The 72089-nt window shown below is 34.5% G+C and overlaps 4 protein-coding genes across 4 annotated transcripts; 1 reads left to right on the plus strand and 3 right to left on the minus strand.

Moving 5' to 3' along the window:
* The first annotated feature begins 22904 nt into the window (after positions 1 to 22904).
* LOC125494895 (wall-associated receptor kinase 2-like) lies at positions 22905 to 53758 on the plus strand. Its single transcript, XM_048638767.2, has 3 exons — positions 22905 to 23865; positions 31671 to 31832; positions 52704 to 53758. The coding sequence occupies exons 1-3, from the start codon at positions 22905 to 22907 to the stop codon at positions 53756 to 53758; spliced, it is 2178 nt and encodes a 725-aa protein (XP_048494724.2).
* Positions 53759 to 54129: 371 nt separating this feature from the next.
* LOC125494896 (uncharacterized) lies at positions 54130 to 54819 on the minus strand. The gene has a single exon (XM_048638768.1). It carries the CDS (start codon positions 54817 to 54819, stop codon positions 54130 to 54132), a length of 690 nt encoding a protein of 229 aa, XP_048494725.1.
* Positions 54820 to 57106: 2287 nt separating this feature from the next.
* On the minus strand, positions 57107 to 60134 carry LOC125495223 (cysteine-rich receptor-like protein kinase 10). The gene is made up of 2 exons (XM_048639882.2): positions 59669 to 60134; positions 57107 to 57660 (listed from the first exon to the last, which is right to left on the minus strand). The coding sequence occupies exons 1-2, from the start codon at positions 60065 to 60067 to the stop codon at positions 57151 to 57153; spliced, it is 909 nt and encodes a 302-aa protein (XP_048495839.1). The 5' UTR covers positions 60068 to 60134; the 3' UTR covers positions 57107 to 57150.
* A 9330-nt stretch (positions 60135 to 69464) lies between these two features.
* On the minus strand, positions 69465 to 71812 carry LOC130590527 (cysteine-rich receptor-like protein kinase 25). Its single transcript, XM_057393008.1, has 2 exons — positions 71308 to 71812; positions 69465 to 69989 (listed from the first exon to the last, which is right to left on the minus strand). The coding sequence occupies exons 1-2, from the start codon at positions 71677 to 71679 to the stop codon at positions 69465 to 69467; spliced, it is 897 nt and encodes a 298-aa protein (XP_057248991.1). The 5' UTR covers positions 71680 to 71812.
* Positions 71813 to 72089: the final 277 nt, after the last annotated feature.

Below are 72089 nucleotides of genomic sequence, written 5' to 3' on the forward strand. Positions count from 1 at the left end.
TCATCCTTAATATTGTCCTAGCTCCTTAGTGAAGCGGATAATGACCTACTCCAACAGTTTACATTCTTCATGAGCTCAGTTATAACTATATAATAATACTAAGATACCTTTCTCGGTACAAGTACACAACAAAACGCGTTGACATTCTAATTTACATTCTTGATGAGTTCATTTATTCCTCACGCTTAGCTAGCATAAGTAATTTAATTCCGTTATGGCCCACAATGAGGTCTTTTAACTTTAATAATTTGTTAATTTTTTTATGTTAGGGTTATCAAAAGTCAAAACTATATATGTGGACGTACCTTCAGTTATAACCGATTTAAATGTCATACAGCAGGTTGTCGATGATGATCCTTTATTGGCTTTATATAAATGGAATTGATCAGTCATATATGAATATAATTGATATCAGGAGCATCAGCAAATGAATACTTGCAATTCATAAATGAATTTGGCCAACTCAAATCATATGTCATGAAGCTAAGCCACCAATAATGGTTATGTACTATATACAAACAAAGTATATATTTGTTATGTATTGTTACTTCTTTTTTTTTTTTAGGTAAGCAAATTAAATAACATTAGGAGACTCTTCACTCAAGGGGTACTCCTAATGCCATTATTGAATTTATTAAGTAGGAGTTTGATACCTTGTGTGATACTACTATTTTTTCGTCATGGAGGTGCCCAAGTGCCTTTAATTGTGTTGACGACCAGAAGATATTGTCTTCAATCACGATATTTGTAATATTTTGCTGAATGGCTATGAGCAAACTTTGGTGAAGAGCATAATCTTCTGCAATTTATATTGAGGTCAAACCAAGGTTGAAAGCGCGGGCGTGGATGAGATCTCTCATATGGTAGCAGATAATAATACCAGCTGCTGCCGAAAGGTCTTTGAGGGAATCATCGAAGTTTAGTTTGAACGACTTGATGGGAGGTGGCTCCCAAGCAATTGTGGATAGATTGTGGGGAAGGGAAGAAGGTTGTGCTCCCTTGAAGGGAGATCTCGAACTATGAAAATGGTTAATTTGTCATACGAGTGTCATTCTTGATGAGCAAATCACTTTTCTGAGTTGAAAACAATGAAGTTTATTTCTTTTCAAATTAAAGACTCCAAATAAAAAGAATAAACTTTGGAGTAGAACTTTTACTTTAAATCGGCTCCAGAAGCTCTAACAGGGGTAGAGCTCACAATTTAGCTTATAACCAGCTTATAGTATCTATAAGGTTCCATAATAATCTTGCATTCGGGTAGGTCCAATAAAGATCATCTGAAGTTTCAGGGTGATCATCGCCCAGGCACAAAGATTTGTAAGAATTCTTGGCCTTTTGTAGAGAGTGTCTCCTACTCCCAAGCTAATGTGACAGATCTGTCGCAGGAATATTTGAAGCTTTGGTGGGATATCAATTTCCCATAACCAACGGTAAGGTCATGGTGGAACTGGAGTCAGATCGTAAGCTAATGAGGAGGCTGAATATACTGAGAATTGCCCATTAGGAGTAAACCCAAATGATAAGTCTTACATGTCATCAGATGGGAGTGGAATCACTTTGATTATTTACACAATATGAGAGGGAAGAATGTTTAGAAGGCTAGGAATATTAGGAGAATGGTCGGGTCGAATAAAAGTAGAGATTGTAAGATCTGGGTTAAGCCCAACTTGGTATATCTTTAACATGTCTATCAAATTACCATTTCTGACCCAATTATTATAGCCATAATAGAATAGAATTACCATTCCAAAGCTTCTATCAGATCCCTTTTCGAATGATATCCCTTTGGGCAACGATTTTCCTTCACATTAAGGAGTCTTGATTTTGGATTGTAGTCGAAAAATGATTTTTGAGAGATATTTTTTCTTAATGAGCTTGTCCTAGTGGGTCGGGATACCAAGTTCCACCCTAAGTTGGCTAGAAAGTTCTGTTTTGGGAAAGGGTCATGGGAAGGCCAGACCTCCTTCTAAAATTGGTTGGCAAATTTTGTTCCAAACAATGAGATAGATGTTGATTTTCTCTTTATTTTATCTCCAAAATAATTATCTCCTATGAAGGGTATCAATTTGATTTACTAATGTCGGTTAGGAAGAGCGAAAACGAGCAAGTATAAGCTGGAAGGGATTATAAATTAGTTTGAATGAGAGTGTGTTACCCTGCTTTGGAGAGTAATCCAATTTCTCATTGTTGGATGCATTACTCGGTTTATAAGGATATGTACATAATCTTATTTCATATGATAATAAGAGCTATAAAGCTCCTAAGTATCGTCCTAGACATGCCTTAGATGTCATATTAAATGGGCATGCTATGGATGCTTTTCTAGAATTTAGAGTTTTTTCGATAGGATAATGGTTAATTTGTAAAAATTGATTAGTTGTCCTGATAATTGACAGAATGCATCCAAGATCTTTTTTAGTTTAGTATATGTTAAAGTAGTGCCCTTGCAAAACACAAGGTTGTTATCAGCAAACATTAGGCATGAGCAAGAGAACAACGTACGTGTTAATTATTTAAAATCTGAATCTGATTTTGGTTTGGCACTTTCTATTAATAGTTTTTTTAGCAACAAATCTATGCATATGATTAAAATATAAGGCGATAGGTGGTCGCTCTATATTAGCTCTCTTATTGGCTTGCACCAAGCGGTCGTGGTTCCATCGATCTTTAGGGAATATGACACATTGGTAACATATTCTTGAATTCGGCCATTGTGTAGGGAACCCTAGGATGTGTGAACAATTCAATATGAAATTCCATTCAATGCGATCATAGGCTTTTTTCATATGAAGTTTAACCGTACATAACCAATTTTTTTTCTTTATGGTAAAATGTAAGAAATAGATTACCAGAACCAGTGAAAAGCCATCAGGCTAAATACATCCTAAAACATACTAGTACATAACACTAGTATGCAAACAAAAACCAATCTAGCTACAACTAGTAACCAACAACAACAAAGCAAACAAAAATAACAACCAAAGTCAACAGAACTACTCTGCTAATGCTAACACCCAGGTTGAAATAGCACCAGACTAAGATTGCTTCATCTTCGTTTTAATTCTAACAATCACATTAGCTTTAATACATTTTACCACTCTATCAGGAAGTAACACAACATTCTTCCACAGAGTATGGTTCCTTGCTCTCCAAATATGGTAAATTGTAGTTACTAAAGCAGTGTAGCATACCTACTGTTGTTTCTTGCTACTATATCTTTTTCCCCATTTCTTCCAAGTAGTGTATAAGCATTCATCACTCCCTACCCTGATCTCCAGCCAAAGCATAATCTTAATACACACACTTCTATTATAATGGCATCTAAAAACTAAATGCAAGTAGCTATCAGAGCCATTATCACACAACAAGCACTGAGCATTGTTACAAATGCCAGCAGCTGCCCAAAGCTACTAGCCAGGAAATAAAAACATGTTTAGGAACATTTAAAGCATTCCAAACCCAGTGGTGCCAATCCACCCTATCAAAATCCCCTTTAGTCCACTGGTACCCCTCCTTGGCAGTGTACTTTTTAGTACCATTCTTCCACAAGTTATTTTTTGTGCATGTACATGTTATGTTTTATGCACATGTTATGTTTTGATGATGAAAATTAATATAATATGTTGTAGTATGAAAGTATGTAACAGTTGCAACAGATGCATGAAGCAAGAAATTGATAAACAAAGACTTTGAAGAAAAGACGAATCAAGAATGAAGTCCAAGTTTATAGTTTCTTAGAATAGTTACTTTGGATTAAAATGTAATATGCTCTAACTTAGTGATATGCTATGTGCTATATATAGAAATATAAAGTTAGTATAATTATTATTTTCTTTGAGTTAAGAAAGTAAATAATTATATTAAAATTATATATCTATATAAAAAGAAAATAGGTTTTCGAAGTCAGAAATAAAAAGAATTAAGGAAAACGTGTTTTTAGAAAAAGATTTTATAAAACCGTGTTTATAAAAGAATTTGATAAAAACGAGTTTTAGAAAAAGATTTTATAAAACCGTGTTTGATAAAAACGAGTTTTGGAAAAAGATTTTTAGATAAAATTTTGTTTTGATAAAACGTAAGTTTAGAAAAAGATTTTATTTCCTTAAAACGTGTTTTACAAAATAAAAGATTTTTTACAAAACAATTTTATCTAAAACGTGTTTTCTAAAAACGTGTTTTCAAATAGAGTTTATAAAAATGGAAACAAGTTTTATAAAATCATATTTTGTTTTGGAAAATACTTTTTGAATTAAAAAGAAAATCTGTTATGCAAAACATATCCTTTTAAGTGTAAAGATAAAAGATAAAAAGGATAAAGTTTGATTATCTAAAAGAGAATTAAATCCCTTGAATCAAGGAATTGAAGGATATCCTTAGATGGATATTCGTCCAGTCCATGTTCTATAAAAGGGGTTCATAATTCACTTTTAGATCTCACGTTTTCAGAGAGAAAAATCGAGTCTATTAAAAGCTGAAAACTATTTCCTCTGGCACTGAGCATAGCACTGAGCAAGTCAGATTTAAGTTACTATTATACGATTGTAATTGTCCTCTACTTGCTTGACTAAGAAGCACATTATTGAGGATCGTTCTTTTTCTGTAACTTTAACATTGTAGAGAGTGTCAACACTTAGAGTTAAGTGTTGGGAGTCATTACTAGGGTTAGTAGTGAGGGGAATCTTATTGTATCAAGAGTTTGATATTTTAGGATTCAAAGAAATAAAGAGTTTTGTTTCTTGTGGACATAGATCTCAGAGGTGAGATTGAACCACGTTATATCCTGTGTTTGCGTATAAAATCTCACATCTTTTAGTTTATTATTCGCAAAAACTCAAATAAGCGATTTACGAGTGTTTGGCACAGTGCCAGGCACTGAGCCATAAAAGGATTTTTGCGAAAATTGATTAGATTTCACCACTCAATTCAAGCCCCCCCTTCTTGAGTGTCACCTTGGGTTCCAACAAGTGGTATCAGAGCAGGTTATTCTCGTAAGACTCACATCTAGAGAATAGAAATCATGAACACGCAAGATGACTATCGTGATAGGTATTCCAAGTGTCCAGTTTTCAACGGGAAGGATTATGGATGGTGGAAGACTAGGATGAGGATCTACATTCAGGGTTCTGATTTTGAATGCTGGAGAATCATAAAGACTGGACCTCTCCCTATTCAAAACAAAGATGATGAAGGAAACCTGATCGACAAGGAGGAAGATGAGTACAATTCTATTGACTATGGAAAAGCCGAAAAAATTTACAAAGCTATGAGTATTCTCCAATCTGGAATTGGACCTGATGAATATTCAAGAATCTCGGCATGTACTACTGCTAAGGAAATTTGGGACACACTGGAGTTGTCCCATGAAGGTACAAATGAGGTAAAACAGTCTAGGATAGATTTACTAGTCCATGAATATGAATTGTTCACAATGAATAAGGACGAATCTAGTAAAAATCTATTCTTCTGAAGATTTTGTTAGAAAAGTGTTACGAAGTTTGACTAATAAATGACTTCCCAAAATCACTGCTATTCAAGAGGCTAAAGATCTAACAAAACTATCACTAGAATAACTAATTGGGTCTTTAATGACCCATGAACTTATTTTAGATCCTAAATCAAATGAACCAAAGAATAAAGGGTTGGCCTTAAAAACTGAAGTAGAAACGGATGATAGTGAAAGTGATGAAGAAGTAGCGTCTCTAACTAGAAAGTTTCAAAATTTCTTAAAAAAGAACAGGAGCAACAACTTCAGGAGAAGTGGAAACTTCAAAGGTAAAGGCACTACTTCTAACCCTAAGAAAAGTGCTACTAACTCTGGTTGTTTCAAGTGTGGTGATCGAGTTCGATCACAGGATTAAAGAATGCCCTCTGTGGATTGAAGAAAAGCCTAAGGAAAAACGAGAGCAGTCGAAGAAAGAGTACAAGAAAGCTATGATTGCGGCAGTCTGGGGAGACTCGGATTCTGACGAGGATCAGTGCCAGGCACAGTGCCACGAGGACAAATTATGCCTGAATGCTGTACAGACAACTCTGAAGACGGCACTATGCCCTGACGACTCACATCTATGCTTGATGGCTAAAAGTTCGAGCCCTCTCGAAGAGGTATAAGACAATGAGGTAAGCCTAACTTCTATAAAACCTTCAATTCATCTTCTTTCAAAAAGTCAACTTGTCACTTTGCTTGGAAACGTAATTGATGATTGTCAAAACATGAATGATAATTTTGATATCATGAAAAAGGAAATAAAAAACTTGACCAGGCTAAAAATTGGATTAGAAACGGAATATAAGGATTTGTTGAAAGAAAACAAAACTCTGATGAAAAGGATTGACGAGAAAGACATAGAGATAAACACACTAAAACACGAAAAGACTCTAGTTGATGACCTCGTAAATGGCTCAGTGCCAGTCACTGAGTTCGAAGCTGAAAAATCTAGTCTTGAGAAACAAATTGAAACATTAAATCACGAGTTGGTTGAACTTAAGAACTCAAGACAAAATTCTAGGATTGTTCCGCTAATGCTGCCTAGTGATGCAAAGATAAGAGAAGAGCTTGATAAAGTTAAAAGAGACTTAGAGATTTCCAGAAAAAGAAGTAGTGATTTAAATACCTCAGTTGAATTTTTGGAATCACAACTTTCTATTGCTCGAAAGATGCACGAAAAATGGACTAATGGAATGAATGCTCTAAGTTACTTAACTAGCACCACAAACAACATGAACAAAACTGGATTAGGATATACTAACCAGCAACCCAGTGCCAGGCGCAGTGCCAGAACCTTCGAAAGAGACTTTCGAAAGAGAAAATACATGGGCCTTCCTGAATATCTAATTTGCAATTTTTGTGGAATAATGGTCATCTAAATGACGACTACAACAAAAAGAAAAATCGAATTGCAAAGAATATCAAACGTGTTACTCAAATCTGAGTTAGGAAAGACATACTTGATGCTCAGCGTAAGAAAAAGGGACCCAAACAAATCTGGGTTCCTAAAACTAACAAGTGATTCTTTTGCAGGCAAAAGTGAGAGGAAGCAGCCTATAGTATGTTGACAAAGGCTGCTCAAGACATATGACTAGTGATAAATCTCAATTCCTCTTACTAGTAGCCTACCATGGAGGGTGTGTTATATTTGGCACTAATAAAATAGGATAAATTGGTATTTGAAATGTCGGTAAATCTTTAACACACTCCATAGAGAATGTGATGGTGGTAAGTGGTTTGAAAAGTAATTATGTGATCAAGGTAATTATGTTGAATGTCATGCATGAACCTTTTACAAGATAACTCGTGGTTTTGGGATTAATTTCTGGAAATTAGTTGAATATTATGCCTATTGTCCTCCTTTGAATATGTTAATTAGAGTGTTATTGATGCATGTCTTGGTGAAGCTTTGTGAGTAAAGGTCCACTTGATATAAAAGGACTCGTAATGGTCTAATGATGTTGTCCTAATGTCATGATCCTAAGTTGCCGAACTAATAAGCTATATGATCCTAAGTTGCCGAATTTTTGAGCTATGAAATGCAAATTCTTTCTCCTATAGCAAGCTTGATCTTTAGCCCAATATTCTGATTTTCTATTCATGAATTTGACATTTGTGCCTCATCATTTTTTCTTTCATATATCCCACCTTATCTTCATTTCCCTTTTATTATCCTTCTTTTCTTCACACATTCATCCAAAGTTCAACAAGTGCTTTTAATCTTATTCATGTATATGGAGCATAGACATATTGATAAGATGGTGAAAGAAGAAGACGCATTAGTTAAGGGGGAACATGAAAAGGTTGGAAGAAACACTAATGCTTGAAAGAATGAAAGTACTGTTTCATACTGTGCGGGCACAGTGCCATGAGATGTATCTAGAAGAAAATGAGGTTCGAATTAACTTATTTCACCTTTGATACTTATTGATTGACTCTAGTAATATTGTATGGTCTGACTCTCTTTAAAAAAAAAAAGGAGAGAGAAGAAAAGAAAAGAAAAGAAGAGTAAGACACTTGTGTTAGATAAATCTTAGAGTTCAATTTCTAGATGGAAAAAATATTATCAAAGGTTTGAAAATCATTATTTTGGATTCCAGTATATCCGAAGATTAGTTATATTTGAAAGGAAATAAATTGTTCAGTGGCACAGTGGCACACACAGTGCCACAGTGAAGAAAGTCTTATGATGTTTATTTGCGAAAGTTGAAAATGTGAAAAAGGGTTTAAGCACTTGTTGATCCAATTGCCATTTCAAATCTTTAAGCTTGCATTACCTATCTCCATCTTACATTCTTAGCTACGTACTAACCATGATCCTTCAAGATTATTTCTTGCTTCTTAAATTCGGATTGTGAGTTGGATTATATGTTTGCTTAATGACTTTGGATTGTGAGTTGGATTATGACATAGCACCAGCATCCTTAGTATTTATTGCTTGAGCTAATTGAAGTATTTTACTGACTATATCTCACTTTGGCTCGCTAAACATGTTGATGCTATTCTTTTGATAATGTCAAAAGGGGAAGATGGGTATAATACTTAGACTATTGAATGAAATTATCTTGGTTACCAAGTTACTTGTGAAAACGTATGTGAATGATATTATGTTACTTTCCCTAATGTGATTAATGATGCATACTTTGAGGGGGAACAAGTTATTATTTAACAATATTAAATTTATGGTTTGTCATCATCAAAAAGGGGGAATTTGTTGTGCATGTACATGTTATGTTTTATGCACATGTTATGTTTCAATGATGAAAATTAATATAATATGTTGTAGTATGAAAGTATGTAACAATTGCAACAGATGCATGAATCAAGAAATTGATAAACAAAGACTTTGAAGAAAAGACGAATCAAGAATGAAGTCCAAGTTTATAGTTTCTTAGAATAGTTACTTTGGATTAAAATGTAATATGCTCTAACTTAGTGATATGCTATGTGCTAAATATAGAAATATAAATTAGTATAATTATTATTTTCTTTGAGTTAAGAAAGTAAATAATTATATTAAAATTATATATCTATATAAAAAGGAAATAGGTTTTCGAAGTCAGAAATAAAAAGAATTAAGGAAAACGTGTTTTTAGAAAAAGATTTTATAAAACCGTGTTTTACAAAATAAAAGATTTTTTACAAAACAATTTTATCTAAAACGTGTTTTCTAAAAACGTGTTTTCAAATAGAGTTTATAAAAATGGAAACAAGTTTTATAAAATCATATTTTGTTTTGGAAAATACATTTTGAATTAAAAAGAAAATCTGTTATGGAAAACATATCCTTTTAAGAGTAAAGATAAAAGATAAAAAGGATAAAGTTTGATTATCTAAAAGAGAATTAAATCCCTTGAATCAAGGAATTGAAAGATATCCTTAGATGGATATTCGTCCAGTCCATGTTCTATAAAAGGGGTTCATAATTCACTCTTAGATCTCACGTTTTCAGAGAGAAAAATCGAGTCTATTAAAAGCTGAAAACTATTTCCTCTGGCACTGAGCATAGCACTGAGCGAGTCAGATTTAAGTTACTATCATACGATTGTAATTGTCCTCTACTTGCTTGACTAAGAAGAACATTATTGAGGATCGTTCTTTTTCTGTAACTTTAACATTATAGAGAGTGTCAACACTTAGAGTTAAGTGTTGGGAGTCATTACTAGGGTTAGTAGTGAGGGGAATCTTATTGTATCAAGAGTTTGATATTTTAGGATTCAAAGAAATAAAGAGTTTTGTTTCTTGTGGATGTAGATCTCAGAGGTGAGATTGAACCACGTTATATCCTGTGTTTGCGTATAAAATCTCACATCTTTTAGTTTATTATTCGCAAAAACTCAAATAAGCGATTTACGAGTGTTTGGCACAGTGCCAGGCACTGAGCCATAAAAGGATTTTTGCGAAAATCGATTAGATTTCACCACTCAATTCAACCCCCCCTTCTTGAGTGTCACCTTGGGTTCCAACATTATTGTTAACAACGTTGTAGCCTGATTTGAAACCATCCTTGGCCTTACAGATCCCTTTTCATATCAATCTACCATCAGTAGGAGCAGTATAATCCCACCAGTGTTGCTCCTTGATATAGATGTTATGGATCCATTTGATTCATAGCACATCTTCCTTCTAAGCCACTTGCCATACAAGCTTCCCCACTACTGTCATGTTCCAAGATATGCAATCTCTAATGCCTAAGCCACCATTATTTTTAGGCATACATACCCAAGTCTAGGCAACAGGTGGACTTTTGGATAAATAAACCTTCCCTTCCCACAAGTACGACCTGCAAACTTGAGTAATCTTGCACAACACACTCTTGGGAAGTAGAAAGATTTGCGCCCAATAAGTGTGAAGGTTCAAAAGAACTGAGTTCACAAGGTTAACTCTACAAGCATATGAGAAATGTCTAGAGCTCCATCAAGTTTTAATCTCTTAGAAGTGATATGTTTTCCAAGATACCTGAATGGGAACTCTCCTCTTTGAAAACCTTTTAACTTGCATAATTATATTTTGCACATCTTCAGATACATTACCAAAATATATTGTTGTCGTGGCTTGACTAGCTTCCAACCCGATGTAGCTGCAAATGCTTTCAATATTCTCTTGAGTAACAAAGTTGACTAGACATCACCCTTACTAAATAGCATCAAATCATCTACCAAGATGATGTAATTCAGAGATAAACCAGTACATCTATGATGGAATTGCAACTCTCTTCTTTTCCCTATTCTTATCATCAACCTAGATAATTGCATTGCAATAACAAAGAGCAAGGGGGATATGGGGTCCTCTTGCCTCAGCCCTTTCTTACCTTCAATGAAACCACATACTCCACCATTGAAACTCAAGGAGTAGGTTGGAGTTGAAATACAAGTCATAATCCAATTAATAAACTAGTCAGGGTAATGCAAGCATTGAAGTAGTTCTCTGATAAAATCACTATTAATGGAATCATAAGCTTTACACAAGTCCACCTTTATAGTACACCTAGAAGGTTGGTTTTTTCATCTATAGTGTTTCATAATGTCTTGACATAAGAAAATATTGTGTAAAATTACCCTCCCCTCTATAAAAGCACTCTGAACATGGGTTATTAAGAAGGTAGAATATTTTTAAGTCTCTCACACAACATTTTAGAGATGATTTTATAGATGACATTATTGCACGCAATAGGTCTAAGTTGATGAAATATCCATAGGTTGATCACATTTAGGCACTAAGCATAGTGTGATGGCATTAATCTGCTTCAAAATTCTCCCTGACTAAAAGAAATCTCGCACTGCAGTAGTCATCTTAGGGCCAACACACTGCCATGATTTCTTTAAAAATAACCTTGAGTAACCATCTGGACCAGGCGTTTTGTTGTGATTAATATCAAAAAGAGCATTCCTAACATTTTCCCCATAAAAAGCTCTACATAACTCATCTTGATGTTCATGATTTAAGGTCATGCCTTCATTAACAATAGCTTGGCTGAGTTGCTTCTTGCTAGTATCGCAAGTCCCAAGTAACCCTTCATAAAATCGCAAAATCGCTCCTTCTAAATCATGTTGAGTCTCCATCCACACACCTTGCATATTTTTGCAGTCTATACACATGGTTGTATGACCTTTTTTTCTTTAAACAAGCGTGAATGTAGGCTATATTAGCATTACCACCACCCAGCCAATCTTGTTTCACTTTTTGCTTTAAAAAACTAAGTCTAGCCTTGTTTGATCTTTCATATTCATCTCCGAAAGCTTTCTCCTGAATATGCAATTCAATTTCATGAGGATACTCACGTACTTGGGCCTAAATCAGTTTAAGATTTTGAGCACCCAAACCAGATTCATTCTCAGTATCAGCAAACCTGGATTTATTCAACACTTTCAGATCCATTTTTAAAGCGTTCAATTTCATAACAAGCCTATACATAGGCACACCATACACCACTTTCTGCCATCCTTGAGCTACAATAGTATCAAACCCATCATCAAGGCACCACATGTTAAAAAATCTAGATGATCTAGGCTTAGGCACCACATTACTATCCATTTTAATAATACATGGGCAATGGTGAGAAATACTTTCAGGGAGGAAAGTATTTGTTGCTCTTGGAAATACATCCTCCTAAACCTCATTCTATCAATTTTTGGAAAAACTTTACCCACTCCTTGTTTGTTAGACCAGTTGAAAAAAGGTCTTGAGCAAACAACATCATGCAACCCATAGTCCTTAAGACATTGCCTAAAAGCTCCAACCTCCTCCAAAGGGATAGCAAAACCTATCCTTTCATTAAGGTTATAGTGTTATTAAAGTTACCCCTAATTATCCAGGCACCCTGCACACCAGACTTCAAAGACACCCGATCTTGCTAAAGTTGCAATCTATCATTAGTAGCATTAACACCTTACACAACTATAAGGAAACTTCTTATCTGAACCTTTGTGATGTACCTCACAGTGTGTAAGTTGATCTGTCACTCCAAGGATGTTCACATCAAACTTCAAAGGTTTCCACACAAGCCATATTCTCCCCCTCCCCCTCTATGATACTAGTAATTTTTGGCTACACTCCAGTTATCACAGATTCTAGGGAAGACCTTAGGGAAATTGCAAAAGCTTTCACTCTTGTCCCAAAAACACCAAATAAGCCCACAAAGTGTTGATGTATTAACCATCTAACATCTTCATGTTTATTAGGATTATTAAGTCCTCTCACATTCCAAAGAGCTAAATTATCCATCAGGTGGAATCACATTCCCTCCTCCAGCATCAGTGCTAATACACCCAGCACCCTACCAACCTATCTCATTATTCACAGGAAACTTAGGGCTCTCTTATCTTGATTGCAGCTCTTGGTCCTTACAATTGCTACCCTCTGCAGCTACCTTGCTCAAATCAATAGCAGTATCCTCTGTTCCATTGACAACTTCTTCATTCTGTTCTTTCTCCTCTCCTCCATTACGCCCATCAATTGTAGGCAGCCTAACAATAATAGGTGCAACACTGGATACAATAGCTGGTTGAGTACCTGATTGAGTAGGCTTAGGAGCATTTTTAATAATCGAAACATTCCTAGGTTGTAATTTCCTTTGAGCAACCTCATACCTTTTTTGTCGACATTAATCCATATTATGACCTATCCCATGACAATTATAGCAAGTCATAGGTTTGCACTCAGAGAACACCTTTTGATACTGCAATTTACCATACTCATCTGTAAACAAGATCAAATCAGTAAACTCTTGCTCTAAGTTTACTTCCACCAGAAGTCTAGCATAATAGATGGGAGCATTGGAACTCTATGAGGAGTTCGAACCGATTCTATCCATGAAGTTGTTAAGCTCCTCACTGCTACAAATGTTGTTGTATCTTGCTTTGAGATCTCTTGATCGATCAAGTGAGATTCAAGGTCATCCTCTTCCTTAGGCGTCCAACTAAGAGAAGCTACCTCCAATAGCTCATTAATATCCTTCGATTTCCTCACATCCCCTGATTGTGGTTTTCAAATTTCTTTCTCCTTTGGAACATCTACTTTGTGCCTCCCTGACCTTTCTTAGCCCCTTATGCCATAGCATTCAGCCGAGCTGAGGAACCAAAATGTAGGAGAAATCAATTTCGAATGACGCAAAAACCTAGAGTTAAGGCAGAGTTTTTCTCACTATGCATCATTCCTTTTTTAGCCCACAACTAGTCTTATTATTGGATTTTTGAGAAGTGTTGAGAATTTTTTGTACTATGAGGATGTTGTCATGAATTAATCGATCCGGAGTGAAAGCATTCTGCAGAGGGATAATGGTTTTTTGCAGAATAGGACATAGTCTTTGAACTAGCAATTTTGAGGTGGGTTTATAAAGTGAATTGATTAGACTGATTGGCATAAAGTGATTTAGCGTTTCCGGAATTGTCGTCTTCAGCATTAGCGTGATGGTAGTATTGCTGAGGGTGTGGGGGTAGTTTTCCATGGTGAAAGAAGCTCTTGATCGCTAGACATACATCAGTTTTAATGTAAGGCTAGTAGGCATGGAAGAAGTACGCTCCAAATTAGTCTGACTCCGGGGCTTTGTTGGGGTTCATGTCAAACAATGGAGTTTTGATTTCTTCCTTCAATAAAGGCATTAGAAGATAAATAGAATCATAATGTGAGATAATAGGTTGAATAATATTCAGGTTTATCTCCCTATTATTTGCACACAATACTGGAATATGTTTTTAAAGGCATTTAGTATATTAAATCATTGATTTCAAAAGGAGAGTCGATTTATAAGTTAAAGTCGTATTTCAGATGATATATGGTGGAATTGGCTAGTTTATTTTTCGTTTTATTGTGAAAGAATCTGGTCTTCCAATCTCCTTGTGAAAGCTATTTTTTGCAGCTTGTTTTTTGACCAAAAAGTAGTAGTATTTTCGTGTTTCTTAAATAGGCAATTAATCTGGTTGAAACTTAAATTGTTAACATTGTTAGATATTAATCAAGTAAAATCTTTGTATAAAAATTAATTACATTTAAGTGCAAGAAAACTTGTCATCTGATCCCATAAAAAAAGGTTTTGGGTGAGACACGTCCCACAATCTATTAATCTTGCGAAGGGAGATGGAAACCAAATTAATTCGTGAGCTGTACTAGGCTTGGCTCAGCTTGTTTATCTTTTAGCTTAACTCGACTCGGATGCGCTCATGAGCTCTCGACGAGCTTGATAAGTGAAGCTTAGCTCAAGCTTGTGAGCTTCTCTCAAAGCTCGAGTTTGGCTTGGGTCGAGTTCAATTTGACACCAATTTAAGATAAACTAAAACATTAAACAAAAAAAAAAATCATATTATTCGGCATTTAATAAATTGGTTCTAGATTTGTAGAATTGTAAACTAATATTCAAAGAGTAACATGAAGAAACATATTTTTTAATAAGGCTCCAAAGAGAAAAAACGGAAGGCTGAAGATAAGGAAAGGGAATCAATTAGGCTCCGGAAATCTTGCTACCAACGGTTACAGAATTTCTGTAAAGAAGGCAATCCAAGATTCTGGCGATTTACGACAAAACAAAAGAAGGAAATCTAAAACGGACCGCAGACCCATACCCCACGCCCGCGCTGCGCTCGCCATGTGCCCGAGCCCGGCCCGGCCGGTGCGCGCGCGCGTGTGGTATATCCATCTATCTAGCACTCTATCTAACAAGTAGTGCTAAGGAACTCCTATTAATAAATAAGGTGAATCAAAGCTATTTTTTCAATGTGGGACAAGAGCCTTTTACTTTGTTTTTCCACTCCTCACTTTGAGGTATTAATTGTTGAACTTCCAACAATCCCTCACAGGTTCAACAAGAGAGAAAGGAAAAAGAATGAAAAAGAAAAAGAACTGGCTTTGGGCAAAACAGACAATTGCATTAGTGTTAATGTCTTGCGACTTGAATTAACACTTAGTACTTTTAAGCTAGGATATCTTTCCTATCAAGTGGCTTAAGTCTTGAATTTAATAGGGAGGAAAAGATACATCACTTTGAAGCACACAATTGACCATGTATAATATTCTGATTCTCCGCGAATAATAGTGACGCCTTATACTGGCCATACGTCTAGACCTGGATGCTCATAGATGCTCTAGAGAATTAGCCCATGCAAATCTCATAGAAAGCGGTCACACTTCTACATCTAAGTAGGTGAATCCCATCAAGTGCGTGCTACATCACACCTCCAAAAATATGGATATGGGTTCATTAAGAGCCTTTAGCTCACCCTGAATCTTAATTTCAATTTGTAGCAAGCACATTACATCATAAACAACTAGGGATGGAAAAAAGAAATTTTATGCTTCAGAATTATTCATAATGTCCTCCCTTGAACTCATAGTGAGTAGGAGTTCATTAGTTAGAATTCATCCAATGGGCCTTAAGCCCATGCATTCCGATGTTTCCAAAACTAGTTTTCTACATAAGCCTTTAGTGAGCGGATCCGCAATGTTCCTTTCTGATTTAACATAATCTAGTGATATCACTCCATTTGACAAACAGATCTTTGACAGCCTTATGCCTCAAACGAATGTGTCTCTTTTTCCCATTGTAGGCGTGGTTGTTTGCAATAGCTATGACACCTTGAGAATCACAGTGGAGAGCGACAGAAGGAGTTGGCTTCCCCATATTAGAATATCTGCAAGTAGATTTCTCAACCATTCAGACTCATGACCTGCCAATTCAAGAGAAATATATTTAGATTCCATAGTGGACATAGCAGTACAAGATTGCTTGCAAGATTTCCAAGATACAGCTCCACCACCTAGTGTAAAGACATAGCCACTAGTAGAGTTAATTTCATCATTATTAGATACCCAGTTTGCGTCACAAAAACCTTCCAAAACAGCTTGAGAGTTAGAGAAGTGTAAACCCCAATCCATGGTACCTTTAAGATACCTAAGCAACCGTCAAAGAGCATCCCAATCATCTTTGTTGGGCTTATGAGTATACCTTCTAAGTCTACTTACTATATAAGCAATATCAGATCTTATGTAATTCATAAGAAACATAACACTTCCAATAACTTTCGCATACTCTGATTGAGAAACTGGATCACCTTTATTTTTCATTAAATGAAAGCTTGGATCATAGGGGGTTCTGACTGGATCGACATCAAAGGAGCTAAACTTTTTAAGAAGTTTTTCTTCATAGTGAGACTGATTTAAACAAATACCACTTGGAGTTCTTTTAATTTTTACTCCCAAAATAACATCAGCCACACCCATGTCTTTCATTTCAAATTTTGAACTTAAGAAATTCTTGTCTCTTTGACACGATCCAAGTCAGTTCAAATATTAGCATATCATCCACATAGAGACAAATGATAACACATCCAAAGGCATCATGCTTAGAGTAAACACAAGAATCACCTTCATTTACATGAAAACCATCACTTACCATAGTTTTGTCAAATTTGTCATGCCATTGTTTTGAAGCTTGTTTAAGTCCATACAATGACTTGACCAACTTACAAACCTTATTTTCTTAACCATGAACCACAAACCCCTCAGGTTGAGTCATGTAAATCTCTTCCTCCAAGTCTCCATTCAAAAAAGTCGTTTTCACATCCATTTGATGCACAACAAGATTATGAATGCAAGCAAGAGCTATCAAAGTTCTAATTGTTGCGATTTTGGTGACAGGGTAATAAGTATCAAAATAATATATTACATGTTTTTGAGTAAATCCCCTGACAATAATTCTAGCCTTATACTTGTCAATGGATCCATCAGGTTTCAATTTTTTCTTGAAGATCCATTTACAAGTAATGGGATTGCAACCTCTAGATAAGTTAGTCAATTCCCAAGTATTATTACTTAGGATTGAATCAAGTTCGTTATTAATAGCTTCTTTCCAAAAAATTGCATCAATGGACCTCATTGCCTCATCATATGTTTTAGGATCATCTTCCCAAAAAAAGGCAGAGACAAAATCACAGTCAATCAAATAAGATTCAGTTAAGAAAGCAGTAATAAAATCAGATCCAAAATTGTTTTCTTCCTGAGCCCTTTTGCTTCTTCTTGGCTCTGAATCTGATACATGATTATCTGGAAGAGAAGCAACACATAAGTTAGGTGCAGAGCTAGAAGATGACAAATCATTACTAATGCAAGAGGATTTCATAGGAAAGATGTTTTAAAGAACTCTGCATATCTTGATTCAATAATTTTACCACCTGCATAAGAATTGTTAGCACCGTACCTTTAACAAGGAAACGAAAAGCATGACTTTGTTAAGCATATCCAGTAAAAATTGAATCAACTGTTTTTGGACCTATTTTGTCTCTCTTGAAGCTAGGAATCTCCACTTTTGCTAGACACCCCCACACTTTTAAGTAATTCAGGTTGGGTTCTCTACCCTTCCATAGTTCATAAGGAGTTTTGTCTAGTTTCTTGTGGGGTACTCGGTTTAAAATATGACAAGCAGAAAGTATACTCCCCCCCCCCCCTTCATATATTATCAGGAAGTCTGGAACTAATAAGCATGGCATTCATCATGTTCTTAAGAGTCTTATTCTTTCTTTCAGCAATTCCATTTTGTTTAGGGTATAGTGGGCAGTCATATCATGAACTATACCATTTTTCTCACGAAAAGTCTTAAGAGAGTTAGGATCATATTCTCCTCCCTATGACTCCTAAGTCTCTTGATCTTTCGATCTAACTTATTTTCTAACTCGGCTTTGTATTTGAGGAAAATTTCCTCTGCTTCATCCTTTGACCTGAGAAGATAAATCATAGTGAAACGAGAACAATCATCAACAAATGTTATGTAATACCTTTTACCACCCCTGCTCTCATGTTTTTAAAAATCCCCCAAATCACTATGGACAAGCTCTAGTACTTTAGTCTGTCTATCTATTGATTTAAATGGCTTCTTTGCAAATTTGGCTTCAACACATACTTTGCATTTTGAAAATTCGGTTTTAGAGAAGTTTGGAATTAAATTCAAATGTTTAAGCCTTTTAATAGAAGCAACATAAACATGACCCAACCTTGCATTCCATAAATCAATAGATTCAGCAATATAAACAGAAGAAGTACTAGCCATTTTATTCATAGTTTCAGCAGAAGCATCAAGAATGAAAAGCCCCCCATTACAAAACCCCTTCCCTACAAAGTCCTCATTATGAGAAAGAACAAGTCTATCAGATTCAAAAGAAATTCTAAGACCAGCTTTCATAAGCAAACTACCAGACATCAAATTCCTACGCATTTTAGGAACATGTAAAACATTAGTAAGAGTAAGAAGCTTTCCTGAACTGAGTTTGAGAATTATCTTCCCTTTCTCTTAAACACTTGCAGAAGCCGAGTTACCCATGAACACATTCTCACCATTTGTTTTGTCATAGGTTGAAAACATGTTCTTACTGGTGCAGATGTGCCTTGTTGCTCCAGTATCAACAATCCACTCAGTGACATTACCTGCAAGATTAACTTCTGACACAACAGCTACAAAGTTATCAATAACTTCAGCAACATTAACTTGGTTCTGTCCATATTTCTTCTTGCTTCGGCAATCTTTGGCTTTATGACCTGACTTCCCACAATTTTGACAGTTTCCCCTAAATTTGTATTTATGTACTCCTCCTTGAGGTTTGAAATCCTTTATAAAGGTCTTACTAGAATGGTTAGAGGTCTTAGGTTCCACCAGATTTACCTTAGACAAACCACCAAAGATATTGGTCCCCTTATCCTTAATACAATTTTCCTCCTCAATTTTCAGGTGACCTATGAGCTCCTCTAAGGTTAGATCTGTCTTTTTATGCATCAACTGGTTATGAAAATCTTTCCATGATGGAGGCAATTTTTCAATCAACACTATAGCAAGGGTATAATCACATATACACAGACCTTCACCAGCCATAACAATACATATATTCTCATAGTCATGAATTTGGTCAATTATAGGTTTATCATCATCAAGTTGGAAACATAACCACTTACTAACACAATAACGTTTAGTCCCAGCATCATCACACCCATATTTCACCTTAAGTGCATCCCAAATGTTCTTAGCATGATCAAACAACATGTATATATCAAGTAGAGCATCAGACATATGGTGCAACAACATACCTTTACAAGTTCTATCATCCTTACCAAATTTCGCTTCAAAATCAGTTTTTTCAGTTTCACCAGAAGGTAAGGTTACACCCTCAAGAACATACACAATATCAATTTGTTCCAGATAAAATTACATTCTAATAGCCCAACGTTTATAATTTTTTCCATCTAATGGTTCTAGTTTGGACATGTCAGGAATAGAGAATTCAGAAGCCATAATTGTCTTTTAGATTGTTGCAATTAAAACTAAAAATTATACTTATCTGTTGAAGCGTGAACGAAGAGCAGATTGCCGTGACGCGGATAACTACTGTCCTAAAAGACGATTTCACGCTACCCCGGTGCAGTAGAAACAAAGCGATAGTCCTCCAGGATTAGCACGACTCCAAGATATGTGTGCACTCACATACCTCGGATGGAGATCAGAAGTAGCCCAAAACCAGAAGAATATTTTATGGAGAAGTATTTTTGAGTGAGTTATTTTATGTGTTTTGACTGAAGAGAAACCAGCCTTTTGATAAGGCTCCAAAGAGAAAAAATGGAAGGCTGAAGATAAGGAAAGGGAATCAATTAGGCTCCGAAAATCTTGTTGCCAACGGTTACAGAATTCCGTAACGAACGCAAACTGAGATTCTAGCGATTTACGACAAAACAAAAAAAAGGAAATCTAAAACGGACCGCAGACCCACAGCCCACGCCGGCGCTGCGCTCGCCACGAGCCCGGCCCGGCCGACGCGCGCGCGTGTGTGGTATATCCATCCATCTAGCACTCTATCCAACAAGTAGTGCTAAGGAACTCCTATTAATAAATAAGGTGAAGCAAAGCTATTTTTTCCATGTGGGACAAGAGCCTTTTACTTTGTTTTTCCACTCCTCACTTTGAAGTATTAATTGTTAAACTTCCCACAGCTTGCAGTGGTGTGGAAAGCACCAAGGGAGGGGGTTTGGAAGCTGAAACTCAGACGTTGCAATACCCTCATGGGAGTGTTGGTTTTGGTGGGGCTGTTTGAGACAAGATAGCGGAAGTGGTGGTTGTTGTTTGTACGCAGGAGAAAGGTGGTTTCAATGTTGATGTGGCGGAGGTTATGGCTGTGAGGTTTACGTTGAAGATTGCAATGGAAGCTGGCTTTGCACACTTCATTGCGGAGACGGATAATATGAAGCTATATATTCTTTTGATGAAGCGTAGCATAGAACCTTCTGTTTGTGGTAGCATTGTAGCAGATATTTTAAAGTTAGCTAGTAGTTGCATAGTGTCAGGATCGTCTTCAAAATTTTGGGACCCGGTTCTAACATGAAATTTGAGCCCCTAAATTTATAGAAAATAAAGATAGAAGGTTAGAGTTCTAAAGATGGAACATTGAAAATCTAAAGATAAATCATTGACAAATTTATTAAGGGTGGGAAATAAAGGTAGTTTCTTCAAATATGAAGTAAAATTTTCAATATAATATATTTTGGGGCTTTTATAATTTTGGAGGCCCTATGCTGTTGGGCTCCTTGCACACCCTCATCTACCCTTCTGCATAGTGTTCTCAGTTTCGTTTGTTAGAAGCCAATGGAATGGTCTTGCTTATAGCTTAGCAAAGTTGGGTAGTAATGTTGTAACCCAAGGGAACACTCAAGAAGTTGGGGTTGAATTGAGTGGTGAAATCTAATCTATTTTCGCAAAAATCCTTTTGGGGCTCAGTGCCTAGCACTGTGCCAAACACTCGTAAATCGCTGATTTGAGTTTTTGCAAATAATAAACTAAAAGATATTAGATTTGACACGCAAACACAAGATATAACGTGGTTCAATCTCACCTCTGAGATCTACGTACACAAGAAACAAAACTCTTTATTTCTTTGAATCCTAAAATATCAAACTCTTGATACAATAAGATTCCCCTCACTACTAACCCTAGTAATGACTCTCAACACTTAACTCTAAGTGTTGACACTCTCTATAATGTTAAAGGTACAAAGAAAGAACGATCCTCAATGATGTGCTTCTTAGTCAAGCAAGTAGAGGACAATTACAATTGTGAAATAGTAACTTAAATCTGACTCGCTCAGTGCTATGCTCAGTGCCGGAGGAAATAGTTTTCAGCTTTTAATAGACTCGATTTTTCTCTCTGAAAACGTGAGATCTAAAAGTGAATTATGAATCCCTTTTATAGAACATGGATTGGACGAATATCCTTCAAAGGATATCTTTCAATTCCTTAATTCAAGGGATTTACTTCTCTTTTAGATAATTAAACTTTATCCTTTTTTATCTTTTATCTATACTCTTAAAAGGATATGTTTTCCATAATAGATTTTATTTTTAACTCAAAAAGTATTCTCCAAAACAAAATCTGATTTTATAAAACTTGTTCTCAGAAAATTTCAGTTTTATAAAACTCTTTAAAAACACGTTTTGGAAAATCTTGTTTTAGAAAAAATCTTTTCAACCACGTTTTAAGGAAACGTGATTTTTGTAAAATCTTTTTCCTTAAAACACGTTTTTATCTAAACACAATTTTAAAAGATCTTTTTCCAAAATTCGTTTTTATCAAAATCTTTTATAAACACGGTTTTATAAAATCTTTTTCTAAAACTCGTTTTTATCAAATTATTTTATAAACACGGTTTTATAAAATCTTTTTCTAAAACTCGTTTTTATCAAATTCTTTTACAAACACGGTTTAATAAAATCTTTTTCTAAAAACACATTTTCCTTAATTCTTTTTATTTCTGATTTCGAAAACCTATTTCCTTTTTATATAAATATATAATTTTAATATAATTATTTACTTTCTTAACTCAAAGAAAATAATAATTATACTAACTTTATATTTCTATATTTAGCACATAGCATATCACTATGTTAGAGCATATTACATTTTAATCCAAAGTAACTATTCTAAGAAACTATAAACTTGGACTTCATTCTTGATTCTTCTTTTCTTCAAAGTCTTCGTTTATCAATTTCTTTCTTCATGTATCTGTTGCAACTATTACATACTTTCATGCTACAACATATTATATTAATTTTCATCATCAAAACATAACATGTGCATAAAACATAACATGTACATGCACAACAAGTTTGCTGATTTTCGTGTCTGGTTGGAGGAGTATCCTCCTGATGTTGTTGGTGCTGTTATGACCGATTTGGAAGGCTTGACTAGTTAATAATATAGTTGTTTTTTCCAGTCAAAAAAAAATTATAGGACATACCTAAACAATTTATATATGGAGATTTTAGGTGTATCAAATTTCAACTTGGGTATATTAAGCATAACAAGAGGACTGAATAGATCTCCAAAAACTTGCGCATAATCACATCCGTTATCCTTTCCCTACACTATCTAATCATACGTCTCTCAATTATCAGCGTAATGATGAACATATGGATAGTAGTACTATTCCTAGCAACCAGCACCAATCTTCCAGCATGGTCTTTAAAACCATTAACCATGCTCACCGCCCATAACACCACCATGCCTGGCTGCCCGCGCAAGTGTGGCAACTTAACCGTCCCCTACCCATTTGGTGTTGGCTTGGGGGCTGGTTGTTCCCGGAAAAGATTCTATGACATTTTCTGTGTTGATTCTTTCGATCCTCCGAAGGCGTTCTTACCCACTGCTCAATACAGTACTCCTACATCTAATCCGACCATAGTTGAGGTTGTTGAGATATCCGAAACTCATGTCCGTCTAACCTCACGAGTGGCTTTCCAATGTTACAATTCAACGGCTCCCACGACAGATATCTTTTCAACATTGAACTTCGGCCTCTTGGATAAGTATGCCCCTTACATTGTGTCAGGTGCCAGGAACAAGCTAATCATGGTGGGCTGCAATAGTGCAGCATCTTTCTCTGGGCAAACCAGTGACTTTTACACCTTACCATTGGACCACCAGCGTGGGAGCAGCAGATGCGAAACAAGCTGCAGCTCAGACAGAAGCAGCAGGGTTGCAGGTGACTGTGACGGCGTTGGTTGTTGCCAAGCCACTATTCCTAATGGTACCAGGTCATTTACGGTTATCTTAAATTCTGTGGGTAACCATTCAGAAACTTTCTCTTACAACCCATGCGTGTACGCATTTATCGGGGACGCAAATCAGTTCAAATTTCGGGGCAGATCTGATCTTACCGACTCAGATTTTGTGTCTAGGACAGTTGTGGAAGTATCGGTGGTGCTAGAGTGGGTGATCAGGAATTCTGAACATGATCCCTACCCTTATGCTTGTCAGCAAAATACGGCCTATATTGATGCCAGCGACAGTGGAGTGGATGGTTATCGTTGCAGATGCCTTCCGGGCTACCAAGGAAATCCTTATCTTTCTCCCGGTTGCTCAGGTATAATTACAATTAGTTTTGAAGCCCCTGCCTTGCCCCGGTTCTTCTTCTTTTTTTTTTTTTTTTTTTTTTTTTTTTTTTTTTTTTTTGCAGAAAGCCTTGCCCGGGTTCTTGTTAATATTATTTTTTTGCAATTTTTTTTGTTAATATTGTTGATTTTGTGTTGCAGTAAAAATGAGATTTTGTCAATACCATTTTATTTACATACTTCCTCTGTTTTTTTTTTCTATTGCAATAATCACCACTTTGGATAGTTTTATTTTCTTGGACCACTCCACTTTTAGTAAACAAAAACAACTATAATTGACAATATTGCCTTTACTTTATGTTAATAACATCATCATTAATTAGTCATCAAATTGACTCATAAAGTTTCGTTTACTTTATTAAGGATTTACTTATCTCTTACACTTGTTAATTAAAGGGGTACCTCTATGCGAAACTATCCATTTTTCATTTCCTTAAAAATTATACCCAAACCCATTATTGTAGTAGAAAAAGAACGAATAAAGTATTTGTCATTATACTGTTATTTCTAAAAAAATTACTGTGATATATAATTTTATATTTTTTAATATTAAACTAAATATTGTAGTTAAGTCTATTATTAAATAATATCCCAATAATTGGTATGACTAATATAATTAACACAATTGAAACATGAAGAACACCTTAATGATACTTTTCAAGAAAGTAAAGGGTACTTATTTAATAGTTGAATGATAGAAAAACTATAGAAAACATGATTGTCAGCCACAACTTCAACTTTTAGTGATGCACATACACTAACACATATAAAATGAAAGATGGAGAAGTGAAAAAAGATCATAATAATGGTATCATAAATATAATTAATTATATATAAAACTAGCAAATTATATTATATAAAACTAGCCTCTACTAATAATCGAAAATATTATTTAAGAGAAAAATATACCTCTTTATCCATCATTACCATAAGACTTATCAAGCTTTTCCCTTTTTGTTATGATCCGTGACCTCAAATAGTCTAGAAACGCGAACCTTGATTTTCCAATTAATTTAGTTGAATCAAGTTCATGGATAAAAGAATAAGATCTGACATATAGATATATGTGAAAAAACAAACATGAATAATTATGTAAACAATAAATATTCTACGGATAAATTAATTAATGAATTACATAATACCATTGCAATGTCATTGCATGATAAACTTTCATTTGATTAATGTAATGCCACCATGGTATGCTATAGGTTCAAAATTATAAAGATGTATTTTTATCTTTATATAACTCAATTTTTAAAAGTATGATTTTCAAAGATAGAATTGATATTGTCCAACATATAATACGTTAATTTTTATAGTTATTTTTACATGTAATTATAATAAAGAATAAATAATATGTTGTTTTTGATCCAAATAAATAAATTTTCATAAGTTGTAAAACTATTTTGTATATGATACTTATTTCGAAACATATTTCGAGCACTCTCCAATGGTAAAAAAATTATAATATTGCAAATTTGTAACAAAAGTTATATTCAATTTACATAGTATAATAATTTAGGTTGTTCATCTAAAATCAAGATGTAATGTTAATACCTTATATGTATTTATATATATAGTGAACACTATTTTCTTTATAAAAAAATTAATAATTAAAAACAGTAACATGACATGCTTAGATGGAGCTCTCTATAATATTCTAAGGTTGTTTTTTAAAATCAAACTCTAATTTTTTCATCATTCAAAATTCTAATATATATGTAACTTTATCGATATAGATTTTAGTTTATGTTGTAACAATAAATATTACTTAATAAATTTTTTTGCAATACTAATTTTTTTGGTTCAGCGGAGCAATTAAGGCCGAGGTTTTGAAAGATAATATGTTTAATGCTCTAAATTGGACCTATTATAAAATGCTATAATCACATATTCTATACTATACTTATAGCTTAATTATTGTTATATTTATAAAAAAAGAAAGACTAAAAATTATTGTCTTACCATTCATCTAATTAAATATATTTTCATGAGTTGTAAAACTATATTGTAGATGGTTCTCATTGAAGCATATTTCAAGCACTCTCCAATTGTAAAAAATTATAATGTTTTGAATTAGGTAGCAAAAGTTATATTTAATTTACATAATATAATAATTTAGGTTATTTATTCAAAACTAAACGTAAATTTCTCCCTATTCAAAACTCCTTTTATATATTTGAATATGTGTAGAACTCTATTTTTAAATAATTATATTTAAAATAAAAATTAATGACATGACAATCCTACGTGGTACTCTTTATTCGTAAGTTTTAGAACTATATTGTATATAAATCTTATTTCGAAGCATAATTCGAGCACTATCCAATGGTACAAAAATTAGAATGTTTCGGATTGCGTAGCAAAAGTTATACACAAATCATATAATATAATAATTTAAGTTGTTCATTCAATACAAAACTCTATTTTACTTGTCCAAAGCTACTTATATGTATTTAAATTTATGTAGAACTCTATTCTTGTAAAAATAAAATAAAAATAACAATTGATGTCATGACAAACCTACATGGCTCGCTCAATTCATAAGTTCACTAGTGGCAAAAAGCCCATCAGATGCGGTCAAAATCGAGCTTACTGATGCAATTTTGGTCTGCATTGGATGGGCTCGCAACAGGTATAAAATATTTACTGATGCGGTTTTGAACAGAACCGCAGCAATAAACACTGATTTTAATTATAAAAAAAATTACGCACCACCCTCAGCAGGTGGCAAGGCATTTGTGCGAACAAATTCCAAATCGTGGTATCCCAATGTGCAAAACACAAAAACCACCGCAATCTAATCTCATTATGAATATACAAAATTATACAAACCAAATGTACAAAATTATAAACACAATAAATATACAAAATTATATACAAAAATACAGAATTTACAAAAGTATAAACACAAAAAAACATAGTACAAAATTATAAAAAAACAAAAATTAGAAACCAAATATACAAACTAACAAACTAAATAAAATAAATATACGAAAACAAGATTAAAACGACCATTAACAAAATATGAAAAAAACGGAAGCCTAACTACAAAAAAAAGCTAGATCTGGAATTACAAACGTTTTTGAGGCGGCGGCACTTGTCGGCGACAAATATTGAGAGAGGAGATGAGAATGGCGAGCGACAAGAGACGACAAAAAGCGACAAAAATCGTTGGTCTTCACTGATGAAAGAATCGCAGGTGAACAATGAACGAACGAAGACAACCATCAACAACGAACGAATGAAAACCTCAAAAAACGTTGTTGTTGAGAGAGGTAATGGAAGGGGCGGATGAGAGAAGGAAGAGGAGGGAGTTTAGGGTTTAAGTGAGGAGAGGATGCGGAGGAGAGAGACAAGAGGGAGTGGGCTGAGGATTATTAGTGGGCTGGGGATTATAAGTGGGCTGCGTTTGGTTTTTTTTTTTGAAAAAAAAGAAAATCTGATGCGGTCTACAAGAGGACCGCATCAGATTTTCCTTCTAGCTTTCCTTCCCATTTTTTTAATTGATTTTCTGATGCGATTTTGTAAAAATCGCATCTGTTACTAATTGACATATAAGGTTTTTCCACTAGTGGTTATAGAACTATATTGTATATGGATCTTGTTTCGAGCACTATCCAATGATACAAAAATTATAATATTCTGAATTTCGTAGCAAAAGCTATACACAAATTACAAAATATAATAATTTAAGTTGTTCATTCAACATGAAACTCTAATTTTCGCTTATCCAAAACTCGTTATATGTATTTAAATCTATGTAAAATCTACTTTTGTAAAAAAGAAAAATAAAATTAATGACATGACAATCCTATGTGACACGCTCTATGACCCCGAAAAGTTCCTCATATATATATATATATATATATATATATATATATATAGATTACTAGTATTACTCGTATAAGTTACTATCTCTCTTCCTTTTTAATCTATGCAATTTGACTGTATACTTGTCTATGCAGAACTTTGCCTTTTAATATATATATAGTTACCAACAAGTAAAATTCTAAAATTTTGATATATGAAAAATATATGTCGATGCTAATCTACAAGATCTCAAATGACTATATTTATCTTGATGTATATATCTCAAATGATGATCAAAGTGAAGTATGCGAATAATTTCAACATACAAAGTATATTAATTGAAAAGAAAAAGAGGGAGTATTATGATTATATTTTTAGATATATGTAGAATTTGAACCAACTTAACATTGTTAAACATGATTGTCCTAATAATATTCAAGGTGCATCATCTCAACTAAATTTTGCTTAACTTATTTGAATTGAACTTGTATAAACTCGTTGTATCTTATATTTATGATTGTCACAACAAAAAAAAAAAACCTTATTGAAATTGATTAGATCTTATTATAGCTTATCAAAACTAATCCGAACATAATAGTTTTGCTGGAACTTGCATGAGCACTTATTTTCTTAAAGTTGTATTTTATTAATAAGATGAATAGCATGCACTAATAAAATTGTCGTAGTTATTTATGAGTAGATTATTATCTTTTTCCTCAATTAGTTTCTCCTATCCTAACTCTCTCTCTTCCATATCCCATCAAAAATCCACCCGCCTCCCTCTAAACTTTAAGCATTAATCCATATATTCAGTTTGGATTTTGGTTGGGTCATCTTATGTTTCTAGTCACATCAAGGTCAGATCATGTCAATGAATCATACAAGCCTAATGATGAGGCCCAATCAAATTTGGTTTGAGTAAAATCAGAATAGCTTAGGCTATGTTCAGTTCACCTTATTTTTGCTTATTTCAGATCTAATCAGATCAGATCAGACCAGATCAGAAAAAATAAGTTCAGATCAGATCAGATGATGTTTATATTCAAAAACTCATTATTATTATTATTAAATATCTTTCATTAAATATTAGTAAAAATTATAGTAATTGAATATTAATAAAGTACTCATTGAGACGAATCAAACAAGACCCCACATGACTATAAATTTTTCTTATATATTGAGAAAAATCTAAAAAATAAGATATTGCAATCAGATCAGTTCAGTTCAAATCAGATCAGATCAGATCAAAAAAAAAAAAGTTCAGATCAGATAAGTTCAAATTAGAAAATTTCAGGTGAACTAAACATAGCCTTAATATCAATATTGGTAACTTGTTTTGGCATATGATTGAATTGGTTGGTCATTTTCAAATTTTGAGGACGAATCAATTATACTAGGTCGGCTCAAATCTAGCTAGTTTTCGGGTGTGCATTGACTCTTAATCATAACAACTTCAACTTGATTTTTCGAGTTGGGTGAATTTTTGACAACTCAACTCTTTGACCTACACGTTAATTTGCTACGTATCAATCCACTACAACATGGTTTCTACGATCAAAAAACAAAGAGAAATCATCTGTTTTTTTTTATTTACATAGTTTGACAAAATGTTTAATCCTTGGCCAAGTGTACAACTGCGAACAACCTGACTGGCAATGCTTTTTCTTGTATGTCGTTTGTAGTAACCAATAAGGTGACGATGTCAGTCCTCGATTGCTGATACTTTATACTTTATAGTATATCGTGTCTCGTACCATGAAAGCCACTTGCACCTTGTGATGTCCGCCATGGGTGTTGGGTAATGGGTAATACAGATCAACTAATAATGACACCTAAGCTTGTAAAAATGTTGATTTCCTAAAAGCTCCTCTATTTTTTCTGTTCGTGTATTCCTAACCATTAATTTAGTAAATGAACCCATTTATTTTAGGAAATAAAGCGGATCTCCACTGAAAACCTTGAATTCTAATTAGAAGTGGTGTTTGGGTATAGTAAAACAAAAACCAAATTAAATGAAAAGGATAAAAAAATTAAAAGTAAGCAATTGTTGGTGTTAAAATTTCATTTAATTAAATTGTCGTGCATAACCTACATGATTGTTCTATCTCCCCTATGGGAGGGGTCTGCCTTCTCTCAGAGACTGCAAGCTAGTTTGTAAATCTTTTTGTTCTTTCAATGTATATATACCTTTACTTAAAAAAAAATGGTTATGCAGTTTTTTTTGTTATCATAATTTTATTTTATTTAGCTTCTTTTTTTGGTTAACTGGAACAAAATATCAAAGTAAATCAGAGTTTAGCTAACCTAGCTAGCGAAAGGATTTATGATCCCCTTATTACAACATTTACATAATTGTTCGAAAGTAATATCATTTGGATTAGTTCCTAATTTCACCCATAGGGCTATACAAAATTGGCAAAATACATCCACCTCCTCACTTCCCTGGCGAATTGCTCTAGATGAAATTTCGGCCTCTTCAACTTAAGCCATTTCCACTTTTTCCGGCTTGATTTGCTCCTCCCCCTATAGTAACTCCTTGCAGATGATAGTATAATTATTATATCTATCTTTAATTCTTGTATTCCCAGTTATACAGTCCACAACAATCAAGGAATCAGAGAGAATAATGCAATTTGTCCATTGCTTAAATTAGCTTTTATTCACAACACTGCCTTGTAAATCGCAAGTATCTCTACAAGACTAGCATCATTGTTGATTATGTTCCCACATATGCCTTTCACCTAGTGGCCTGTTGAGTTTTTACAGGTAGCACCCATGCCTGCGTGGAGATTAGAAGAAGAGAAGGAAGCATCCACTATTATAGTAAAGTCATGGTTTGGGGAAATCAAGTTAGGTTGCAGGATTTTTGTGGTTGAGTTCGGGTTCGGTCTTGGTCTTGAGCAAGCATATTATATGGCTAGAAACACTTATTATTGTCAAAAAAGCTCCCGTTTCTGATCCTTACTACTGAAGACCCACTAGTTTCTTCTAATCCAGATTCTCCAACATATGAATGAAAAAAGGGTGGCCCAAGGGATATTGTTCTGGTCTTTCACAAAGGTCTAGGACTTCAAATTTTGTGTTAGTCATTTTCTCTTGCTCTTATGCAGTCCCTAAGGACATGAATGCAAGATTTCGTGATAGTTTGGCAAAAAGGGCAGTTAGGGTTGTCAAGTATTCTTCTGATGTGAAGGGGTCTTTTGTTGGGATACCATTCCATAGGTAGGCCGAGAGAAAAATCTGAATCTTTGGGGTGGCGGGGGGCAATCCACACACTTTTCCAGTCCCACACAGTCCTATGAGGGTATATAGCCCTGGTCCACTCTTCACTGTAGATTTTCTTAGAGTCAAAGAAATAGTCGGAGGCAGTGTTGAAGGAGACGGGGGGAGGAAGTGCAAACAGGGTTTAGGTTTAAAGGGCTAGGGGAAAGCAAGAAAGAGGCTTGGGTTTGAGACTGGGATTGGGAGACTATTGACAAGTAGGATATCAACGGTGGGGTTAAGTAGGCAGACACACGCATGGACGGGGGCCGAGGTGGAGGTGGTGGAAAAGGTTCACCCACTAGCCCCTCTCGATCTCTCTCTACACTCATTTCTCTAAACACCTATGGAATGTTTTCTTGTAATTCCTTACTTTTTCTTTTAAATCCCTTTTACCAAACAAGTTGTTAACATCTTAACAGAGAGGTGATGACGTTATTATTTCTGTGGAAGTGGCGCGTACTCGCGTAGAGTCGACCCTTTTACGTTAATGTAGATCCCTCAATGGAAATACTAAGAAGTAGAAATCTCTATTCTCTTGCACTCCTAGCTAATAAATAGTCCAATTCATATGAGCAGGAGTGATGTATCATTTATTTAGCATCTTCGCACTCTTACATGCGTCATAATCTATACAATTCAACTAATTCATGAATATTTGGAATTATGCAATAAAACTAATTATATACACCTTTTTTGCCAGATATTAATGAATGTGCTGATCCAAATGATACTCCTTGCTCTATGACATGCACCAACACTCCAGGAAACTATACTTGTTCTTGTCCATCTGGATATTCCGGTGATGGCAGAAAAGATGGGACTGGTTGCACACGACGGTTTCCTGTTTTACAGGTAGCATTAGGTAATTGCTCCGGTATCATTTTATTAACTTACACTGCCTATCTAATTTAGTATACGTATACTAGATTATGTCGCCCAACATAGATTTATGGCTAGTCGTTTCCAAAATTTGGACTATATGCAACGAAAATAATAATTTCTTCGCCATAATCTTCCTCTGCGTACAACGAGTTCTGAGTTCTAGTTGTGTATATATATTATATGTTGTGTATTAACTAATATAACTAGAGTTTGTTAAATTTACCATCTTTTATAAAAAAAAAATCCACTAATAAATTATTCCAATAATCTTATTGGTCATTTTACCTAATAAATACATATCAACTAACAGTTGTATACCAAACAATTTCACAAATATATATTAGTCAAATCTGCTAAAATCAGCTAACCACTAATAGCTAATAATGCAAATAACTAACCTCTAATTAGCAAACAAGGCCTTAAAAAAAAATGAACTTGGGGTATCAATACATGTCGCCCCCTCCCTCTCAAATGCTTACATTACATGGTGGTTAAAGGATTATATTTCCTAGTGTTTGAAAGCCCATCTCTACTGCTTGTATTTATTCCCCAATGTTGGGCTTTGGGCTTCATGGTCCGTTTCTCTTTCTTTCCTTTTCTAGGTTTTCTTTTACTCTTGTATATATATTACTCCTTTTTCTACTGATAGCAGTTAGGTTGTAAATCATATAATATCATCATCAATATACAAGATTATGAATCCTTGAGATCAACGCTACTTCCTTCAACCTTGGAGTAATAACCTATTACTCTTTCACCAAAGTTTTCATGGTATCAGAGCAGCACAACCAATAAAGTTCCCAACTTTATTTTTCATTGTAAGTCACGCATCTTTCTCTCTCATTTCTTTCTTCCTTCTTTCAAAAAAAAAAAGGAAGCACCTTTATTCTCTTTTCACCATGACTGCCATCCCAGAAGATACCCAAAAAATAGACCAATCTCACACCCTTTTTCTCCACCATGCGGACCACCCAAGTTATATTCTCTCTCCAGAACCACTTGACGGTAACAACTACAACCAGTGGAAGAGAGCTTGCATAATCTCTCTAAAAGCCAAAAACAAACTCGGACTTGTCACCGGAAAATGTCCAAGACCTGCTAGCTCATCTCCTCATCTTGGCCAGTGGGAACACTGTGATAATATGGTTATATCCTGGTTAATACATTCCATGGCAAAAGATATAGCTTCAAGTATCCTTTATTGTGACTCATAGGCCGAAATTTGGTCTGAACTTGAGATTCGTTACGCTCATATGAGTGGAACCAAAATATATAAGATTCATAAAGACATCACAAACTTCTCACAAAACAACCTTTCTATCACGAATTACTTTACCAAACTCAAATGTCTCCATGATGAATATATGGAAGCCATAGATATACCTCCATGTACTTGCGGTTCCGGGCAAGCAATTTCTCTACTTCTTCAAAATCAACATCTTATGCACTTTGTCATGGGTCTTAATGAGCCATACAACACCACAAGGGGAAACCTCCTCATGAAATCTCCTCTACCTTCAGTTAACCAAGCTTACCATTCTCTTCTTGAAGAAGAAAGACAACGAGAAATTACAGCAGCTCCTTCCGTAGACCCAGAAGCATCTGCAATGGCGTCTTTCAACAGAAGATTTCAACAAAGTCCTAACAATGGCAAGGGTACGAATGAGTATCAAAAAGGGCCACAAATGATCACAGGTTATAAGGGAAATATGGTGAAGAAAAACAACTATTACTGCGAACATTGCAAAGTGTCGGGGCACTCAACAGAAAGATGCTACAAGTTGAATGGATACCCACCAAATCACAAGTTTTTTAACAACTACAATGGGAAAGGTAAAAAGGTGGCTGCTTGTTGTTCAAATGATACAAGTCAAGCTGAAATGAATGAGGGAGATAGCTCTAATCGTCAACCCATCCAACAGCTCATGGAGATGATAAACAAACAAAATCTGAATGGCGGCACCAACACATCCCAAGACACCAATCCAGCAGCCATGCTTGCAGGTAAAGTCCTTTGCTCCATGACTTCTATTATGCAACCCATGTGGATTCTGGACAGTGGAGCCACAGACCATATCACACCACATCTATCATATTTCTTGAACTATAAAAAGGTCACAGGACCACAAAACCATATTAGCACTGCCAATGGTCATAAAGCCGAAGTAAAACACATAGGTAGCGTGAAATTACGACATAATCTCATATTACATAATGTTCTCCATGTTCCCGAATTTCATTTCAATCTGATTTCCATACATAAACTCACCTCTGATTTAGGATATCACATCTCATTCTCCTCTTCCACTTGTTTTATTCAGGACCATTCCATGAGCAAGCCTATGCCTCTTGGTAAACACAAGAATGGGCTATATTTTGTTGACATATTTTTGGAGAGAGAAGATGAAGTCCATAATACCACTCTTGCTGCAAATAACTTAATTTTACCTTTTTCAGAAAATAGCATAAAACAAAATTGTAATGCTGTTGTTTCTCCCTCTGTAATTACAGACTTTTTGACTAAGAAATCTTTTTGTAATGTTTCCCATGATCCTATCAATGACAAAACCGATATTTTAATGTGGCATTTACGGTTGGGCCATTTGCCTTTTGATAAATTAAATTTTATACCTTGTATGCCACGTGGCAGGCCCAATACTCATGTATGTCATGTATGTCCTCAGGCCCGTCAAACTCGCAAACCATTTCCCATCAGCTCCATCAAAACACATTCCCCTTTTGAGCTTATCCATATCGACACTTGGGGGCCCTACAAATATCCCACTCATGCCAACCACAAATACTTCCTCACCATTGTCGACTATTACTCTCGATGCACTTGGACACACTTAATGCAATCCAAAACCAATGCTCTCTCCATCATCAAATCCATCATGGCCTACGCTCAAACTCACTTCAATACCACCATTAAAACCATTAGAACCGATAATGCTTTGGAACTATGTGAAGGATATGCCAAAGAATTTTATCGTGCCAATGGAATAGAACACCAAACTAGCATTATTCGTGACACCCCTCAACAAAATGGAGTCGTTGAGCGAAAACATCTTCATCTCCTTTTTCTCCCTTGGACCCCATTTACATACCGTCCTCCACTCCTTTTGATACACCACCCCCCGACCCCACCGACTCCACTACTCTTCACCCTACTGTTTCGGTTCCTCCTGCCACCGGTTCAACACCACTTCCACCTCCAACTCCATCTCTCTCTCCTCCCATAATCAATTCGCCTCCTTCTAATCATCCTCCTGACGACACCAATCTCCGTCGCTCTTCCCGCATCCACACTCGCCCTACATATCTCCAAGATTATGATACCACTCTTCCCACATCTCTTCTCATCGGTCACTGGTGCCACTTTGTCCAATACTCTCCGTTGCCTAATAGTTTTCATGCATTGGTTTCATCTGTTTCTGCTAACCATGAACCCAGGTGTTTTTCGGAGGCCTCTCATCATCCTGAATGGAAGGCTGCAATGCAACATGAACTTAATGCTCTCATTCACAATGGCACTTGGGATCTTGTCGCTCTCCCTTCCGGCAAGAAAGCCATCGGAAGCCGTTGAGTTTACAAGCTCAAATACCGCAATGATGGTACCATTGATCGATATAAAGCCCGACTCATTGCTCGCGGTTTTTCACAGATTCCCGGGGTGGATTTTGATGAAAAATTTTCCCCCGTGGTCAAAATGACCACCATCCGCTGCCTTATTGCCATAGCTGCTGCTCGCTCATGGCCCCTTCACCAATTGGATGTCAACAATGCGTTTCTTCACGGTGACCTCAATGAAGAGGTATACATGAAAGCTCCCGAGGGCTTCCCTAACCCTCTTAATCATGTTTGCAAACTCAAAAAGTCCATCTACGGCTTGAAACAGGCGAGTCGCCAATGGTTCGCTAAACTTACCCATGCTCTTCTCTCCCATGGCTTCTCCCAATCAAAGAATGATTACTCTATGTTTCTTAACCGTGAAGGCTCCGACATCACCATCATCACTATATATGTTGACGACCTCCTTGTCACTGGCAACAATCCCCTCTCTATCCAAGCCATCAAAACCTTCTTAGCCACTTACTTCAGCATCAAAGATCTCGGTCAAGCCCGTTGTTTCTTGGGTTTTGAACTTGCTTACCTTCCCGATGGTATCTCTCTCACTCAACACAAATTCACCGAAGAGCTCTTAGCCGACAGTGGCTTTTCTACCTACAAACCTGCCACTACTCCCCTTCCTCTCAACCTCAAATTAAGCAAAGATGATGGACCTCTCCTTCCCGATGCTACAACCTACCGTAGCCTCATTGGCAAACTCAACTTTCTAACTCACACCAACCCTGACATCTCTTTTGCTGTCCAGACCCTTAGCCAATTCATGCAACAACCTCGCACCGAACACCTTAAAGCTCTCCACCATGTTCTCTCTTACATACACCGCACTCATGGGCAGGGAATTCTCCTACGAGCCCTTCCTAACCTCACCCTTCAAGCCTACTCTGACTCTGATTGGGGTAGTTTCCCCGACACCCGTAAATCTCTCACCGGTTATGTCTTGCTTCTCGGTGGCTCACCCATCAGTTGGAAGTCTAAGAAACAGGGAACCATTTCCAAATCCTCGTCTGAGGCTGAGTACCGTGCCATGGCCCATGCCGCTGCCGAAGTCGCATGGGTCGTTCGACTCTTGACAGAATTGGGTCTCTCCAATCTCACTCCCGTCACTCTCCACTGTGACAATCAATCCGCCATCCACATCGGCAAAAACCTGGTATTTCACGAGCGCACCAAACATATCGACATCGACTGTCACTTCACTCGTGAAAAAGTCCTTGAAGGCCTGCTACAGTTAACTTATCTCCCGACTCGGTCTCAAATAGCGGATATTTTTACCAAGGTCCTTCCATCATCTCAGTTTCGCACTCTCATGTCCAAGCTCGGCATGGTTGATTTTCATCCCCCATTCCTAAAGGATTATATTTCCTAGTGTTTGAAAGCCCATCTCTACTGCTTGTATTTATTCCCCAATGTTGGGCTTTGGGCTTCATGGTCCGTTTCCCTTTCTTTCCTTTTCTAGGTTTTCTTTTACTCTTGTATATATATTACTCCCTTTTCTACTGATAGCAGTTAGGTTGTAAATCATATAATATCATCATCAATATACAAGATTATGAATCCTTGAGATCAACGCTACTTCCTTCAACCTTGGAGTAATAACCTATTACTCTTTCACCAAAGTTTTCAGTGGCATATATGTTACCGAAATGTTTGGAAGGAGTTTTCCAACTGTTGACTCTTATATCTTTAAGTCATTACCACTTCTATATGTGACAAATAATCAATTGTATGGATCCAAATACTATCCACGGCATTATCAGAATGCCCGGAATGGAACAACTAGGTAGTAGAAACTCCAATATGGAAAGATTAGTATTTTATATTTTTCTCTCAATGGAATTTTTTATCTCTTAAACTCTTTAGGACAAATAAAGCGTTCCTATTAAAGAAAAGGTGCCATGTAGTACTCTTTTAAGACTTCTAATACACATGTTTATAATCTCAATCAAAAATATTAACAATGTGCAGTTAAAAGGATTCGAAAAGATGAACTTTGAAATAAAATGTGAAAGTTTAACCACTAATCTATTATAATTTCAATGCTCAATGTTTCAAAGTAAAACATAAATGCCTTACAATTATATGTAATTAGAAAAAACATGTAGGTTAGCTTTTTGATCTTTAACCTTTTTATTAAGCAATAACATTCTCTTACTCAAATTCAATTGAAATTGTTTTTTATCTCCAATTCCTTAGAAGTTTTATTTGAATAACTTATTATGCCGTAACGTCCATTTTTCAATTCCGCACTAGACAGAATATTACGAAAAGCTAATGTAATTAATTAGGAAATTTATGAATGATAATTGTAACTAACCGAACATTACCCGGGCCAAAACACTAGCTTTTATCTTATTCAAAGCATCGATATTAGTATAGGTTCATTTTTTAAATCCAATTACAACTTATTTTCAAGGATCAAGTGGGAGCTTAATAGGTAAGAGATCTCAGAGTCGCACCTCCACAACCTAAGTTGTGTCTTCTCTGGAACCATTAAAATTCTATTAGAAACATGTCACAAGTCATCTATACTAATATATTAAAAAGCATTCCTAAACAAGGAATGATGTCACGTGACGCTTTTTTTTAGAGTGTTTTATATCATGCAGTCCACATACACTAGAAAAGAGAAATTGCATGATATCAGATTCCATCCCATGATCACAAGCATATATATTAATGTTTTAACCATTAAATCAAGTGATACTTGATGTTATCATTTTAAAGTAAAATATTAATAAATATAATACATAATTACTTGGGGTATAGCCTGGTCTTAAAGACTAGTTACCATTTTCAAAAGGTAAAGTTTTGGCTGAGAATAAGTCCTAATAATTAATCTACTGAGTACAGAGAAGGGTTTCAAACTAAGACATAGTTTTACCAATTTAACGCATATACTTATCCATTCAAGGTATATTATTATCAATTTAAGCCATATTTGATATCAATCTAACAGATTTTTGTGTCAGTTGATACACATTTTTTATCAAAATATACTTATTTGATATTATCTATATTAGTTATGCACATATTATGTATTAGTTTATTCATATCTTATATAGTTTATAGACATTATATATTAGTATATAAACAATACAAATTTCATGAGTGGATTCTTTAAATCTTCCAGAGGCTTGAGACAAGGTGACCCAATGTCACCTTTACTCTTTGTATTATGCATGGAGTATTTGTCAAGAATTTTGACAAAGATGAGTACACTGAAGACATTCAGATTTCACCCTAGATGCAAACACATCTGTGTTTTGCAGATGACCTCATATTATGTTGCAAGGGTGAATTTGAATCAATATATTTGATGTTAAGAGCTTTTAAGCTCTTTTCAAAGGCATCTGGGTTACAGGCTAATGCTCACAAATCAGCTATGTACTCTTGTGGTATGGATCCTAATGAAAAGCAAAGAGCTGCAGAAGTGTCAGGATTTGCACAAGAGAATTTGCCATTTAGGTATCTGGGAGTACCTATCAGTGCTATAAGCTAGAATTTCAGCTGCACAATGTGAAGCTCTTATAGAGAAAATGACAGGAAGAATTATAGTGTGGAGCTCCGAAAACCTTTCATATATAGCTAGGGCACATTTGATCAACTCAGTACTTCTTAGCTTGCATATGTATTGGGCTCAGGTATTCTTATTACCTAAGCATATACTGAAACAAATCTGTAGCATATGCAGATGCTTCTTATGGAGTGGCCAGTATTATACCCAAAAGCCAGGTGTTGTGGCATGGGATACATTATGTAGGCCTAAATCAGTGGGTGAAATTGGATTTAGAAATGTCATGCTTTGGAATATAGCATTTTTAGGAAATTATGTGTGGGCAGTTGCAACCAATCAAGACAGTGTATGGTTGAAATGGATACATTCAGTGTATTTGAAGAATAGTAATTGGTGGTCATATGAACCTCCACCGAATGCTAGTTGGTACTGGAAGAAGGTATGCATAGTAAAAGAAAAGCTGAAGTTGTTATACACTGAGCAGAAAATGACACAAATGACATCATATTCAGTCAATGCAGTGTATGGAAAACTTTGTATAAATTTTACTGATGTACCATGGGATGTTGCTGTATGGAATAGGCTAAGTATTCCTAAACACATGTTTATAATGTGGCTAGCAGTTCAAGGAAGGCTACAGACAACAGCTAAATTGGCTAAGTATGGTATGAGCTCAACTGATCTTTGTCAGCTGTGTGCATCTGGACCTGAAACTCATCAACATCTATTCTTCACCTGTCCCTATAGTGAAGCTTGTCTGAAGCAGATAATGGATTGGGTACATCTACAAGCTCCATCAGTAGATTTGGAACAGATTATAAGCAGAATACAGCAAAGTGGCAGGAATAGATTTCAAAGAAATGTAATGTTAGCTAGTCTAAGTGCTTTAATATATGTACTTTGGAGTTGTAGAAACCTAGCTTATAGGGAGCAGTATATCCCAAGGATAGACATAAGTGTGAAACAGGTGAAAGACCTTACTAGAGCAAGAGTAATGGCTGTATTGCCTAAGAAGATCACTACGACAGATTACCAATGGGTGGTAATGTTGTGAAGTGTTTTAGTGATTGTGTTTGGTTTGTTCCCCTTCTAGGTTAGGGAGTCCAACCTAGTTGGTTTGCCTCCTATTAGGGGTTTAAGTTGTAATTGTTGCTTCATTAATCTACTTACTTACTTAGCAAAAAAAAAAAAAAAAAACAATTCAAATTTAATTGATAATTTTTAGATAAAATTATATTAGTTTATAAATCATTTTTCATCAACTCAAGACACATTTTTTGTCTATTAATTTATGTATATTTTTAGTTATTTTCTATAGAATTTTAACTAGTTTATATTTTTTTTGTTAGTTTCTAAATATCGCATATCTTTTTGTAGACACGCCTTATTAGTTTGAGTCCGTTTTTGGAGAGACGGTCTAATGTTAGTGTTAATGTGAGACCACTAATGTCATGCTGACATCACACACGTGCATCAAACCAACTGTAGAATTAGTTAAGCGCTTGCACCTATTAGTTATGCTAGCCTTAAATTGCTTCTGGATGAATTAGTTAATTGCTGAAGTATACTAGTTAAGCGCTGGAGTATATTAGTCAAGCGCTACAGTATATTAGTTATATCAAATATTCCATATTATAATGCATTTTATTGACCCTAACTTCAGTATCACGCATAAACCTTCTCTCTTTCTTCTCTAATCCATCGAGACGTCCTAAAACCTGTATTGTTTTCCTCCTCCATTCTCTGCATACAACCTGCATTGGATGTTTAATTTGGATGTAATTAAAATATTTGAGCACGAGTTTGCAATGACAATGTCCACAAACACTTACTTTGTTTTTTCCCCTCATAAGATGTTTATCATATTTGAAGTGAAAGAAGAGTTTGACACATATTTATCACAAAGGATAATATATACTGCCCATTGTTAGATGATAACTTGCACTTGCAAAAACTTTGAAGAAACAGATCAGATCACATTTGGTATCGAAAACTTAACTTTTGCATTTGAATGTTGAACTTTTTATTTGAAAAACATAACTAATACCTAAATGTTATTAGTTATTACTTTATTCGTAATACTTAAATAATATGAAGTAATAGTTATGATGCTAAATTTGTTGTATTTTCATGCCTTGAGAATCATGCACATGCATTCAATCACAAAAATCCTACATAAGTATATGGGCAAAAGGTGGATTAGATATGTAAAGAGAAAAGTGTGGAAAAGAGAAATGAATAGATAAACCAATGTGACCCCATGATGATATGAAACCGCGAGAAAATTAGTTCTACAATCTCATTCTCAAAAGTCAAGATAATGAAGATGCAAGAAAGGCACTCCAAGAAGTCTACGAAAATACTACTGCAATTATAAACAAAATCTTAACTACAAAACCAATCATAGAAGAATGATGCTCATCAAGTACAACTACATTGGTTATTTTATACTCGTATGATTCATAAACAAAGAGAGAAAGTGCAAGAAAAAAAGTCATTTTAGGAAGACTAAAAAACTAAATTCGAAGAACCAAACTGAAATTGGTAAAATAATTAGTCCAAATGCTAGGTTGTTTTAAGTTATTTTTTCAGGTTGTCTTTTGTATTTGACATTTTAAATTTGTAAAAAAGTTGTTTCTTCATTTATATTAGAAACGAAAATAATGCTCAATTAATCATAACTAATTATAGAACAAGACTAACTAATATATTGAACATGTTAACTAAAAAACAATGGAAGTTTACATAAAAATTATCAGCTCAAAACTATTGTGCTAAAATACTTAACTAATTCACCAAAAACTATTAACTAATTCGCCAAAATATTATTATACGAATTTGTAAGACGCAGTCCGTTTTCTAATAATATATATCTCCTGGACTGGTCATGTCTCACGTTAAGACTAACGTGAGACTGTCTTTTTTAAGACTTTGTGTATTAGTTTATGGAAATCCAGCAATTACTTTAATTTTTGCCATCAATCCCATATCAGATGCAGCCACAAATAATGATATATATTATAGTATTGTACCATTCCCAAAATACCTCATAAATTCTTTCAATTCTCACAAATGGATTAGCACTTCACTGGTCGCAAACACAGAATATTGGTGTCACGAAAATAACCAAGTAGTGTTGGTTAAGTGGTCGCTGATTTCGTCTTTTAATTAATTGGTTGGAGGTTCGATCCCTACTCTTTGTAAATGTAAATAAATTTATTTAGCCAATCATTTATCCTTAAGTGGAGCACTCGAGGAGAGAGATTAGTCATTGTTGTCCGCAGTTTATACCTTGATTTTTTTTTACATCGAAACGTACAAACAACAACAATATAAATAATCTTAACTTAACAGCCTGACATTCCCCCGACACCATCTCGGAAGATTTTGCGCGAAGTCCACCTAGTTATTGACCTTCATTATACGACAACAACAAAAACTTGGTGTGCGGATGTGGGAAATCGTCCAGTGGACTGTGATGTCCTTTGTCGCATTGGATTGCAATAATTGCACAAGTAGCAAGGAGTCTGTGTGAAGGTAAATATGTGACAAGCCTTTGTTTTTTACCCATTGTAAAGCTAGGCTACATGCCTTGACTTCAGTGAACAAAGCGGAATTAACATAAAGGAAAGTTCCTTGTTGTCGACGAAGACCTGGCCAAGGTGGGTATGCATACCATGCTGCACCCCCCATTTTTGTTTTCTTATCCCATGAGCCATCGAGCTGAAATGTAGTCATCGAGTTCATATATAAGTGCTCTTTCCTATATTGAAAACATGGAACGCTGGAGGAACATAAGAGTCGAGTAAACGACGAGTTGTAGCGGTTTCCACCTGGATAAACAAAGCATGTTGTTTTACACTTTCTTGTATGTTAAGGTTGAGAGTTTCTGATGTTGCTCGCAAGTGTATCAAAACTTGATCATTTCGTGTTTGCCAAATCGCCCATAGGATGCCAACAAATTTGGGAAGGCGATCACTATTGCAACCATCTTGAGTACATATTTGAATTATCCAATCATGAATCCATATGTCAAAACCAACTGGAGTTGTGGTAGAAGCAAGGTTGAACATCTAGTTGGCTTATACTCCATGCTTCCATAGCCAACAATTATTTTCAAAAAAGATGTTGACAATCCTCAGCTTCATATAAACAGAATGGACAATCACTACTAAGATTAATACCTCTTCTGTAGGGGTTGTGTTTGGTCGCTAGACCATTATGGTATAACTTCCATAGGAAAAGTTTCCATTTCGGCATGATGTTCGTACTCCAAAGTAGGCGAAAAACCTCGTCTGTAATGGTCTTATCATGCTGCAGATGTTACTTTGTTGTTGGAGTAATATATTGTACCCCGTTTTGGTTGAGTGAGCCCCTGATCTAGTGTAGGGCCAATATTGTGTATCCTTCATGTTCCTATAGTAGGATATAGTTCTATACCCTTAATTTGATGCGCGCTATCTGGAACAAAACGTTTGTTAATCTTCGGAATATTCCATCCTTGGTGATGCAAAGGAATAGATTGGCCACTTTGAGTGAAGCAGCTTCTGCTAAGGGAACTTGATCTCGAAAAATAGGTTTGCTCTCATTCATCCAATGCAAGGCTGTTGAGAAACAATAATATCTCGACCATCCCCAACCTTGCTTCCAGTGGCAATGTGCTTGTAACCTAGAACCAGTCATTATTTTTCCCTTACGACCCTGAGATTGATTGCGGGTAGTATAATGATGCAATCAAGCGGACTGACTTGTGTTTTGATAAATCCTTGCCAATCACAAATTTGGATTTTGTTGCAGTCGCCATGTTTTTTCATTAATAAAGATTTATTGAAAGCACTAATACTACGAATCCCAAGGCATGTCCTTGCTCGGGGTTAATGAAGTATCACACGTTTTTGCCAGTGCATGCCTTTTCCCTAGTTATTCTACCAAAAATAATTCACAAGCATACCATCTATTTTGTTAGTAATAGTAGCAGGAACATTAAACATGGCTAGGTGATGCATGATGGAAGAAACTAAGATAGAATTGATAATGATGAGCTTGCCTGATTGAGATATGTTTTTATGATTCCAACGCGAGATGCGTGAAGAAATTTTATCCAAAAGCGGAGTGAAATGTGAACCTTAGTATTTTGAATATTAATAAGCACTCTGAGGTACGAATCAAGAGAAGTTATAGATTCCATCTGAGAATGTCCTAGTACCCTTCTTGTGTAGGGGCAGGAATATTAGAATTGAATTTGATGAAGGACTTGCGGAGGTTCAGGACTTGCCAAAAATGTGACAGAATCTTGAAATGATATTGCTAACAGTTGTGCAAGCATCAGGCGAAGCTCGAAAAAAGAAAAATGAATCATTTGAAAAAAAAAATAGGTAAGAAATTGACGGACCCCGATTACCAATCTTTAGACCTTGAAACTGTCGTATGTCAGTTGCCAATGTAGTCATGCGAGATATGATATCCATACAGAATAAAAACAGATATGGAGATAAAGGATTTCCCTGAAAAAGTCCACAAGTTGGAACAATAGCTGGTGTTGCAGCACCATTAATGAGAATTTTGTAGGATACTATTGAAATACATTGTTGAATAAGATTCACCTAGTGTAGAGGAAATCCATAAGCTATAAGGACTTTCAAAATAAAGAGCCAACTAACCTTGTCATAGGCTTTGTTCATATTAATCTTGAAGCTGCTAAATGTTCTGCGCCTGTTCTTTGTTTATTGATAATATGTGTGATTTCATGAGCGACGAGAATATTATCATTCATTTGTTGTCCAGGCAGAAAAGTAGTTTGATAGTCTGAATTAGTGTTGGAAGTGTTCCTTTCATCCTATTGACCATACACTTGGCAATACATTTGTATAGAACATTGCAAAGACTAATTAAACGTAAGTGATTTACCTCTTCCGGAGGTTGTACTTTCGGGATGAGAAACAGGAGAAAACGATTTCATTCCATCAGTAGATGACCAGTAGTGAAAAACTGATATACTGCTTCGATCACTGAATGCCCAACAAGCTCCCAATATACTTTAAAAACTTCAGAATTATACCTATCGGGACCTGGTGATTTATCATCAGCTAGTTCAAACATGGCATCTTTAATTCTTGGTCAGAAAAAGGAACAAGCCAAGCATTTTGAGCATGAATAGAGAGAGTTGGCAAATGTAATTCACGAAGAACTAGATCAATGTGTTCCCCTTGACTCACAAGATTATCTACACTTGAAGTAGGTGGAATAAAAATGTCTTGAAAATGAGATTGTATAGTACCATGTAACTCATTTTTCTCCTCAATCCAGTTATTTGAATCATCCTTGAGCATACAAATGTAACTCCGTTGCTGTTTTTGTTTTAAGCTGTTAAGAAGCAGCTTCGAAGGAAGGTCACCTACTTGGATCAGTTTCATCTTTACTCGCTGATTCCAATAGGAAATAGCACAAATAGCATTCCTTGATTCGTTACAAGAGACATATGGTGTTGAATATAGGAAATTCCTTGAGGAGTTGTGTTAATATGGCTCCCATACTCATGGAGTACATCAAAAATTTGCTTCCAGTTTACACCCTAAAAGAGCCGCTTATCAGGACATCAGGTTTTCAAACGCTTACGAAGGATCACAATTTGATAAGGTCTGCGCATGTTTGTAACTTGATCTTTTGTATGTAGTAAGATTGGTCCATGATCCGAGTGTACTATTGGAAGATTTTGGGTTCGAGTTTGTGGAAAATCTGCCATCCATTCAATAGAAGCATAAGCACGATCCAATCTCTCCATAACTAACCCCTCATGTTCTCGATTATTACACCAAGTAAACTGTAACCCCGAAAACGAAACATCTTGCAAGTTTAAGTTGTGTTTCCAATTGACTATTTCTTTCCACCCTCGTATACGATCACTGCCACCCATTTTGTCCAAATATTGGTCGATATGATTAATGTCGCCAATTATAAGGTAGGAGGAGTATGGTTGTAGAAAATGTTGCACAGAGTTCCATCGCATGGGGCATAAATGGTGTTAGGGCTCGCCATATAAAAACAGATAGTGCCATTATTGTTTCCCATTCATAGTCGATATTTTACACAACAAAAAGTTTATAGATTTTGCTACTACATCCACGCTAAAGGAACCCCAACACTACTAATCCCCCCCCCCCTCATGTTTCAGCAACATCAACCCCAAAACAAGATGATGGACTAGTTGAACTTCAAAAACTATACACACTATCTACAGTAGATTTTATCTCTTGCAAAAACAAAAAGGTGGGCTTAAAGTGCGAAAATGAGCCAGAAGAGGTATGAAATTGTCGGATTACCTCTAGCCTTTAGTCCTCGACAGTTCCATGAGAGAAAATTCATTGAAGGGGTGGTGGTTGATTAGGGTCAACCACATTCCTCGATTCATCATCTTCAGTTATCAAAACAACCATAGAAAAATGAAGTTCCATACTTTTTTTGTCAATTGTAGTTGTAAGATTCTCATCCTTTTTCTAGTTTGAAGTTTTGCTACGTTTAAGGCTCCAGTTAGATTTTGGATCCATAGGAGAAGTGTTGACATGGTGCTTGTTGTGTGCTCTTGAAGAAATAAAGAATCTGGGTTCAACCCCTAAAACACGGGCCATACACACATCCGTAATAGCCTTATTCGGTTGAAACTGAGAATCCCTGATAATAAAACCTCCCCTTAGAATCCCATTCCTCATACCTTTTCCTCTTTTTCTTGAGTTTCACTTGTTGTTCATCACATGTAACGACAAAAAAAAACTACCCACGAAATGGCTTCGATGAAGTGGAGCATCTGCCTCTTTTTTCCACAGAACATAATTGATGTACATTAAAGACCTAAGACAATTTGCCTTTGACGAGGTGGTAATGAAGAAGCCCTTTCATGTTCAGAATTTGAATTGGATTGTAAGTTTTGTAATTGGAAGGGAGGTATAGCTTCTATAACGATCATTACTCTGATTCTCCTACAAAATTGGATTAAAAACATCCGCAAACATGGGAGGAGATATACGAAACCTGCTGTTAATAAGGTTTGAAATGTTGTGCATCTCCACTGGTTCAAAATTTTGTTGTTCTTCATTCATAAGGACCTATTGGGAAACACTTTGAATAACTAGGCTAATTAGATCATATGTGTGTGTTGCTCTGGCTATCCAATCACTCGGTCCAGCCTCATCAGGACCTGGGGTCTAGACTGTCCACCCTTGCGGAATAAAGTTTGCCAAAGTACCAGGATCTTGGGCATGGGCTTGTGGACTATGCTTTGTTGGTTCTCACCAGGGTGGGGTATGACCTTGGGTTGGCACACAAAAGTTATTAGCAATCCTGTATGACCTCTGGGCCCAGGATGATTTACATAATTGTTGTAACAAAGACCTTTGATGTGGGCTTGGAATGCCTTGATTTAGGCTATGTGTTTGAAGATTAGGTCGACTAGATGGTCTTGGTGGAAGGTTCAGATATAATTGAGTATTAGCTTCAGCGCCACTAGAAGGTATAGTGTTGAGAGCAAAAGAAGCCTTGGAATTAGGAGTATACCCAAATCTTCATCCCAGAGAAGGGGAGAGTTTAATTCTAGTACGCTTAGCTTGTGGAGTGTGAAGATGCATGGCATGATTGGATAAGTCATGTGGTGGATTAGTGTGGTGTTGGGAATTACCAACAACGTAGTATTGGTGAGGGCGATATATATGTGGGGGGAGAAAATCTGGGCTTGTATCATAGAATTCATTCGAGGATGAGTCATCCACATAAAGATGTGGAAATAGGTACGGGTTACGACTCGGGGTTTGAATATGTGGTTGAATATTTCGTAAGTTAATCGGAGAATTGCGATGAATAGACCTATCTCGTAATCCTCGTATCATGTTGGTGTATAAAGGGATTCCCTCATGGGTTTGGAGGATTATCATACCACGTTCTTCTAAAGTTCGAACTCGGTTTTGGATCATACGTCGAGTCATAAGTAGATAAAGGAAAACGACCAGTATTATGGCCAACACACCCACGTTCTTACAAAACATAAAAATCCCCTCATATCGAAAATACACCCACGACAGTCTATATTCATCAATTGGTAAGAAACATCCAGGAATAGAGGCTTTATTATATGGAGTACTAACCTGGCTAGCAGATACAGTTAGTTTGGTAATCCAGGTCCTTCAATATCAATGGTTTCAACCATGCCTACATAACTAAGAAGCCTTACCGTCCATTCTGTATTCAGGTTGTGTCATGGAAGATCTTGAATCTGAACCCACGTGCGGCCATATTAAAGTTAATAGTAGTGGCTGGCATTTGATGAGTTGAACTCGACCGAAAAGTTATAAGCTTGCCATCAATGAAAGTAGTGTTGAGGGTAAGGAGTGCTTATTTGTCTCGATAATTTTGACATGCAAAGATAAAATATGGACCCGTACGATGGATGGTAATTAGTTCACGCACCTCCCAAGGATTATTTATTATATTAAAAATGAAACTAGCTTGTGTTGGATCGGAGGTGAATGATCAAAAAACATACACCACTACTGCATATTCCCAATCAATAGTTGGCAAAGTACGATATGTAAAGGGTGGTGGATGAGGATACCCATACTTTGAAGCTAAGTAGAAGGGTTTTTTGGTCTAGGTGAATTATGATTATTGGGTTGATGTGGATGTTGGTGATTTTGGTTATCCATGACTGTAAAGTAATTAAGTAAAGCTAGCAAAGGTATTTTCTAAGCTTTTGTGAGTAAAATTTGAAGAAGTAGTTGGAAAGATAGTCAATATCTCAGTTAGGATGTGTTTATAGAAAATCTTTGTATGCAAAAAGGTGAAAGAGATCCAATGAGCACAGTTACAAGAGAGAGAATTATTAGAATTGTTGCAGGCGATTGCAGTCCTTGACGACTGCATTGTAGGTTTGTCGGGGAAAGTCGGTAGATATTTTTAGGGTTCACTCTTAGGTGAGGCGAATTCTCTTGTAGAGAGCATTTTCCCTATAGACTAGGGTTTCATACCTTGATATTTCAACAACAATAAAAAAATAAAATCTTAGATCTGTCTTGATAAAATACCCAACACAAAAGAACTCCTTTCTGGAACGCTTATATCATTGCTACTACTAACTCTTCATGTTGCGGGAAAGTCATTGCTTTGTTGCTTCTTCACCAAACAAATTTTCAAGTAGTGCGCAACTTCTTTTTCTTGATGAATAGATATTTTATTGGAAGCTAGTTGGTCTTGAAGATGATAAAGTTGGAAAAGATGAGAGAGTGTTAGGAATACCTATCATAGGCACTAACAAATCGAACAATTAAATTATAATATATGGAGGAATAAAGAAATTAAAGTAATAAAAAAAAAGATTAAACGTGGAAATTAAATCTTAAATAGGGAGAAAATCATGAACACTGCACTAAGAGTCTAGGACTTTTGAGTATGAAATGATAATACAAGGAGATTACTTAAGTTTTCTAGACTATGTAACCTTTCTGTAAGATTTTCTAGTCCCTCTAGATCGAAGAATAATAATCTCACTTCGCATCACAAAATAGCAACGGCCTCAAACATGTTTATACTAGGGATATTAATCAGGAAACCTAGTAAACAATTATATAAAATTAAACACTAAAACGTGTAAAATCCTTAACAAAGCCCTACGCTATCACGGGCACTAAAACCCGCGGGCGCGAGCAGCTACCAGTGGCTTGTTAATGAAGCATGCAGGCTAGCAGTAGTTTTTTTGTCTTGTGCTCGCTACATGCTGCATGAGCGGGTTCTCCCATTCGTCATATCCCACAAGCATATACAAATCTCAATCCACAACAGCACATATACACACCATCAACTGAAGACTTCCTTTTACATCTCCACACCATACCTAACAATCTCCCACCTGGAGATCGGTAAAAGTGAAGAACACACCCCCAATAAATATTGTTCTCAACTTGTCATCATCACTCTTTATACATCACCTAGTCCAGAACCACTTCGTGCACATAAGAAGTAACACTAAGGTCTCACTCAACCCTGAGTCTCCTTCATCACAACACGAACCATAAGGACTTTTCATAGTTTTACCACCCCGAGTCTCCCTCCAAACTAAACATCCTTCTAGGCTCGATTTCTCAAGCACAACATTCATGTGTGCCTTCTTCACCTTCTTCATTCCACAGTTCACACTGGCCGAAAAGACACCGACTTTACCACCACTGTTCTTCTTTATAGGCATACTACATACAAACTTTTGACTGAACGACCTCTTTGCGAAGTTTTCCACATCCTTTCCGCCTTTGTCGGTTCACCATGGTGTACATTGTTCCACTATTTACCTCTCTAGCTACTACCATAGCACCCTTAGCAACTTTCTAAGAACTACCCTCAAACACTATCTTGTATCCGGACTTGTCAAGTTGACTAATTGATATCAAAAAAAATTTCTCCAAATGAGGCCGGATGAACTCACCATCAAACATGTCCCCACTTATATGCTTCACGCTCACATCTCCCTTGTCTTTAACTCCAACGGTCTAACATCTACAAGGTACACCCTTCCGAGCTCCTCACTCTGCAAATTCTGAAATAATTCCTTGTGGGGCGAAGAATTATACAAAGAACTCAAATCCAAGATTTAAGAACCAGTTGAGCTCTCTTCACTGCTTAGTACCTAAGCATAAGAAACATACTTTGTTATAGAGTTTGTCGAAGTATCATTCTCTTCATCATTATCTTGATCCTCCTTTTTATTTTTCTTCCGTTTATTAATGTATTTCGAATTATATTGTCTCTTATAGAAACCTTTCTCGCCAGATCCCCAACACTCAACTTCTGCTTTACTGACTCTCCCACTGCTCTTGGCTCTTGATGTTCCTCGCTTAGATCTCCCGTGTTGCCTCCTCCCTCTACTATCAACATTGTATGCTCCACCAGATGACTCCCCGGAATCCTTACACCAAGTGCTCTCACTTAACACCAAATCCCTAACATCACTTTAATGCTTCCTTCCCTGCAGAGACTAAAAGCAGCAATCATAGCCTCCCACTTTTTAGATAAAGAGGACAACAAAAGCTGAACTTGTACCTCATCATCAAAGGTATTTCAGAGAGGCCATGAATAATAATTATACTGAATTCATTAATAATTCAAGAGCAAATTCACCATTAATCATCTCAAGTTCAAATAAATATCGCATTAGATATACCTTATTCACAATAGAAGGCTTCTAATACACGTCGATCCACAACGACACACACATATACACACCTTGATCCACTACGACACACACATATACATACCTTGATCCACTATGATACACACACCCTCAACGGAAGACTTCCGTTTACCATCTCCACACCATGCCTAACAGAGAGAAGGAGTGTTGAAGTAAATATTAAGAAAGCAAAGCATTGGTGGGAAAAATAAAACAACAGACTACTTCATTAATTTCACTCTCTTAAAATCCAATACAAAGAAGATATAAATAGTACATCATACGAAGTAACTAACTCCTATATTTAAGCCTAATAAACCCACTAACAACAAAGCACTTAGTACACTAGTAAACCTACGTAGAATTTAATACTTTGCCACTAACACACTAACTTAGCAAACTAACAAACTTACTGACATTAGCTTAGACTTTGGAAACTAACTCCCTAAAAACAATGAAACAAACGTTTGAATCATTCCAACAGATCCATCAAATACTATGAAACAGAAGGGTTGAGAATATGCTTCATTATATGTGTGTGCTTAGTTGTCGAGTAATTTACTTAAATGAGGCAATCTCAGGCTCTTAGCCAGGGGTGCTTATCGAGCGAGCCGAGCCCAAATAGCATTGGGCTCGGCTCGAGCTCGTTTAACTTTTCATGGCCTCGCTCGGCTCGTGAGCTCGCCGAGCTTGGGGGAGCCGAGCTCGGCTCGAGCACGTGATTAGAATTTGCGGCTCGAGCACGTGATTAGAATTTGCGGCTCGAGCTCGGCTCGTGAGCTCGTTTAGGCTCGACTTGTGAGCTCTATTAGGCTCAAGCTCGGCTTGTGAGCTCGTTTATCTCGACTCTTCTCTATCTTTTTTGTTTTCTTTTTCTTTTTGATTATTTTTACGTACCTTTTCTTTTTATCTTTCTTCCATTATATACCTTAGTTAATATCTTAAAAGAAATACATAATATAGTTTTTAATATATATAAATAATTTTTTAATATATAAACAATTTTTTAATATAAAATATTTTTTTTGCTATAAAATAATAATCGAGCTGTTCACGAGCTTTACGAGCCCTAGCTCGGCTCGGCTCGTTTAAGTATCGAGACGAGCTTTGACCGAGCCTTGACCGAGCCGAGCCCGAGCTGCTCGCAAGCCTGTCAGGCTCATTATCACCCCTACTCTTAGCCACGTCTTTTTTTCCTTTTAAAAGATATGACAACTTTTTTGAATATTAATAAAAATAATGTCTATTTAGTTTGTTTTCAAACTGTAAGAGAATAACTATATATATATATATATATATTATATATAATATATATATATATATATATATATATATATATATATATATATATATATATATTTGATTCATTTGAACCTGTGACCTATCGTTCACAATACCTCAATCTTAACCACTACGCCAAGACATCCTTGGTAGAATAACTACGTATATATGACGCTATGACACTCACTCTTTCTTTCTTTGATTAATCATATTGAATGATATAGGCGTTGGCTGCGGCGCATTACTTTTACTCGTTGGTATAACTTTGATGATATTATCAATTCGGAGAAGAAGGGTAATGAAAAGGAAGGAAAAGTTCTTTCAACAAAATGGAGGTTTACTTTTGAGCCATTTAATTTCCTCTTCAAAAGAAGATAGTACGGAACATGTAAAGATATTCACTATTGAAGAGTTAGAGGCAGCAACCAACAACTTCAATGAACAAAGTATAGTAGGAAGGGGTGGTTATGGTACAGTGTTCAAGGGAAATTTGTCCAACGATGAAATTGTAGCAATTAAGAGATCAAAATTTGTGGAGAAGAGTCAGATTGAACAATTCATTAATGAGTTGGTCATTCTTGCACGGATAAAACATCCTAATGTGGTCAGATTAATAGGATGTTGTCTTGAGGTTGAAGTTCCGTTATTGGTTTATGAATTTATCCCCAATGGGACATTATATGATCACATTCATAACAAAGATGGACCTTCTTGGTATTCATGGAGAAATTGTTTGCGCATTGCTATTGACGCTGCAAGTGCACTAGCTTATTTACATTTGAAACCTATAGTTCATCGGGATGTCAAGTCTACAAATATCTTACTAGATGATAACTATATGGCAAAAGTATCTGATTTTGGAGCTTCAAGGTTGGTTCCACTGAATCATACGCATCTAACCACAATGGTGCAAGGTACGTTAGGATATCTCGATCCGCAGTATTTTATTTCAAGTCAATTAACAGAGAAAAGTGATGTTTATAGCTTTGGCGTAGTTCTTACTGAACTCTTAACGAGGGAAAAACCACTTCTACCGCCAATACAAGCCGAAGATAGGAATCAAAATTTGGCTGCATTTTTTGTGAATTGCCTGGAGCAAAATAATTTGTTCAATATCTTGCATAGTGAACTTCTGGCAGAGGCATCTAAAGAGCAACTCATCTCAATCGCAGAACTTGTGAGAAAGTGCCTTAGTATCAAGGGTGAAAATAGACCAACAATGAAAGAAGTTGTTATGGAGCTTGAAGAATTATGGAGGAACACAACACAATGCATGTGACATGTCAGCAGGTGAAAATATTAGATCAACTAGTACCACTTAAAGAATGAGATCACAAATTACCAAGATTAACCAACATTTCGTCCTAAAATTATCCATTTGTTGTGACATTTTATTATATGTTTTTGTTTCCCACCTTTCAAGTTTCAACCTTTTTCAAGCTAATGGATCATGTATATATCGTACTTTCACACTCTATTCGAAGGGGTAAGAGATTAAACTCCCCACTTATGGGTGAGTGCAGAATACCTCAAGCTTCGGATCTTATTGAACCTTGTTTTGTACTAATAGTATATGTATTGTAAACAACTTTCTTGAAACAATGAAAAAAAATCATACTTATTTCTTTTTTTTTTTTTGGCTGGTAAGTATTAAGTACTGAAGATCCTATAGGCTTGTGAGAGTTTGGAAAGAGGTTGTGTCATCAGAAGGTTACCTCTAATAGTAGAGAATGTGTCATTAAGCTTCATCATGAACTGAATGAGCTTATGCTCTTGCTCTCTAATGTGAATTTTTTGTGTTAAGCCACAAGTACATTTATTACAGGTGCAATAAGGCATAGGATTTGCATCATGTAATTCATCCCAAAGAGTCTTCATCAGAGTGTAAAATTCTGACACATTCATAGATCCTTGCTGAAAAGTATCTGCTAGGTTTTTGTCAAGAGAATAAACTTGAGTCATTGAAGACTGACCAAACCTATCTTCTAGGTCTCTCCAAATTTCAGAGGCAGTAGTGAAGAATAGAACACTCTTCTTGATTGTATTATCAAGATTAGTATGTAACCAGGAAATGACCAAGTTATTACAGCGTTCCCAAGCCTTATACTCAGGTGTGTCAACATTAGGAATGTCAATACTGTCATCTACAAATTTCAGTTTGTTCTTAGTTGATAACATAATCAACATAGATCGTTTCCAATCATCGAAACATGTTCCATTGAACTTCACTGACACTGTTTGACTAATATTTGTATCTGAAGGATGGATATAAAAGATGCTAAAAGGTTCTTGATTTGGAGGTAAAATGTTAGATGTAGGATATGTAATATATTCAGCCATATCAACAGAGAATGAGTCAGAAAGAAGAAATGAGGTAGTATATTCAATTTTGAACAGAATTTGTTTGAAGATCAGGAGAAAGAAGAAGATTCAACAGACTTCCAGTAGAATCTTAACAAATTTCAAATATAATATGCAGAAATTCAGAAAGAGAACAGAAGGATTTCATGTAATATGTGCGGAATTTCATAAAAGAATCCGAGAATATGCAGAAACTCAATCAATTAAAGGATCGCGAAATCAGATTGAGAATACGACTAAGATTTCAGAAAGAAAACTAAGATCAGATTTCAAAGAATATCACCTCAATGTTTGATGAATTTAACAAAACGATTTCATCTTAAATTGATGAACTCCAAGTGAGAAGAATAGCTACCTCCATTTCAAATCAATCAGGAACGAATCTGATGTTTTCAGTAAAGAAACGAGCTAAGAATTTATTAATTCCTGCTCTAATACCATGAAAAGATTAAGAGAGTTTCAATGTGAGAGAAAGATTTCAGAGAGAATGAGAAACTTAGAGAGAATTATTCTTATTAGAATTGTAATGTATTATTATCAATTACAGAGAGAAGAGAATGCTATTTATATTTATGAATAACAGAATAAGTTATAGCAATAACAAACTTTATGATAGAAATAACTAATTGCATAGTTTGTTATAGGTAGTTTTAGCCACTAGATGATGTGGCAGCTTCTTGTATATGCCTATCTCCAATAAGTACATATAGTGAATTTCAAAAGGTAATTAATAACTAAAATCTTTTAAATTAAGTTACGCTAAACCTTCTATAAAAGACTTCCATATAATGAAACAACATACAACCAGACTAACAGACTCCCATAATAAGGTACCAGTAAGCAAAAAAAAAATGCATATAACGTACTTACACACGATGGCTCTATTTGGCAATACTAGCTGAAAATAAACTGAAACCGATAAGTCAAAATAAACTCATAAGGTACTGGAATTGATAAGGTAGTTGATTAGCTTAACTATTTGGCAAATTTTGTTACTTAATTTGATAAATTATTTTGACAATATTAGTTGCTATCAAAATTTTAAAAAGGTAAGTCATTTTAACCACCTAAAATTTTATTTTTGGTGTTTCCCAAATACTACTAATCATTTTAGCACCTCGTCATTTGAGGTAACTAAAATGCTTCCCCAAAACAGAGCCAATTACGTTAAAAGTTGTTAACTCACAAAAGACCACTTCTGAAAAGATGCAATTTGATAAATAAAAAACTATAATGTTATAGTATCAATATTTGAGTTCATAGTATAAATTTAAATCAGTTTGCTTCAGATATGCTGATATTTCTTTAGTGGTGAAAAGTTGTAATTAGTGATCTTCTGCTCTCAAACAAAACAAAGTTTTAAAGATCGTCTCTTGAGTTAAACAATTACAAAATTTGTATCTAGAATCACAAAATTAAACATGATAACTATATAATTTATATTCATCTGTTTTATTTCGTAATTATTTCACTTCAATTTTTGCAATTGTTGATGCATAATTTTGACCATAAATATATTTAATTGTCAATTACTAAAAACTTGTGAATAATTGATATTGTGAAAAGATGTAAATTGAGACAAATCCAAAAACATCTACATGATAATACATTATATAATATATATATATATATATATATATATATATATACATATATATATATATATATATATATATATATATATAATACATATATATATATATAATAATACATATATATATATATATATATACATAATTATATATATACATATATATATATATATATACATATATATATATATATATATAGAATTGAGTTCAGGTGAGAATCGTATTTTAAATGAGAAGTGAGAAAAGATACCAGCCCTTAGATCATAGTTCATTTCATGGCCGAGATTAAAACAATAAAAGAAATCAATTTCGCAAACCAATCTCCCATCTCACGCATAAACATTCTTTCTCTCTCCTCACATTCTTTCTCCGTTCCATATATATACTTCTTCCGTTTCATAATAAGTGAAACATAGGAATTGAGCACAAGATTTAATAAACATCACTTTCAAAAGCCAAAAAGTCATAAAATACCCTTTTCATTATCAAAAGGAGGAGAGAGAAAAGCAAACCACACAAGTTTGTGATGGGTATTCTTGTCATTTTATAACTTTCTTTTTTCCATTTAAGGTATGTTTCACTTATTTTGAAACGTTCTAAAATAGTAAGTGTTTCACTTATTATGGAGCGGAGGAAGTATATAATTACCTTAGTTTTACAAGCTTGGATTGTATTCTTTTTTACATCTTACAAATATTCAAATACAAATAAAGTAGTCTTACAATAATGAAAAGATAAATACAAAAAGATAGAAATAAAGCTTTCCGATAGCAACCAAGGGTTGACGAGAAATATGCGGAGGAGAAGGCGTGGGTGGAATAAGGCCGTCTGACGACACATTAAAAAAAGGTTCAACATCATATCTCATCTGGCAACTTGGCCTTTTAATTTGTCCCCATAATCGGCTATCACTCGCACATGATTCGACCGTGAAATTTAATGCATCCGTCAAACACTCCTTGCATTGCGCCCTACTAAGATCAGGAGTACATTGCACCAAAAAGTAAAATTCTCTTTGTGCTATGTAACTCCCATTCTTAACTGCAAAGTTCCTCGAAGATGAACTTTCCGAGGTAGCTTCGTCGATCAGCGAGTCGAGGTTTCTCCTCACTCCCCCTTCGATTTGGCCGCCGTCTAGGAGGAGCTTAACTCCAGCACAGTTTGTATAGTTGGGGCGCAGCTCCATGTTGGAGAAGATCATGCGGTTGGCATACCGTAACATGCATTCCTGGTTTATAGAAAAAAGCTGAGTTATATCTTAGGAAACGTAAGGAATAAAAATTGAATCCAAAGAAAATGTTATAACACGGTCTTAAGAGAGAGTATAAATGGTCAAAGTTATAAATGCGAAAGTGAAAACGAAATAACTCGAAAAAGAAGTGTTGTTTACCACATTTCGAAAAATATCAATTACCTTCAATTTTTTAAATTAAGTAAAAACAAAAATCTATAATAATATATTGAAAGGTGTTCCTAAACAGGTTATTTTTCCACGTTGCGCTACTCCTTAGAGTGTTTGATTCATCATGTACTACATGTACTATAAACAATTAGAAAATGCATGGTATAAGATTTGATCCCATAATTTCAAGCATGTATACTAAAGTGTTAACCACTAAACCAATGAAATAATATTTGGTGTTATAATTTCAAAGTAAAATATTAATGCAAGGGTATAGCATGAGATTAAAAACTAGTTATATATAACAAGTTGATAATCTGAAATAGACATTAACATAAATCTAACAAGTCATAAATAATCATATTTTCTACATATATATTAATGGAAATTAAGTGTCAAAGTTGATGAAATTCAGGCACTAGGAGAAAACAAAAAGGAAAAAGCATTTTGAGACGAGTGTAGTAGTAAACTGATGCAATAATACGTACAGAGGGGTAGATGAGTGTGTGCAAGGAGCCCAACAGCACAGTGCCCCCAAAATTATAAAGGCCGCAAAATATATTATTTTGAAAATTTTACTTCATATTTGAAGAAATCACCCTTATTTCCACCCTTCATAAATTTGTCGATGATTTATCTTTAGATTTTCAACTTTCCATCTTTAGAACTCTAACCTTCCATCTTTATTTTCTATAAATTTAGGGCCCAATTTTTCATGTTAGAACCGGGGCCCCAAAATCTTCAAGATGGCCCTGAATACGTACTAGTCTTATATGCACGCGATGCGTGCGCTAATTTCAAAACTTGTTATTATATACTCTATCTATATTATAATTATGATTATTCTTAAAATGCGACAGATTAATAGTTAGATAAATCTAGATATAGTAATTTGCTAATGCAAAAAACTAATAAAGGTTGTGAGTGATTTTTAATATTAGTTTAATTTAGATATAATAGTTCTTAAGATTTACTGAACATAGAACTTTACACATACTTTTATTTTCAATAACGAACTACATACCCGATTAACAGTAAAGTATCTGCAAATTTGAGAATGCCGCTTTTTAGAATGTCGTAAAACTCCAATCTATAAAGAGAACTGATTTTTTTCTTTTTGTTTGGTGTTTGTGTTTTTAATTGTGTTTATATTATGGAAAAACTATTTTTGAATATGAGCTGAGTACATAATGTTGTGTATTTTTTTTGGTAAGTTCTTGATTATGAATCTTTTTGATTGAATTTTTTTATTGGCAAGTTTATTTGATTGAGCTTTTATATGAGTTGATTGGGTTTAAATTTGATTGTTTTTTTTTGGGCAAATTTATGCATTGAATTGGTTTTGATTAACTATTGAATTAGAAGTGTGTATGAAAATTTGGAATCTAATACTTATGTTGTGGAGGGACAATTAAGTAAATTCCAAGGGGGACATCATTGCTCCCCTTGGCTTATACTCGATCTGTTTCTTTTTAATCTACACACTTTCCTTTTTAGCTTAATTAGTCTGTTTCTTTTTAATCTACACGCTATTACTTTTTTCTATTCTTGGTAACATATCACATCTATTTTCTCCTCTTTCCGATCCGTGTCATCAATTTTTAATATTTTAACCCACTTTTTAATTTCTCTCTCTCCACCTGTTCAGTTTCTCTCTCATATTTTTGCACTTCGTCATTAGTTCTCCCCCAAAGTAAAGTGAGTAAATTAAAAAGAAAGGAAAGAGTATAATAAAGATAATTATTCCATTGCTACTATAACTAATGTGTAAGATATTTATAATCTAGTTTAATTTATGCTCCCTTAAACCAAAAAAAATACGTATAATTGTTACCTCATATATAACTATGCCCTCTTTGGGGTGGCGATAGCAAAGATCTAAAGCATTCCTGGTGGCATCCTCGACGCAGCCGTGGCATTTTTCGAAGGTAAGATCGTTCCGGCAGTCATAGAGGGCGTAGACTATGTCTGTAACATCGTCATGGGAGCCGCCGATCGTCAAGTTGGAGAATAGGTGCGAAGAGGATAGGGAAGTGAAGTTGGAAAATGCAGTAGCAAGGTTTAAATCGTAAGTGCTGTTTTGCGTAAAATTTCCCTTTGTATCGTCACATTCCCAGAATTTTGGCCAGAATTGCCGGGTCAATTCACTACAGGAGGTAATACTAAGGGAGAATATGAAGAATAAGAGGAGAGGACAAAATGTTTGAAAGTTATGAGATGGTGATAAAACCATGTTTTCATGTGTTTAAAGTTAAGCAGCTGACAACAGGGTGCCTGGAGAGATGATACTAATGTTAAGGAAGGTAGATTTAGCATATCTATATATCTATATAAACCTAGAAAAATGAGTTGAGTTGTCATCTATTTAGACATCAATGCCATGTGTCATGCCCACAATCATTCTTCATTTTATTTTGCCACGTGTCATGGCTTTGTCCATATGCCACATTCTTATACCAATTGATTTCGTTTGATTTGTATGCATTGAATTGAAAGATTTAGGCTGAATTTATAGAAGGAAATATGATGATTATATATGGTATGCAATCAGCGTATGATCATATAGCATACAAATATAGATTAGGTAGTATTGCAATCATCTTGAATGATTTTGTTTTTGTATATATAATTAACTTATTGACCAATTTAAATTCTAATTAACAAATTTAAGGAATATATATATATATATAAAACAGCTGAACTGAACTGAACTGAACTTATCAAAGTTGAACTGAACTTATCGGAGCTGAACTGAACTGAACTGAACTTATCGGAGCTGAACTGAACTGAACTGAACTGAACTGAATTAAATTGAATTGAATTATATTACATTGAAATAAATTGAATGTAATAAATATATAAATAATATTTTAAACAATAATAATATGAATATTAAATAATAATAATTATGATGATAAGTAATAATAATGAATAATAATAATAGTAGTATTTTGAATATTTTTAAATGATAGATATAAATAAATAATATTAATAATCATAAATTAATAATAATAATAATAATTAATGATAATAATGATAATTAATAATAATTATTTTATATTATTTGTATTAATATATTAATACTTGACGATGATACATAATAACAATAATATCTAAGAAGTAAATTAATATTACTATTTTAATAATTAGATTTAATAATTTAAAAATATTTAGTAATAAAAATAATGATTGGGTTGGACCACGAAAATTACATCATAAACCGTCTTGACGCGATTTGATTGGTTTATGGGCTAAAAAAAGTGGGTTTATTTGTGCTTTGACCTAAACCATGTTCCTCCTAATAATAATAGTAATAATAATTAGTAAAGCTATAATAAAAAATATATATATAGAAACAACAATAATAATAATAATAATACTTAATAGTAATGATATATATTTAAAAAATAATAATAATAATAATAATAATAAAGTAATTAGTAAAATAAATTATACCAACATAATAATAATAATATTTAACAAAATGGTTATAAAAGAATAGAGCTGAACTGAACTGAACTTATTGGAGCTGAACTGAACTGAACTGAACTTACTGGAGCTGAACTGAACTGAACTGAACTTATTAGAGCTGAACTGAACTGAACTGAAAATAAGCTGGGGAGAACAGGCCCTAAGTCATATTTGCCTACGTGTCGAGCTGCCATTAAATTTGCTACGTGTCATCCTCCCAAAAAAAAAAACTGCCACATGTAAGAAATTCAGAATGAATGTCCATGTGTCGCTTGGTGATTCTCACTTCCCTTGATTGCACAATGCCATAATCAGCCCCTCACTTAACGTCAAAAGATTGAATTATTATAGGTAATGAAATCAAATCCTTCTATAAATTCATAGTGTAAATATTCATAATATACTTTTGGTTGTCAAATGCTTAGTCTTCGTATATTTAAATTCATAGTGTAAATATTCATAATATACTTTTGATCAATGCACATATTTAAATTCTAAGAATCGCCAAAATTGATATTAGTTAATTGGGAGGGTGTTGTTCTTGATTCCGGAAACTTTCATCATATTGCAACTTTTTCACTCCATTTGCATAGCTTCTCACTCCTAACCCAACCAAATAAAAAATATGGAATCAATCTAAGTATCTACCCATATATTTATAGGAAGAGGAAACGGAAACTACGAACCCGTAACTTCATTCTCATTCAATATGGCTAAGGGCATATCATAAACTAATTCCAAGAGCAGTCACTCAATAATTAAGAAAGAAAAATCAACAATGATCACCATACAAAGATCAATCATGAGTTATTTAGAGTAGTTTCTTCTTATATTGCCTAACGATCAATTATACAACGTTTTAGCATGTATGCAATCTTTCGCTTTAGTTAGATAGTATTAGAAGAAAGTAGTGATATGAATGCTAAATTGATCTTAATGATCTAAAATAAATGATCAATCAATTAAAAAATATACTTATACTACCTAATGATAAAATAGAATATGATCGAGTTAATGTCATCCCTTCGTCTACAAACCTGATCATTACACACAATTAATGTAGTAAGTTTTCTAGATGAGTCATTATTTGAGCACTAGCAACTTCAATCCCTTTTCTTTTATTGGGTCAAATGCAAGTGATAGTATTTCAATTATGGGTCTATATGATGCAAATCATATTTGGGTAAGTAGGCTTTTGGTTCGGCAGTTGGGGTGAGATTAAGGACACGGCAGTTTGGGTCGAAATATTCAAATCGATTAGTTTTGCGAAATGTATGGGTAAGATACTATATACGGCGGTTTTTGTCTGGGTGAAACGATGAGAATATGTAATTTGGGTGTATATAAGCGGTTAGGAACTTATTTGAAAATTCATATGGAACATGGTTAGTTTTTTTCAAATATTTAGTTTTTAATAATTCAATTTTTTTTTTCAAATCTACGTATAACCCATTTTGTAGCTAGACTCGAACGTTTTATAAGAAAAAAAATTTGATGGGCGTAAATACTATTGAAATCCTCATACCTTGATAACGATATCGAGTATTATTTAAAATTAAATAAAAATGTAGTGATTTATATCTTTGTTATTGGAAATGAGTTAACTATGTATCTTATAAAGTTTATAAATGTAATACTTCATGTGCTACCATATAAATGCACCATTTTCCACTATGGAAATTTTCACTATACATGTACCATTTTCCTATTCAGTAACTTTTCATAAAATAGTACTAATAAATAATACATACGGGTCATAAGCCAGTTCTAATCAACAAAAAAATTTCATGCACTTTATCATGACATTAGCTACATCAGTTACTAAACGCACGGGTCATGAGCCAGTTCTAAAAAATATTTTTAATACATGATATAGTTATAAAAACTTAAGTCATGAACTAACATCCAGACCATGATTTTAAGAGAAACATCATATAATCTTGAGTTTATAAAATAAAGTATTTCCGTGCATTTTGGTGTATTTTTTTTTTGTTTCATTTACATATTTATAGATGTATAAGATTTTTAAAGTTTAAAATGTTGTAATAAAGAATTTTTATATATCATAAAATATAATTTTACATTTTATATTCTTTCAACCTTATATAAATGAATTCTAATATATTATGTTTCAATAAATTTTGAACAAAAACAACAATTTAATAAATAAAACAATTTCGTACATTATGTGCAAGTCCAAATCATATCTATATAGCACTTCCCGTGCATTTTTGCACGGGTTAAAAGCTAGTTTTATTATAGACCTAGACTCATAAGTCATGTGATTGTTGAGCTGTACCTCCTCTCAATGTCGATATGGTATAAGTATTTGAATAGGAAAATATTATTACAAGTAGATTATCAATTCAAGTAAACTGGCTCTGAGTAAGTATTTAAGTTATCTTAAATGGTAATGTGCTAACATATTTTAGGTGTTAAAATGATAAAAATATTTGGAGAACACCTAAAATGAAATTCAGGTGGTTAAAATGATTAAATGATGTGTTGAAATTTTACTTTCGCTTTTCAAAATTAATTCAAGTGACTCAAATTTTGGAAAATCTTTTTAATATCTTGATATCAACTAATTTTGCCAAAATAATTTATCAACTTAAACAACTAATTTTGTCATATTATTAAGCTAATCAACTACCTTATCAGTTCTAGCACCTTATCATTTCTAGTTTTATCTTATTAGTTTCACTTAACATATGAATTTTAGTTAATTTCAACTAGTATTGCTAAACGAATACATAAGTTTTAATACTCACACGAAAAATTCTTAGAAATTTCACCTCTTCTTTTGATGAGTCATTGTTTTTTTTTTTGTTCGAGTGAGGATAAAATCCAAACACGAGAAAGAAGAAAACAACAACGAAATGGAAAAATAAAGAGGAATTAAGCGTGACAAAGCCACATCTATCACATAATTAAAGTATCTCTTATATATTTACTTATTTGATTTTTTCAAAATACTTCATAAGGTATAAAAAAGAATTTCAAAGTGATAATATATTACACTACTATTTTGGATTTTTCAAAGCTACTTTGAACAATATACTACTCTTTTCTGACGGAAAGAAGAATATCATTAATAGTAAGTCATACGGCATAAACAATGATCATCAAGATCTAAATAAATACATATTTAGACAATCACGACAATTGACACAATGAAACTAATTAATTTTAATCTACCGCTTCAAGCTTGATGTGAGTAGTACGTTTAGATATTTTTCATGTTTTTAAGTGGAGACTTTCATAATCTAATTCTATGATATAATTGTCCCGAGTGACGAATTGATGAAAAAATCTAAACCTCATGGTTCCAGATCATCTTACGAATTATTAACACCATGAAAACAAACAAAATAAAGTCATAGAAATTATGAGAAGTAAGAACCCACCAAAAGGGGGAGAAAATCTGTAATACCTCGACAATTCTCTATTTTCCAAAATACCTTTTCAATATAAAACTTAGAAAATTATCAAAGTATTATCGTCTGAATGATAATGTATCGGCTTATTGGAAAATAATAGCAAATAACTTTAGAAATAAAACTTAGTCAACCAAAAAGTCAACTTCAAAAGTCAACCCAATAGAAAGTCAAAAGTCAAACTCAAAAGGAAAAGTCAACAATAATAGTCAAAGTCAACTATAAGATAATAAAAGTCAAGACAAACTCTCCCCTTTCCCGAACTCATGATGCACCATTTTCAAACCTGTAAACGACAATGCTCTGTTGATCCCGAGAGACTGCTCACCAAATGGGTCATAACAGGATCAATAAGGCATAACCATGGTCAAGACATACATATAAAGCACGTAATCAACAAAGTTGAGTATTACATAGTAAATAAATAAATAAATAAAACCTAACATGATACTAATATATATTAAGCAGGGATAAATAATCATATAATAACATACCAGACTACTTTTACTGAACTAAACTCCAGAACTAATATGTTAATTTAACTTAGATGGAATAGTCGATGAAATGAGTTATCTAAACCAAAACCAGTCTTCAATCTAGAAGACGAAGTACGGGTACGACTCCGTACTCCCCTTACCTACGATATTGATGAACCTTTATAATAAAAATAGGACATGATGATCAATTCGGTCCCAAGAAAAGCCATGGGCTACCATCATGTACTCCAACTCATATGTGTCCAACACTTTAGACGTGCACAAGTCTAAAGTTATTGCTATTCACGTTTCACTTTACATGATTAATAATTTATTCACCTGTTATAACTCACAAGCAGGACAAATAATATAATCATTAAAGAACCATAAACTTTCATTTTTATCTTAATATTAGATAAGGTGATCATCAACCTAACAACCCAAGGTTCAATATTAAATCCCTAACCTTTCTTTATTTGTTGAACCAACTCAACAACCAACCAACCTTTCATAGGTTGTAATAATCAACTTACCAAATAAGGCACTCGGTCCTCATAAAGTAATTAAATAGCAAAGAGAACAACATGATTCAATCATACTCCAATAGCAACATAAATATTAACCCCTCATGTGAATTAATAAAATAAAGTTTCCAAATCCCATATACTTGCTTGCATCAATATTTCATACAAACATGATATCATTATCATAATCAACATGCTTCACATAAGACATAAAACATGCAAATCCAATTGAATATAAATCACATATGAACTAAAAATAGTTCCTTATACATGATACTACATAAATCTCATCCTTAGGACATGATACCAATCCAACCAACACACAGGTATGTACGTACCTTGTCTAGACAAAACAAGAGACCAATTTCACAAGCTTAAAAGTCACCTAAAGAGAATTTCCAGCATAAAATAATCAACATATCCACAATCAATACTCTAGAAATATTTTAAAAGATGGAACTATTTTGATCAGACTGGTAAAAGATGGAATTGTTACCCTCATTTTTTTTCCTTTACATTATGGAAAAATTGATACAAACAGTCCCAATTATGGGCCTTCCGCCATTTCAGTCCCAACTAAGGATTATTTCTGAGCTGTCCCAACTATATATCATTTTTGTTGAAATTGATCTCAGGTGACTGATTATCTGTTTAACAGGTTACTTTTTTGTATTTCTAAAGTCACTTTCTTCTCTCTTTTTCTCTCTCTTATCTTCTTCCTCCCATGCCATCCCTCCCCCTGCCACCCCCTCCCCATCCAGCTATCCCAAAATCCCCTCCCCCTCCCATCCGATGGCGTGATGCAGTGTCAAGCGAGGGAGGAGCAACAAGTGGCAGAAAGAACAGAGAAGCACGAGGGAGAAAAGAGATGCTACAGCGCCACACTTGGTGGCCTCGGGGGTGATTCGTCCGAGTGACGAAGGTTTGCTTTGCGGTGGAGGTTCATCAACGCGGGTGGGTGAGGGTGAAGGGGGACGTTTGGCTGCTGGAGATGTGGAATTTATGCGGGAAATGGTGGATGATGGGATCCGGGTGGTGGTTTCGTGGAGAGAGAAAGTGTTGGTGGTGTTGGGTGGTGGGTGATGTGTTGGTTGGTGGAGTGATGTTGAATAGGTGGGGTGAAAAGGAAGAAGAAAAAAAGAACGCGGTTTACCTGTTGTAGCAAGTCATTGACCTGTTGGGACCAATTTTGGCAAAAATGATGTATAGTTGGGACAGCTCAGAAATAATCCTTAGTTGAGACTAAAAATGGCGAAACGCCCATAGTTGGGACTGTTCCTATCAATTTTTCCTTACATTATTCATTATTAACTTTGGCCTATGCTTTTTTATTATATAAAAAGTAAAATGTCACCAAGTAATATATATTAATCAATTAGTCTCAATAAGTATATTCTAAATATCAAATTTTATACTTTATAATTGATGATTAAAGATATTAATGAATAAAATTATATGTTGACATACGTGAAAATCAAATGATCGCAAGAACTCTCTTTATTTGTTTGAATAGGGATATTTTGACTATGTTTTTTAATGCAAATCTTTGACTATTCTGATTGGACTTGAGTAAAAATTGCAAAGTTGATATTTTGAAAAGACGCGTTGAGACAAATCAAATAAAATTCCACCACAATAACTAATTTTTTTTTATGTAATTAATACATTATGAACAATATACTTACTAAATAGTATTAAAAGTTAAAATATTTCTATTAAATAAAACAAATGAAGTATAAAAAAACAGAGGAATTAATAACTTTATATATTAGTAAACGTTAAATTTATAGACTTGTAACTGGAAAAAAAAAAATTGAAGTAAGAAGTATATATATCCAAGTTTGATAAATTTCTTAAGGCTAGATATATTTAACATAATTTTTCTTATAACAAATATTATTTGTGTTTTGTGTAACAGATAAAGGGAAAACAACACAAGTAATATTTGTATATATACAAACAATAATTGTTATATGCAAATAATATTTACTATACGAAAAATCGTGTTAAATATACTCGTGAAATGTTTATCATACTTTTGTGCATATATTGGAATTGAGGAATAAGAAATCTTAAATTTTGCAAAGTTTGACTCTCAAATGGGAGAATTTTTTTAAAAAATATCACTCTTGTTTTGATGTGGGATGCAAGTAACTCCAAGAGCCAAAGTACCGCATTATTCTAATCACTTCTCTATCCTATTGCTGACAAAAACTTAGCTGTACTTATATATGATATTATTGGATCAAAAATATATATATGATCTTAAGTTACAACAAATCTACACCTGTAAATGCAATGTTAAAAAAAAACATGTCTCTCATAAATTAATTAAATATACAAACTATTAATTTGATTTTATTAAAAAAAACAATGAAAATTACAAATATTATAATATTTGTTGGCAATATTATATCTTTTGTTGTCTCTATAACTGCATTATTTAATAATTTTTGGTTGCAATAGGAAAAAAAAAATTGAATAATTGGTTGTTTCTCTTAAGTTTTCTAAATCCTTGTCAGTGCTTATTTGGTTGTAATTAGAATTATTTTCCTATAAAACTTTACAATTTGTGGAAATTTAATTCATAGGAATTTATATAGGAATTGTGAGTGATCAAGGAGTGGGTAGGTAACCCGTCAAAAAAAAAAAGGGGGGGGGGGGGGTGGGGTGGGGGGTGGGTAGGCAAATAATTTATTACATTTTGTGAGAATTTTAAATTTTCATGAATTTTCATTATCCCATTTTTCCCACTTCATATCAACCAAACAACTAACAAAATCAAAAAACATAAGAAATTTCATTACGTACATAATTTACTATATACCAAACAAACACTTAGTATTATTGAAAGTTGTGCACTACTAATACTATCAACCTTTTTTTTTTTTTGGCTATTCTTAGCTATCATACCTCCAATAAAAGTCTCACACATAAATTATGTACTCGTATGAACTTCAAATTAAAATTACAAATTGTCAAAAATTAGTTAAATCGACACATCATTCCACCCATGCTTGGAACGGGTTAGAAAAACTAGTTATAGTAGATAGGAAAAATGAGAGTCAGTTACTCATTATTGCTAGAGTTTTTAGCATGAAGTTAAGGGTGGGGAAAATATATATCTCCTTTTTTTTTTCAAGACTTCATATTGTATCGTCTATTTCAAGTATCTAATCTTCTCTTTGATATTCTTTAATTGATACTATGGAAATTTAGAGTTAGTTCACTATAAAATTGTCTAAGGTTAAGTTGTACCTACTAAGGATTAATGTCATCTGACCCTAATCCAAAAATTACATATTTCTAAAAGATCATATCCTTCTTGCATCCCTTATTAGTTTACCCTATTTTTTTGACACATAATATTAGGTGAATTAGTATGTGGATCCCAAAAAGAAAGAGCAAGTATTAATTTATTATGGGCCAAAAGATCGAAGGATATATAGTGAATGCTTTATGTAAAAGATGATCATATAAAACTTGTGAGTCAATTCCAAAATCAAAAGAAAATGGGTAACTAATAAGAGATAACTCAAAATGAAAAGTGGGTAAACTAATAAGAGCTAAATTATAAAATTATAAAATTTATGGAACCAAAAAGAACTTGTCTAAATTATAAAATTGTTAGCCTTTAAGGGCTATAGTCCCAAAAATCAATTATAGTTTTTCAATGAACAAAGGGGTGAGGAAACTTAGCTAAGAATTATCTTTTAATACTGTTATAACATTAAACAGAAGAACAAGAAGAATACAAATATAAAGATTTGAATTGAAATCAAACATTGACTTCCATCACTAGTGTTTAATTGTGGTGACAAAATGGGAGGAGAAGCCATGGAAGAAGGTATAGGGCTTGAGGATATATTAACGAAACGTTGTAGAACATCATATCTCATTTGGCAGCTTGGCGCGAGGTGATAGCTTAACATCAAGCTAGAGTTCGCACATTCAAGCGTATAATTCAATGCATCCATTAAGCACTCCTTGCACTCCTCCCTACTAATATCAGGAGTACATTGCACCAAACAATCTACTTTTTGATACTCAAAATAAGTCATTTGTTCCATAGCAAAGTAGCGCGATGAATTTTTCGATGTAGCTTGATCAATTAGCCCTCTGAAGATTGGTTCAATGGTTCTATTCAACTCGCCTCCATCCGGTATACTGATCTGACATTCACGATAGTAGGGCTCGAGCTCCATCTTGGCGAATATCGGACGGTTAGCATAGCGTAACAAGCATTCCTGCCATAAGGAACAAATTGTTAATTAACCCATTAGAAGAAAAAAAAATCAGTGAAGTTATTGATAGAGTATAAATCTATTCATAAGGCCTCAACCATCAGCTTAAGCTTTTGGTTGAGTTGGTCCTTTGACATGGTATTAGAGCCCGAGTTATGGGTCTCGTCTAAACTGGGTGTTTGATAGCTACTGGATAAGGATTTACCTCGACAGGATGTCCAACCCCTAAGAGGATTATTGCTCTAACCTTTCCAGTTGGCTCTGAATTTCTAAGGACACTCACAAGTGAGGGGGTGTGTTGAAACTCATTAAGTGCCCACTTGTGAGTGTCCCACATTGGAGAAAGAGGAGAGAATAAACCACTTTATAAGATAAGGTGTTACTCCTCCTATCACCAATTGGTTTTAGGATGGAACCTCCTAGCTTGTAAGTGAGCTAAACTCTCCTCCTCCTTATTGGGTTACCCAGGCCCATTTTCATATAATCTAAAAACTAACATGGTATCAAGAGCCAGCGTGACAAAAGGTCACGGGTTCGAATCTCATCCACCCCTCCTTTCGCAGTGGAATATTTATCGTCAGGTATGAGGGAGACTTGTGCTGCATCCACACTTCAAGCCCAAAGGGCTCTTGCCTGAGGGGGCGTGATAGAGTATAAATCTATTCATAGGGCATCAACCATCAGCTTAAGCTTTTGGTTGAGTTGGTCCTTTGACAGTTATTTCTTAGGTATATATATATATATATATATATATATATATATATATATATATATATATATATATATATATATATATATATATATATAAATGAGCAAAAACTTTCTAAAATGAGCAAAGCAAAGTAACAAATTAGCATAAACATAAAATGAGTAGAAAATATTAAGTTATCAAAAACGTAAAATGTACTAAAATGTAAAAGAAGAAAAACGTAAAATGAGCATAAAAAAGTTCAATGAGAAAAAAGGTAAAATGAGCAAAACGTAAAATGAGCAAAAACGTTGATAAATGAGCATAAAATTGTTAAATGAGCAAAGAGCAAAAATATAATGAAGTGATCAAAATTTTCGTAAAATGAGGAAAAATGAGTGGTTCTCACGATTCTCATCATAAGGGTGGTTCTCATATGAACTTAAACATATATATATAATTGAGGATAACCTACTTAAATTTAATATTTCCTTGCTCATCTTTATTTATTTTTATCTGCATTAATATGAATTTAGGATTCGGCACATTTTTTTTAATGAGAGCGAAAAAGTAAAAAGGAAAAAGTTGCGAGAAAGTCTTTTATTATATGAAACAAAGGGGGGAGGGGGGTACCTCATAAGTGACTTTGGCCTCTTTGGAGGAGCAAAGCTGCGCAAGATTCTTTGCAGCGTCCTCGACGCAATCGTGGCAAATCCGGAGTGGGAGATCATTTCGACAGTCGTAAAGGGCATAGACTTTGTTGGTGGCTTCATCATCTGAGCCTGCAGTGAAGGTGGAAAAGGTGTTGAAAGAGGAGAGGGAGGTAAGATTTGAGAAGGCCTTTAGGAGGTTTGAGTGGTAGGGGCTATTCTCAGTATAGTTTGCTTTTGGGTCACATTTCCACCCCAAAAAGATGGGACTTTCTAGACAAGTTGTTGGATTAATGAGATATAGAGATGTTGCAAAGAGGAGTAGAAGAGGGGAAATGATTTGCCAGGCCGCCATTGATATTTAGCTGATAGAATTATGTGAATTCTAGTAGACTGCTTAACGAAATTTTATAACGATTGAGAGGTCATTCACGTAAATTTCATGGCCAAGATATACTAATTAACGAACTAAACAAGCAGGTAAAAAAAAACCCCGAATCTTAATATTCTGCCATGATTTGTTTTCTCATATAAATGTGTATTACTTATGTATCAAATTTTCTTATTGTTTGATTATAATAATATGATTTTAGAATTTGTTCTAGAAAGGTAGACCATAGTAATAGAGACATCCAATATAATAATAAAGGAAAAATTGATAGTAAGGGTCTGAACTTTGAATTTTGGGCGATAATTTTCAAAAGGTTTGAACTATTGATTAACCTGTATAGGTTTTTACTTTGGGTACTTTTAAGAGGGTTTAAC

Source organism: Beta vulgaris, chromosome 2 (assembly GCF_026745355.1).
Source record: "Beta vulgaris subsp. vulgaris cultivar EL10 chromosome 2, EL10.2, whole genome shotgun sequence".
Lineage (NCBI taxonomy): Eukaryota > Viridiplantae > Streptophyta > Magnoliopsida > Caryophyllales > Amaranthaceae > Beta > Beta vulgaris.

Excerpts from the sequence above, each read along its gene's own strand:
- LOC130590527 (XM_057393008.1), bottom strand. The coding sequence starts at position 71,679 with ATGGCGGCCTGGCAAATCATTTCCCCTCTTCTACTCCTCTTTGCAACA. Across the intron at positions 69,990-71,307 it reads AGGCCAAAGTCACTTATGAG|GAATGCTTGTTACGCTATGC; the intron begins GTACCCCCCTCC and ends TCCTTATGGCAG.
- LOC125494896 (XM_048638768.1), bottom strand. The coding sequence starts at position 54,819 with ATGGCTGAATATATTACATATCCTACATCTAACATTTTACCTCCAAAT.
- LOC125495223 (XM_048639882.2), bottom strand. The coding sequence starts at position 60,067 with ATGGTTTTATCACCATCTCATAACTTTCAAACATTTTGTCCTCTCCTC. Across the intron at positions 57,661-59,668 it reads AGGGCATAGTTATATATGAG|GAATGCATGTTACGGTATGC; the intron begins GTAACAATTATA and ends TCTATAAACCAG.
- LOC125494895 (XM_048638767.2), top strand. The coding sequence starts at position 22,905 with ATGAACATATGGATAGTAGTACTATTCCTAGCAACCAGCACCAATCTT. Across the intron at positions 23,866-31,670 it reads TCTTTCTCCCGGTTGCTCAG|ATATTAATGAATGTGCTGAT; the intron begins GTATAATTACAA and ends CTTTTTTGCCAG. Across the intron at positions 31,833-52,703 it reads TGTTTTACAGGTAGCATTAG|GCGTTGGCTGCGGCGCATTA; the intron begins GTAATTGCTCCG and ends TGAATGATATAG.